Below are 72,089 nucleotides of genomic sequence, written 5' to 3'. Positions count from 1 at the left end.
ACTCTTGCAAAACATACAGATACTATAATTAAATCAATGGACATACTCCTCTCTTGGCTTCATGGGCTTAGGCATTTATTTTTTTATTTTATTTTATTTTTTGAGACAGAGTCTTGCTCTGTCACCCAGGCTGCAGTTTAGTGGCATGATGTTGCCTCACTACAACCTCCACCTCCCAGGTTCAAGCAATTATCCTGCCTCAGCTTCCCGAGTAATTGGGATTATAGATGCATACCACCAGGCCTGGCAATTTTTTTTTTAAATAGAGACAAGGTTTCATTGTATTAACCAAGGTGGTCTCAATCTCCAGAACTGGTGATCCGCCCACCTTGGCCTCCTAAAGCACTGGGATTACAGGTGTGAGCCACTGTAAATCCTGTAAATCTTAAGAAATCCTGGCTGAGCTTAGGGATTTCTTAAGAACTCAATGTTTACATGGGTAAGTGATCTAAAAGTAGTATTTGTTTTATATTTTAATAAATCAATGCAATGCTACATACCTTTAAGATGGAATCTTTAAATTTTTGTCAGAAAGTAAGGAAATAAACATGCACCATAATAATAAAATGTCAAGTGTCCCATTTAATTTTTGGAATCTATTTTCAAAATGATGACCTAACACGGCCCTGTAGATAAACCACTGACTACACCAACTTGATTCTCATGCTCCTGAAGGACAAAACTGAGCTGAAGTCACTTGGATAGTATCACAGTTAACCAAAACAAGTTGATCTCAGGCTCCTCATATTAAACTCTAGATACTTCCTACAGGTTGTTCTCACAACATCAGCCACTGCCTTCAATGCATTCAAGTGAAATCTCAGAGGATAGAGGTTCAATCCTGTAATGCTTCTTGTTGGATAGGACCAAAAACCAACTATACTTAGGACTGGTATTAGGTGTACTGGACTTGTCCCAACTTTGCTACAGGTAGTAGGGTGGACTCAAGCCAGTCACTTAGGCTCCTTGGGTCTATCAAATGATTTGGCTGACCTTAAAAGTTTTTCACAGTTCTAAGGATGCTTAAATCTATGAAGAGGTTTCAAAGAGCTTGTCTGAAAACTAAATAACATTAGCATTCTGAAAAGTGTGGACAAATCATAAACATCTTGAAGAAAAAGAATCAGCAAATTTTACTTTTTGAAAGCACAAAAAGCCCGGGTGCAGTTCCTGGAAGAGACAGCACACATTTGAAATGTCAACAGAAACCCCATCAGAAACCCACTAACATCTGTGACATTCTCGTTGCCTGCTGACATGGCAGCCTGCAGGGATTTTCTTTTTGCACTAGATAGAAAGGATCCATATAATCACAAAACGATGCTCCATGCCAATTGCTTCCTCCCAAGAAACAGAACTAAACAAACTCTTATTGAAAGTGAAATTGCCTCTGGAATTAGTTACAAAATGGAAATAGTATTTACTAATTTCTGGTCACATCTATACAACTGAGTGAGAAAAGATAACTTTTGTTTTCAAATCTGGGCACACACAGTGTGATAGAGAAATGAAGGTCTCATAACACTTTATAACAAAATGTGACTCAAGTTACTGATTAAACTCCCTTTCTCTCTCTCAGGATGTATTATCCAATTAATCTAAGTCTTTTCTTCACTATTTTAGTGAGCTCTTGGCCAGGAAGATCCAGTCACAAAGACAATTAACTAGTCCCTCTAGGGGAAATGTAGGGCTTAAGTACTAAATGACAAGGAGGTGACCATTTCAATAGGAGATGATATTAGAAAGCCACAAGGATGGAGGTGTTGAGAGAATGTATTTGTGAAATTGTGCCTAACTGGGACCAATTTTGCTCACTTGAAAAATGTTGTACTCTGAGACAGAATGTTGAAATAAGAGCCAAACAACTCAAAACAGATTTCCTTCACTGTCTCCACATGAATTTTGTGCCAAGCTGGTTGATAAGAAGCTGGCAGTTTCCCTTCATTTTGATGAGATCTGGAAAGTGTCTCTGAACCAGCTGAGCAAGGGGGTGTGCTGGAGGGTGTCATTTCAACATTGTGGTCATCACAAAGATTGGTTCGCTTAGGTCTTATTTGCCCATGGCACTCAGGAGATTTCTATGAAGAATTTACACGAAGGAAATTTACACTAAGGGAAGAAAAGTAAACATGTACAAATTTGGCTCAAATACAATAGACTAAGACATAAAGGAAAGCAATTTTACGGATTATGTAGAGACAATACTGTCACCTATTTTAACATGAGCCCTTGGAAGAGGAGCTTTTACAAAAGTGATAGTAAAAACCAAGAGGTAATTAAAAAAAAGAAGAAGAACTTACCCAACTATTTTGATATTAAATTCTCTGATATTTTTAAGGCATAGGTCTCATTTCTTCTGATTCTCTATAATGTGGCATAGAGATTTAAAAAGGGCACAGTTGGACCATATTAAGGCACACAAGGTAACTTATGGCTAGACTAATACAGAAGTAGGAAGGATATAAAATTGGCACCACTGTAGAGACATTGGTGGGCCAGGCTTCAGTGCTTTCTGCAAGAGGCTTTCAGTAATCCAGGGGGATAGGAGGAAATGGTAATCTTCACAAGGAGACTCAAAGACCTGCTTCATGTACCCCAAAAAGACACCCTCTAGTGACTCCTAGAGGAATTTGAGAAGACTGGAATCACAAAAATGCTGTTTGGTTTACAATAAATGCAACTGGAATTTTATCCTAAACTGTTGTGATTACACAGGCAAAGAGGAGATAACTTCCATGCAAGCTCCATGATGTCATAATCCTGTTGCTTTCTTCAGCAAGGTTACAAAACAGTTTTAATGAAACCAATATAGACAATTCTCCTGCAAAAGTCTGGTAATCCTCAGCTTGTGACAATAGGTCTGCAGTTCTGGGTTACTGAGTAAGCGACTTAATCGGTATTATGTTAGACGTCAGATGATTCTCCAGTGTTTTGTGATGGTGACAGAACCACAAATAAAAATAGCAACATAATTAAAATGTAACGTAAAGCTATGAAGTTCACACTCTGCCTGTTCCATTGTTCATCCTGTGGCCTCTTGACAAGAAAATATTTTGTCTTTTGAAGAAACCTCATTGTAATGTTTTAAATTAAATATACATTATTTTTGTGGAATTGGCACAACTTTGAAATAATGCTACTTTGATTTGCTTTTTTCCCTGAAGATGTTTTGAATCTGCTAGATCCACACTACGCTGCTGGACCCAGGTCAGTCACCGTGCCAGTGGCTTGTTGGAATTCTAGAGCATTTTAAAGGGACACAGAGACCAGTATGTGTACCATATTAGGTACTTGTGTGAATCGCATAGTGTATCTATCATTCTACAGAATTTAGTCAAGGATCTGGTTCAAGCTTAACTCACAAATCTCACAAGATCTTATTAGCCCCAGTATTGGAATACCTTCTTTTATCTCTCCTTAGTTTCATCTACTTCTTATTGTCACTGCCACACAAAATAAAAGAGGCAAAAGAAGGAGATCTTAATGCTTAGCTGCTTTAGGAGTCTTGCCTTGTTTAATACATCATGATTTACACCATTGTCTCTAAGTTCAGGATTCTACATTTTTTCCTATTTTTTAACGGAAGCACAAAATGTACGAAGTGATGTATGTAAATCTGAAGTGTACAGCTTAATACATTTTTATGTACAGTGACACATGTGTAATAGTTACACAGATTAAATAGAGACAATTTCTAGGTTTCCTCATGCCCCCTGCTGATTAGTACCACAGTCCCAGAGATAACCGTCCTTCTGACTTCTCTACATACAAAATCTATTCTTTTGTATCTGGCTTCATTTGCTTGACAAGGTATATGTGAGTTCAATCAAGTTGTTGCATATATTGGTAGTTTGATATTTTTATGTGTCTTACCACATTCTACTACATGAATCTACCATGTTTTATTTATTCTTCAGATGATAAACATTTGGATTGTCTCCATTTTTGACTTTTGTTAGTGAACCTTCTCGAAATATTCTTGTATATATCTTTCAGTGGACATAAGGATTTATATCTCTTGGGTGGGTAACAGGTATAGGTTACATTTACTAGTTACTGACAGTTTCCAAAGTGTTTCAGTGTTTCAGTTGCTCCTCATTTTTACCAAGCATTTAGTATATTTTTTAATTTATAGACTAACAGGGAATTGCAAAAATAGTATGGAGGTGTCCCGGGTACCCTTTAAGCAGTTTCCCTCAATGATTACATGTTACTTAACCACTGAAAAATATCACAACCAGCAAACTGACATTGATAAAACACGCATATATAGTTCTATTATCACACGTGTAGATTTGCATAACCAATGTTCCAGTCAAGATATAGAACTACTCCAACACCATGAAGATCTCCTTACACTATCCCTTTACAGTCACATCTACCTTCCTTTTCCCACCATATCTAGCTTTTAGCAATGACTGATCTACTCTTTGTCTCTACAATTTTGTCACTTCAAGAATATAATCATATGGTAGGTGACTTTTTGAGATTAGCTTTTTTTCACTCAGCCTAATGCCCTTGAGATACATCCAAGTTATTGTGTATGTATTATATGTAACATCTATAGTGGGGTAGTATTCCATGACATGACTGGACCACAGGTTCTAGGGCACTTATCCAATGGACGAGAGAAGCTGTAGTTGTATTGGTAAATATAGTTTGAATGAAAAGTTTTCATGAAAAACTTACAGAAGTCATGTCAAATGAACAGGTGACAGCAATGATGATGTTGATGGTGACCATTAGAACATGCTCCTTTGAAGAAAAATCTGAATTGTTGCCAATGTCCTCATCAAGAAACAGGTATGAGTCAGTCCCTTTAAGCACTGTGACATTTCCTAGAAATGAAAATATAGAATAAGCAGTGGAGAGAGAACCTTGAGTAAGCTCTTGAGTATGAGGGTGCTCCTCAGCTTAAACTAAATTGTTGACAGGTTTGTTAAAGTAAAAACAATATAAAAATTACAAATCTATTTCTTCATCTGATGAAACCTTTTCTGTCACAAAGATGTCTCAGGTGTTTTATTTCTTTATATCACCAACAAATCAGTAAGGAAGGCATTGTTATTGATTGCTACAGTTTAGAAATGAGGAAACTGAAGCACAGAGGATTAAATAATCAGTCCCAGAAACATGGCTAGTATGTAATGGAGTCAGATTACATTTTATGTGGTGTTAGTTGGACCTGCAGTCAACTGGGGGCTCTTGAAGCTGGACCATCCAAGAGGGATCACTTACAGACTACCAGTGTGTTCTGGCTTTGACTAGGAGCACAGCTGGCACCAACAAAGTATCTTCATTCTTTTCATATGGCTGCTTAATGGGGCTCCTAACAGTATGGTGGCAGAGGAGCTGTCTTAAGCATAATGGCAGAAGCTGAATATTTCTTAAGGCTCAGCCTCTGCATTTGTATATTAATAGCATTACTTCTGCTGCATTCTATTGGTCAAAGCAGTCATAGGCTAGCTGAGATTCAAATGAAGGGGATACTGAAAAAAGGAGCAAAGAATTTGGGCTGCCTTTATTTCACCGTTAAGTATTGACTAACTGAAACAGACAAACAAAAATCATCCAAGACATCTGTTGCTTTAATGATCCAGGAGAGTTTGGGTTCTTGCATGTGACTTGATACTTGGTATCACTTCATTATGCTTCAGCTGACAAGGTCTGACCTTTAAAACTAAAGATTTAATTGATAAATAGAATTTAATGAATAGGATTAATAGTTCAAAATCTACTATAGTCTAAGATGAATTTTGGATGCTTCACAATTTCATAATTAAATAGCCTCAGGTATTAATGATTTCACAGTCAATTTTGTACTCCCTTATGGGAACTAGAACTACTAAGCATGGGAAGTGATTTTTGAAAAACACAATCAAGAGGGAATGCTGGGAAGATGGCCGCCTAAGAACAGCTCAGGACTTCAGCTTCCAGTGAAAGTGCAGAGGGTGAGTGGATGCCGCATTTCCAGATGAACTCTTATTACCCACAGACCAGGAGATACCCAGGCAGAGGGGTCGCCAGCATCGCAGTCCCAGCCGGTGCGGCTGTTTTGGCCCCCGCGGGGCTGATTCCACCAGCGCGGCTGCTGTGACCACTCCCTGTTGCTGCGGTTCTCCATACAAAAGCCACTGGTCTGGGAGCCCTCTTAGCTGGCGAGCAGAGCCCTGAGATGGCAGAGTTCCCCATTCATCTGAAATAGCGAGTCAGGCCAGGAGATTCCTAGGCAAAAAATCCACCAGGAGCCGGCGCCGCAGTTCGAGCCGACTCCGTGAGTCGCAGCACGGGAGATCCCGGCGCCTTTTCAACAAGTGACTGGAACACGGGGTCCTTCAACTTAAAAGAAAAGACTCTGAGTCAGGCAGCCAGGTGATCAGGCTCGGTTGGTCCCACCCCTCACCCTCAACAACAACTAAAACAAAAACAGTAATTGGAAACCCTCTGGGTTGAGCCCTTCAAACCAAGCACAGCTGAACCAGGCCTGTCTCGCTCGGTGGGGGAGGGGCTTCTGCCATTACTGAGACTCTCCACCACTACAGAGGCAGGCTGCCATTGCCGAGGCAACCCGCCGTTGCCGAGGCAACCCGACACAACAGAGAGAGTCCCCCATAACAGAGGCGGGGCCACCATTGCCTAGACAGTTCTAACTACACCCTTATAAAAAGGACTACAGGGAAGAGCTCAGGGCAGCTGGGCGGAGCCCACAGCAGCTCAGCAAAGCCCCTGCGGGCAGGCAGTGGCTAGGTGTGCTGCTAGCTGGGCGGGTCCGACCTGAAAGAAAAATCAAAAAAGGCAGTAGTGCAACGGAAACTCATAAAGCTCCAACTCCCTGGGACAGAGACAGACAACAGGTGGATGGACCCACAAGAATGGGAGGAAACCAGCGCAAGAAGGATGACGACTCCCGAAGCCAGAACACCTCTCCTCCTAAAAGAGATCCCAGCTCCTCACCAGCAAGGGAACCAGACGGGATGGAGAAGGAGGGTGATGAAATGACAGAATCAGACTTCAGAAGGTGGGTAGTAAGAAACTACAGTGAGCTAAAAGAACATGTTCTAACCCAACGCAAAGAAAATAGGAACCTTGAAAAAAGATTGGACGAACTGCTGACGAGAATGGACAGCATAGAGAGGAGTATAAGTGAATTGATGGAGCTGAAAGGCGCAACGCGAGAACTTCGTGAAGCATGCACAAGCTTCAACGGCCGAATTGACCAAGCAGAGGAAAGGATATCAGAGGCCGAGGATCAACTCAATGAAATAAAAAGAGAAAGCAAGAACAGAGAAAAAGGCGCAAAAAGGAATGAACAAAATCTTCATGAAATGTGGGACTATGTGAAAAGACCTAATCTACGTCTGATGGGTGTACCTGAATGGGAGGAAGAGAATGAATCCAGCTGGAAAATGCTCTTCAGGATATTATCCAGGAAAACTTCCCCAACCTAGCAAGGCAGACCAATATTCAAATCCAGGAAATACAGAGAACAGCACAAAGATATTCCTCAAGAAGAGCAACCCCAAGGCACATAATCGTCAGATTCACCAGGGTTGAAATGAAAGAGAAAATGCTAAGGGCAGCCAGAGAGAAAGGTCGGGTTACCCACAAAGGGAAGCCCATTAGACTCACAGCAGATCTCTCAGCAGAAACCCTACAAGCCAGAAGAGATTGGGGGCCAATATTCAACATCCTTAAAGAAAAGAACTTTCAACCCAGAATCTCCTATCCAGCCAAACTAAGCTTCATAAGTGAAGGAAAAATAAAATCTTTTGTGAACAAGCAAGCACTCAGAGATTTCATCACCACCAAACCTGCTCTACAAGAACTCCTGAAAGAGGCTCTACACATATAAAGGAACAACCAGTACCAGCCACTCCAAAAACACACCAAATGATAAAAGAGCATCAACACAATCAAGAATCTGCATCAACTAACCAACAAAACAGCCAGGTAGCATCAAAATGACAGCATCAAATTCACACATAACAATACTATCCCTAAATGTCAAAGGACTAAATGCCCCAATCAAAAGACACAGACTGGCAAATTGGATAAAAAGCCAAAACCCGTCAGTGTACTGTCTCCAGGAAACCCATCTTACATGCAAGGATACACAAAGGCTCAAAATAAAGGGATGGAGGAAGATCTACCAAGCAAATGGAGAGCAAAAAAAGGCAGGAGTTGCAATTCTCATCTCTGATAAAATAGACTTTAAAGCAACAAAGATCAAAAGAGACAAAGAAGGACATTACATAATGGTAAAAGGATCACTGCAACAAGAAGAGCTAACGATCCTAAATATATACGCATCCAATACAGGAGCACCCAGATACATAAGGCAAGTTGGTAATGACTTATAAAGAGACTTAGACTCCCACACAATAATAGTGGGAGACTTTAACACCCCATTGTCAATGTTAGATAGATCAACCAGACAGAAAATCAACAAGGATATCCAGGACCTGATCTCAGACCTGGAACAATCAAACCTAATGGACATTTACAGAACTCTCCACCCCAAATCCACAGAATATACATTCTTCTCAGCACCACATCACACCTACTCTAAAATTGACCACATAATTGGCAATAAATCACTCCTCAGCAAATGCAAAAGAACAGAAATCATAACAAACAGTCTCCCAGACCACAGTGCAATCGAGTTAGAACTCAGAATGCAGAAACTAACTCAGAACCGCACAGCTTCATGGAAACTGTACAACTTGCTCTTGAATGTTGACTGGATAAACAATGAAATGAAGGCAGAAATAAAGATGTTCTTCGAAACCAATGAGAATGAAGACACAACATACCAGAATCTCTGGGATACATTTAAAGCAGTCTCTAGAGGAAAATATATAGCAACGAGTGCCCACATGAGAAGAAAGGAGAGATCTAAAATTGACACCCTATCATCAAAATTGAAAGAGCTAGAGGAGCAAGATAAAAAAAAACTCAAAACCTAGCAGAAGACAGGAAATAACTAAGATCAGAGCAGAACTGAAGGAAATAGAGACACAAAAAACTCTTCAAAAAATCAATAAATCCAGGAGCTGGTTCTTTGAAAAGATCAACAAAATAGACAGACCACTAGCCAGATTAATAAAAAAGAAAAGAGAGAATAACCAAATTGATGCAATAAAAAATGATAAAGGGGATATCACCACAGATTCCACAGAAATCCAAACCATCTTCAGAGATTATTACAAACAACTCTATGCACATAAACTAGTAAACCTGGAAGAAATGGATAAATTCCTGGACACCTGCATCCTCCCAAGCCTAAACCTGGAAGAAGCCGAAACCCTGAATAGACCAAAAACATGGTCTGAAGTCGAGGCAGCAATAAAGAGCCTACCACCCAAAAAAAGCCCAGGTCCAGATGGGTTCACAGCTGAATTCTACCAGACATACAAAGAGGAGCTGATACCATTCCTTCTGAAACTATTCCAGACAATCCAAAAAGAGGGAATCCTTCCCAAATCATTTTACGAGAGAAACATCATCCTGATACCAAAACCCGGCAGAGACTCAACAGGAAAAGAAAATTTCAGGCCAATATCCGTGATGAACATAGATGCAAAAATCTTCAATGAAATACTGGCAAACCGATTGCAACAGCATATCAAAAAGCTCATCCACCATGATCAAGTAGGATTCATCCCAGGGATGCAAGGCTGGTTCAACATATGCAAGTCTATAAACGTAATTCACCACATAAACAGAACAAAAGACAAAAACCACATGATTATCTTGATTGATGCAGAGAAGCCTTTTGACAATATTCAACAACCCTTTATGCTAAAAACCCTCAATAAACTAGGTATTGATGGAACGTATCTCAAAACAATAAAAGCTATTTACAACAAACCAACAGCCAATATCACACTGAATGGGCAAAAACTGGAAGCATTCCCTTTGAAATCTGGCATTAGACAAGGGTGCCCTCTCTCACCATTCCTATTCAATATAGTACTGGAAGTTCTAGCCAGAGCAATCAGGCAAGAAAAAGAAATAAAGGGTATCCAAATTGGAAAGGAGGAAATCAAATTGTCTCTATTTGCAGATGACATGATTGTATATCTGGAAGACCCCATCATCTCAGCCCAAAGTCTCCTGAAACTGATAAACAATTTCAGCAAAGTCTCAGGATAGAAAATCAATGTGCAAAAATCACAAGCATTCCTATACACCAGTAATAGACTTTAAGAGAGCCAAATCAAGAACGAACTGCCATTCACAATTGCTACAAAGAGAATAAAGTACCTAGGAATACAACTAACAAGGAACGTAAAGGACCTCTTCAAGGAGAACTACAAGCCATTGCTCAAAGAAATAAGAGAGGATACAAACAGATGGAGAAACATTCCATGTTCATGGTTAGGAAGAATCAACATCGGGAAAATGGCCATACTGCCCAAAGTAATTTACAGATTCAATGCTATTCCCATCAAGCTACCAATGACCTTCTTCACAGAACTGGAAAAAAACACCTTAAACTTCATATGGAACCAAAAGAGAGCCCGCATAGCCAGGTCAATTCTAAGCAAAAAGAACAAAGCAGGAGGCATCACACTACCGGACTTCAAACTATACTACAAGGCTACAGTAATCAAAACAGCATGGTACTGGTACCAAAACAGAGATATAGACCAATGGAACAGAACAGAGGCCTCAGAGGAAATACAACATACCTACAACCATCTGATCTTCGACAAACCTGACAAAAACAAGCAATGGGGAAAGGACTCCCTGTTTAATAAATGGTGTTGGGAAAACTGGCTAGCCATGTGCAGAAAGCAGAAACAGGACCCCTTCCTGACACCTTACACCAAAATTAACTCCAGATGGATTAAAGACTTAAACATCAGACCTAATACCATAAAAACCTTAGAAGAAAATCTAGGCAAAACCATTCAGGACACAGGTGTAGGCAAGGACTTCATGACGAAAACGCCAAAAGCAATGGCAACAAAAGCCAAAATAAACAAATGGGACCTAATCAAACTCCACAGCTTCTGCACGGCAAAAGAAACAGTCAGTAGAGTGTATCGGCAACCAACAGAATGGGAAAAAAGTTTTGCAGCCTACCCCTCTGACAAGGGGCTGATATCTAGAATTTACAAAGAACTAAAGCAGATCTACAAGAAAAAAACAAACAAGCCCATTCAAAAATGGGCGAAGGATATGAACAGATACTTTACAAAAGAAGACATACAGGAGGCCAACAAACATATGAAAAAATGCTCATCATCACTGGTCATCAGAGAAATGCAAATCAAAACCACATTGAGATACCAGCTCACACCAGTTAGAATGGTGATCATTAAAAAATCGGGAAACAACAGATGCTGGAGAGGATGTGGAGAAATAGGAACACTTTTACACTGTTGGTGGGAATGTAAATTAATTCAACCATTGTGGAAGACAGTGTCGCGATTCCTCAAGGACCTAAAAATAGAAATCCCATTTGACCCAGCAATCCCATTACTGGGTATATATCCAAAGGATTATAAATCATTCTACTACAAGGACACGTGCACACGAATGTTCATTGCAGCACTGTTTACAATAGCAAAGACCTGGAACCAACCCAAATGCCCAACAATGATAGACTGGATAGGGAAAATGTGGTACATATACACCATGGAATATTACGCAGCCTTCAAAAACGATGAGTTCACGTCCTTTGTAGGGACATGGATGAACCTGGAAACCATCATTCTCAGCAAACTGACACAAGAGCAGAAAATCAAACACCGTATATTCTCACTCATAGGCGGGTGTTGAACAATGAGAACACATGGACACAGGGAGGGGAGCACTACACACTGGGGTCTGTTGGGGGGAAATGGGGGAGGGGCGGGGGGGTGGGGAGGTGGGAAGAGATAGCATGGGGAGAAATGACAGATACAGGTGAGGGGACGGAGGCAGCAAACCACACTGCCATGTGTGTACCTATGCAACAATCTTGCATGTTCATCACATGTACCCCAAAACCTAAAATGCAATTAAAAAAAAAAAGAAAAACACGATCAAAACTTAGGTAAATAGTACCATTCTTTTCTAAATAATTTTGGGAAGCTATACAATGGTTTCTATCATACCGCCTTACCAAAAAAGTGAATTTCTGGAACCATTATTTTAGAATTGCTTTTAGAGATTGTAACAGTTTAAAAGTCCTTGAATGTCACTAACCTTTTAAGTGCTTTGAGCCACATGGAGCTAATTCTGCATGAATGTATTGAGGAACCAAACTAGAAATACTGGTTTTCGTGCTTAACAAGGTTTAACAACAGCCTGATAGGATAGACTTTTATTGTGGCTTCTAAGTTGATTTCTGATAATAGTTTCAAAAAATTCAGATGTTTTGAGCAAGTAGCATTCTATTAAATAACTGTACCTCTCATGGTCTCTACTGTGAAGACAGCACACACTTGGATGCGTTAGTTCTAATAAACACTGATTAATTTTTAAGCTTTCTGAGAAAACATTATTTTGTCATTGTCTTGTATCACATAGCCTAATCTCATGTTTTTCTTGTTATTAATATACTATGTATATATTAATGTTACATATATAGTGCCATTTAAATTTTACAGTAAGTATATGGATATGTTATTTCAATATATTATTCAGCTTAGAAATAAGAAAATTTGGCCAGGTGCTGTGGCTCATGCCTGTAATCCCAGAACTTTGGGAGGCTGAGGTGGGTGGATCACCTGAGCTTAGGAGTTTGAGACCAGCCTGTCCAACATGGTGAAACCACATCTCTACCATGAACACAAAAATTAGCTGAGAATGGTGGCATGGGCCTGTAATCTGAGCTACTCAGAAGAATCACTTGAATTCAGGAGGCAGAGGTTGCAGTGAGCTGAGGTCCGGCCACTGCACTCCAGCCTGGGCCACAGAGTGAGACTCCATCTCAAAAAGTAAGCAAAATAAATAAAAAAAAATTTTAATGTAAAAATAAAACAAATGAGGGATTTCATATACAGATCATTTAAGAGACTTTTTTTTCAGAAACATTAGATAATAAACATTAGGACCATAATAAAACCAGTGGGTTTTCCCCCTATATTTCAGCACTTGTCCTTTTCAAAATGAGACAAATCGATTAACATGTTTTAAAAATTAAAAAAAGTAAGCTATTTCATAAAGATGTTTACATGTAGAAGAATTAAGTAAAATAATATTTTCATGGGGCAGCAGTAAAAAAAAAAAAAGTATTTTCACAGTTGATCTAAACTACTAATTTTTTCCCAGAGTAATCTCCATTGATTTAGTAAATAATTGTGCTTTCATCATGTTGGGGTAAGTGAATTTCTTTCCTTGTTTCTAACTTTGTATAATTCTAATCAAGATACATTAGTGTCACTTTAAGCCACAGCACTTTAAAAATTCAATTTTTCTAAACACTAATCACAAGATCAATAGCACCTGCACCCTAAGCCAGGCTGTGAACACAGCTGTTTTTCAATAAATGCCTACGGAAAAAACAGATCCTTATTCCTGACAGAATTGCTAAGAATAACATGTCCCTTTCTCAGGTGGAGAAATTGCTTTTTGCCATGAATGGCTGTGCCACTGTGTTTTACAATTTCTGGTCTATTCTGAGTACTTTAATGACTCCTTGCTTAGGGCTGCTTCTCTGTGTAAGTCTCAGCAGAGCAAAGAATACAGCTCATTGCAACAATTGCTAGTCCAGAAGTTTTGTCATCACAGACATGGATGTCCTCCTTGCACTGTCTACAATTTCTTGCTTTAATTAGATGAAAGTTACCTAATAACATTAGCCCAGAAGAACTGCAATCAAAACTTTAAATCTCACTCTTTCGCAAAAGAAAACAAAACTCATGCTGAGCCATAATAGCAATCTTACAGGCATTCTGAAGCTGAGTTATTTGAATTCTGCAAAAGGTTGCTTTTGCTCCTGGCATAAATGAATGGTTTTGTCTTCAATCTTGTTTTCACCAATATCAGCCTCCATCTTTCTGTTCAATACAGAAAGTGTTGGGTTTTAGGTGGAGTAAATGGGAAAGAGTAGGTTAGGTGGCCTTTTTTCCCCCCAGAAAGTGTTCCACAGGTGGAAACTTTTGCAGAATTATAGATGTTTCTCTTTTATTTTGAAACAAAGAGCAAAATTTTCATGATAAATTCTTGTTTCCAGATTGTACATAGTAGGGAGGGATCTCTCAAATTACCTGACAGCAGAAACACGTTCACTCTTCTTCTGTATGAAGAAAAAAGTAGACAGATTCTAAAAAAATGTAATAAAATAGCTATAGACTGTGCCAATTTGGGTTCCAAATATGTCAGTTTTTTGTTCTTAAGCCTTTTAGGCCAATACTCTACAACATTTCCTTGAGGCAAACCCTCAGTCAGTTAAACTAAGGCCTGCAGGGGAATTTCTAAAATTAAATTTGGCACATCGTTTTGTATAGGTAAGAGGGTATTTGCTCTCTAAATATGTGAACATGTATTTGTGTGTGTAAGTTTGGGGCATAAGGGTTAAGAAAGAGTTAATAAGGGTTAAGAGAGGAGGCTAATAGAAATACAATAATTCCCTCTAAGCCCTGAGCTAATTATATAAAGATTAAATAAGTGGAAATCGGAGTACTTAACTGTATTACATATGAGAAAGTAGGAGATACAGACAAGAAGGCAGAGACCAGAATTAGGTTCTGTTCCTGTCATACACTCAGTGAGGATTAGCTGTAATTCTGGGCCAAGAAAGCAGTCTTTTCCCAAAGGGAAGCCATCAGCTCCAGTAATCGCAAATGTGCTTCTCGCTAGGGGTACTGATAAAAAAATTGTTTGTATTCAGAGAATTCCTTTTTTTTTTTTTTGAAAGCAATAATAAATTAGGCGGGGCTAATTTTTCTAATTAACTTCTGTCACATTTGTTGTTGTTTTTAAATTGTACTTTAGGTTCTGGGGTACATGCACAGATCATGCAGGATTGTTGCATAGGTACACACATGGCAAGGTGGTTTGCTGCCTTCATCCCCTCATCACCCACATCTGATATTTCTCCCCTCATTATCCCTCCCTATGATCCCCACCCCTGCTGTCCCTTCCCTAGCCCCCCACAACTGTCAGCAGTGTGTGATGCTCCCCTCCCTGTGTCCACATGTTCTAATTGTTCAACACCCCCCTATGAGTGATAATATGTGGTGTTTGGTTTTCTGTTCTTGTGTTAGTTTGCTGAGAATGATGGTTTCTAGATTCATCCATGTCCCTATGAAGGACATGAACTCAATGATTTTTATGGCTGTGAAGTATTCCATGGTGTATATGTGCCACATTTTGTTATCCAGTTTATCGTTGATGAACATTTGGGTTGGTTCCAAGTCTTTACTATTGTAAACAGTGCCATAATGAACGTATATATTCACATGTCTTTATAATAGAACGATTTATGATCCTTTGGATATATACCCAGTAATGGGATTGCTTGGTCAAATGGAATTACTATTTCTAGGTCCTTGGGGAATTGCCACACTGTATTCTACAATGGTTAAACTAATTCACACTCCCATCAACAGTGTAAAAGTGTTCCTATTTCTCCACATCCTCTCCAGTATCTGTTGTCTATAGATTTTTAATGATCAACTTTCTAACTGGCCTGAGATGGTATCTCAATGTGGTTTTGATTTGCATTTCTCTAATGACCAGTGATGATGAGAATTTTTTCATATGTTTATTGGCCTCATTGATGTCTTCTTTTGTAAAATGTCTGTTCATATCCTTCACCCACTTTTGAATGGGTTTGTTTTTTTCTTATAAATCTGTTTTATTTCTTTGTAAATCTGGGTATTAGCCCTTTATCACATGGGCAGATTGCAAATTTTTTTTCCCCATTCTATTGGTTGCCAGTTCACTCTAATGATTGTTTCCTTTGCTGTACAGAAGCTCTGGAGTTTAGTTATATTCCATTTGTCTATTTTGGCTTTTGTTGCCATTGCTTTTGGTGTTTTAGCCATGAAGTCCTTGCCTATGCCTATGTCCTGAATGGTTTTGCCTAGGTTTTCTTCTAGGGTTTTTATGGTGTTAGGCCTTATGTTTAAGTCTTTAATCCATCTGGAACTAATTTTAGTGTAAGGTGTCAGGAAGGGTTCCAGTTTCTGCTTTCTGCACATTGCTAGCCAGTTTTCCCAGCACCTTTTATTAAACTGGGAATCTTTTCCCCATTACTTGTTTCTGTCAGGTTTGTCAAAGATCAGATGATTGTAGATGTGTGGTGTTGCTTCTGAGGCCTCTGTTCTTTTCCACTGTCTATGTCTCTGTTTTGGTACCAGTACCATGCTGTTTTAATTACTGTGGCCTTGTAGTATAATTTGAAGTCAGGCACCTTGATGCCTCCAGCTTTGTTCTTTTTGCTTAGGATTGTTTTAGTTATGCTGGCTCTATTTTGGTTCCATATGAAGTTTGAAGTGGTTTTTTCCAGTTCTGTGAAGAAGGTTATTGGTAGCTTGATGAGAATGGCATTGAATCTATAAATTACTTTGGGCAGTATGGCCATTTTCACTATGTTGATTCTTCCCAACCATGAGTATGGAGTGTTTTTCCAGCTGTTAGTGTCCTCTTTTATTTCATTGAGCAGTGGTTTGTAGTTTTCCTTGAAGAGATCCTTTACATCCTTTGTTAGTTATATTCCTAGGTATTTTATTCTCTTTGTAGCAATTGTGAATGGAAGTTCACATTTGATTTGGCTCTCTGTTAGTCTGTTATTGGTGTATAGAAATGCTTGTGATTTCTGCACATTGATTTTGTATTCTGAGACTTTGCTGAAGTTGCTTATCAGTTTCAGGAGATTTTGGGCTGAGATGATGGCACCTTCTAAATATACAATCATGTGGTCTGCAAATAGAGACAATTTGGCTTCCTCTTTTCCTAACTGAATATACTTTATTTCTTTTTCTTGCATGACTGCTCTGGCTAGAACTTCCTATACTATATTGAAAAGGAGTGGTGAGAGAGGGCATCCTTGTCTAGTGTCAGATTTCAAAGGGAATGCTTCCAGTTTTTGCCCATTCAGGATGATATTGGCTGTTGGTTTGTCATAAATAGCTTTTATTATTTTGTGGTATGAACCATTGATGCCTAGTTTATTGAGAGTTCTTAGCATAAAGGGCTGTTGAATTTTGTCAAAGGCCTTCTCTGCATCTATTGAGATAATCATGTGGTTTTTGTCTTTGGTTGTGTTTATGTGATGGGTTACATTTGTAGACTTGCATATGTTGAACCAGCCTTGCATCCCTGGGATGAAGCCTACTTGATCATGATCAATAAGCTTTTTGATTTGCTGTTACATTCTGTTTGCGAGTATTTTATTGAAGATCTTTGTGTTGATGTTCTTCATGGATATTGGCCTGAAGTTTTCCTTTTTATTTGCATCTCTTCCTGGTTTTGGTATTAGGATGATGTTGGTCTCATAAAAAGAGTTGGGAGGGATTCTCTCTTTTTGTATGATTTGGAATAGTTTCAGAAGGAATGGTACCAGCTCCTCTTTGTATGTCTAGTAGAGTTCGGCTGTAAACCTGTCTGGACCTGGGCTTTTTTTTTTCAGGTGGTAGGCTATTAATTGCTGCCTCATCATCAGCCCTTGTTATTGGTCTATTCATGGATTCAACTCCTTCCTGGTTTAGTTTTTGGAGAATGCAAGTGTCCATGAATTTATCCATTTCTTCCAGATTTATTGGTTTGTGTAAATAGAGCTGTTTGTACTAATCTCTGATGGTAGTTTGTATTTCTATGGAGTCAGTGGTGATATCATTTTTTATTGCATCAATTTGATTCTTCTCTCTTTTCTGTTTTATTAGTCTGGTTAGCAGTCAATCTATTTTGTTGATCTTTTCAAAAAACCAGCTCCTGGATCTGTTGATTTTTTGAAGGTTTTTTGTGTGTGTGTGTGTGTGTGTGTGTCTCTATTTCCTTCATTTCTGCTCTGATCTTAGTTGTTTCTTGTATTCTGATAGCTTTTGATTTTTTTTTTTGATCTTGCTCTTCTAACTCTTTCAATTTTGATGATAAGGTGTTGATTTTAGACAATTCCTTACTCCTCATGTGGGCATTTATTGCTATGAATTTCCCTCTAGACACTGCTTTAAATGTGTCCCAGAGATTCTGGTATGTTGTGTCTTCATTCTCATTGGTTTCAAAGAACGTCTTTATTTATGCCTTCATTTCATTATTTATCTAGTCTACATTCAGGAGTCAGTTTTTAATTTTCCATGTAGTTGTGTGGTTTTTAGTTAGTTTCTTAATTCTGAGTTCTAATTTGATTGCACTGTGGTCTGAGAGACTGTTTGTTATGATTTTCTTTCTTTTGCATTTGTTGAGGGGTGATTTACTTTCTATTATGTGGTCTATTTTAGAGTAAGTGCGATGTGGTTCTGAGAAGAATATATATTCTGTGGGATTGGGGTTAAGAGTTCTGTAAATGTCTATTAAGTTTGATTGGTTCAGATCTGCATTCAAGTCCTGGATTTTCTTGTTGATTTTCTGTCTCATTGATCTGTCTAATATTGACAGTCTCCCACTATTATTATGTGGGAGTCTAAGTCTCTTTGTAGGTTGTTAAGGACTTGCTTTATGTATCTGGCTGCTCCTGTATTGGGTGCATATATATTTAGAATAGTTAGCTAGCTCTTCTTGTTGTATTGATCCTTTTACCATTATGTAATGCCCTTCTTTGTCTTTCTTGATTTTTTTTGGTTTAAAGTCCATTTTATCAGAGACTAGGATTGCCACCCCTGCTTTTTTTTTTTTTTTTTCTCTCCATTTGCTTGGTAAGTCTTCTTCCATCCCTTGATTTTGAGTCTTTGTACATGAGATGGGTTTTCTGAATATAGCAGAATGATGGTTCTTGTCCTTTTATCCAATTTGCCCCAGTCTGTGTCTTTTGATTGGAGCATTGAGTTCTTTTATATTTAATGTTAATATTGTTATGTGTGAATTTGATCCTGCCATTTTATTACTGGTTGGTTGCTTTGCGCTTTGGTTGGCATAATTTCTTCATTGTGTCATTTGTCTTTACCATTTGGTTCTTTTTTGCAGTGGCTGATATTAGTTTTTCCTTTCTGTGTTTAGTGTTTCCTTCAGGAGCTCTTGTAGTGCAGGTCTGGTAGTGACAAAATCTCTCAGCAATTGTTTGTCCATAAAGGATTTCATTTCTCCTTCACTTATGAAGCTTAGTTTGGCTGGATGTGAAAATTCTGGGTTGAAAATTCTTTTCTTGGCCAGGCACGGTGGCTCACGCCTGTAATCCCAGCACTTTGGGAGGCTGAGGAGGGTGGATCATGAGGTCAGGAGATCGAGACCATCCTGGTCAACATGGTGAAAGCCCGTCTCTATTAAAAATAGAAAAATTAGCTGGGCATGGTGGTGCATGCCTGTAGTCCCAGCTACTAGGGAGGCTGAGGCAGTAGAATTGCTTGAACCCAGGAGGTGGAGGTTGCGGTGAGCCGAGATCACGCCATTGCACTCCAGCCTGGGTAACAAGAATGAAACTCCGTCTCAAAAAAAAAAAAAAAAAAAAAAAAAAAGAAAATTCTTTAAAGTTGTTGAATATTGGCCCCCACTCTCTTCTGGCTTGTAGGATTTCTGCCATGAGATCCACTGTGAGTCTGATGTGCTTCCCTTTGTGGGTGACCTGACCTTACTCTCTGGCTGCCCTTAGTAATTTTTCCTTCGTTTCAACCCTGTGAACCTGATGATTATGTGCCTTGGAGTTGCTCTTCTAGAGGAGTATCACTGTGGTGTTCTCTGTATTTCCTGTATTTGAATGTTGGCCTGCCTTGCTAGGTTGGGAACGTACTCCTGGATAATATCCCGAAGAGTGTTTTCCAGCTTGGATTCATTCTCCCCATCATCTTCTGGTAAACCGATCAGGCATAGATTAGGTCTTTTCACATAATCCTGTATTTCTTGAAGGCTTTGTTCATTTATTTTCACTCTTTGTTCACTTTTCTTGCCTTCTTGTCTTATTTCATTGAGGTGATCTTCCATCTCTTATATCCTTTCTTCTGCTTGATCTATTTGGCTATTGAAACTTGTTTATGCTTCATGAAGTTCTTGTCCTGTGTTTTTCAACTTCATGAAGTAGTTTATGTTCTTCTCTAAGCTGGTTATTCTAGTTTGCATTTTGTCTAACCTTTTTTTAAGGTTTTTAGTTTCTTTGCATTGGGACAGAACATGTTCCTTTAACTCGGAGAAGTTTGTTATTACTGACCTTCTGAAGCCTACTTCTGTCAATTCATCAAATTTATTCTCCTTGTTGCTTTGTTTCCTTGCTGGTGAGGAGTTGTCATCTTGTGGTGGGGGAGAGATATTCTGGTTTTTGATAGTTTTATTCTTCTTGTGCTGGTTTCTTTCCATCTCTTGGATTTATATATTTTTGATCTCAGGTAGTTGCTTGGGGAGGCGGCCTTTCCTTTGTCTGCCTGCAGAGGTGCTACTGGGCTGCCACGGGGTCAGTGGAGCTGCTGCATCTTTTATTTACTCAGGAAAATTAGGCTGGCTTCTGTAATGTTGGCTTCCCTACTGATGTTCTGGGAATGTAACTCTGGAGTGAAAGTTATTTAGGCTGCTGGGCTTTGTTCAGGGTAGAGGGGGGAACCATCTGCTGTTTGGGCTATTTCCCTGTGTTTCATTACCCTTCTAACTGGGGGGCAGGTAGCTCTGTCCTGCCAACAGAGGACAGCAGGACAGCAGCACCTACTGCCACTGAGGTAACCAGTGACCATTTTTTGCAAGGGAACCCCAGAAAGAAAGGCATGGGTGTACCCCCAGCCTCCACCAAGAAGCTGCTACTTCTGAGACATTTCAGGAAAGGTTCTGTCACCTCTCCCAATCCTGTGCATGCCCTGACCCGAGAGTCAAAGCTGCCTGTGACTGCCTGCATTCCAAACCTGAGCTCTCTGGCTACACTCTGTCTGCCCACACCTTAGACACTGGAGCCATTCATGTAGTGAACTGGTTTGCATTCTGGAAACCAGAGCCAAGTCTCTCTGAGGTCATGTTCTGTTCACTAGCTCAGCTGCCATAGAGAGGTAGGTGTTGTCCTGACCCTAGAGTCACAGTAACTCTTCTCATGCCTGTGCTCCCTGTTCTTGAATCTTAGCTGCTTCATAGGCATCTATGCCTTGCATACTGTTACCAACATGGCAGCAGGGATGCCTGTACCATGGACACAAGTGACATTACTACCCCAGTCTCTCCACATGTGCCTATGTGTCAGGCCTTAGTTTGATGGCACCTCATGGGCACCGCTCATCAGACACTGATGGCCACTGCCACTACAAGTGAGTCCACAAGCCAGTCCCAGTGCCAAGAAGGATCCCTTCAACCATAGCTTCCACAGCAGCCATCACCCCCTAAGACTCCAGTGACCCTCAGTGCCACTGTAGACATCCACATCATTAGCTTCTGAGGATCCCTACAATCTTTGTCAACACCAATCTCAGCTATCAGAGCTACACAGAGTCTACACAGCTTAACTGATGTCAGAGCTGCTGCACCATATCCGTCAAGTACCCTTCTATTCCCCTGTAGGAAATGGCCTTTCCACATCAAAACTGGCCTGTAAAATCTGGAAGAGGTCATTGTTCTACCAAATGCAAAGACATCAATATAAGGCAATAAAAAAATAAAATAAAATAAAATAAAAAAGGACCATATTATTACCAAAAGAAAACAATAATTTCTTAATAGTGGATCCTCAGGAAATAGACACATATAAACTGTCTCTCACACACACACAAATCAAACTAATTATCTTAAGAAAGCTAAGCAAACTTCAAGAAAATACATGGAAGCAATTCAATAAAGTAAAAAAAAAAAAATTAGCAGAGATTATATCTTTAAAAATAAATTTTAGATTTAAAAAAATACAATAAATGGAATAAAAAATTCAATGGAGAGCATCAACAGCAGAGTTGATTCAACAGAGGAAAGAATCTGTAAACTCAAAGATAGATTATTCAAAAATATATTGTTAGAGGAAAAATAATAAGGATTATAAAACACAGAATTTATGGAACACCATTAAAATAGCAAACAGTCAAATTATAGGACTTTAAGAAAAACAGAGACAAAAGACCAGAAGGTTTATTTAAAATAATAATTGCAGAAATATTTCTTGATGTAGGGGGAGATATACATATTCAGGGAGATATACATATTCAGATATACATTATAGGAGGATCAAAAGCCTCCAGTGAGAATCAATCCCAACAATACTACACTAAGATATATTATAATTAAACTGTCAGAAATCAAAGACAAAAAGTAGATCCTGAAAAAAGCCTGTCATGCATAAGAAAATTTTAATAAGGCTTGCAGCAAAGTTCTGAGCAGAGACATTTTATTCCATTCATGGTCATTTTAGCTGATACCTAGAACATCAGTGAGACAGAATGGCTCATTCCCCAGAAAAAAGAGGGGGTGAAGGCAGGGAGCCATGTGATCTGGCTTGGTGGGTCCCACCCCACAAAGACCAGTAAGCTGAGACACACTGGCTTGAAATTCTCACAGCCAGCAGAGCAGTATGAGCTCAACCTGGGATAGGTGAGCTTGGTGAGGAGAGAGGCCTCTGCCATTACTGAGGCAGTTCAAACTTTGCCTATGTAAACACAATCATACTGAAGTTTACACAGCAGCTAGGTGGAGTCCACAGAAGCTCAGCAAGGCCTCTGCAGGCAGACTGTGACTAGACTTCGTTCTTGTTGGGCAGAGCATCTCTGAAAAAAGGCAGCAGCCCATCAGCAACTTATAAATAAAGCCCCATCTTCCTATGAAAGAACACCTGGGAAAAGGGGCAGTTGTGAGTTCCACTTCAGTGGACTTAAATGTCCTGGTGCAACAGCTCTGAAGGAAACAGATAAAGGACAGACTGCCTCCTCAAGTGGCTCCCTGATCCCCATATATCCTGAGAGATATCTGATACAGGAGAGCTCTGGCTGACATCTAATGGGTACCTTTCTGAGACAAAGCTACCAGAAAAACAAAAACAAAAACAAAAACAAAAAAACAGAAAACAAAAACACAACAAAACAAAAAAACAGGCAGCAATTCCTGTTGTTCTGCAGACCCCATGAGTGATTCCCAGGCAAGCAGGGTCTGGAGTGGACTTCCGGTATTCCTATAGGAAAGGGACCTGACTGTTAGAAGCGAAAAATAAGAAAAGGAGAGAAATAGCTTCAACATCAACAGAAAGGACATTCACTCAGAGACTGCATCCAAAAGTCACCAACTTCAAAGACCAAAGGTAGATAAATCCATGAGGATGGGAAGAAACCAAGGTGAAAAGGCTGAAATCACCAAAACCCAGAATGCCTCTTCTCCTTCAAGGGATCACAACTCCTCACCATCAAGGGAACAAAACTGGATTGAAAATGAGTCAGACAAATTGACAGAAACAGGCTCCAGAAGGTGAAGCATAACAAACTTCTCTGAGCTAAAGGAGCATCTTCCAACCCAATGCATAGTAATTAAGAACCTTGAAAAATGGTTAGACGAAATGCTAACTAGAATAACCAGCTTAGAGAAGAACATAAATGACTTGATGGAGCTAAAAACACAGCATGAGAACTTTGCAAAGCATACACAAGTTTAGATATCAGAAATTGAAAGTTAACTCAATGACATAAAATGAGAAGGCAAATTAGAGAAAAAAAGAGTGAAAAGAAATTGACAAAGCCTCCAAGAAATATGGGATTATGTGAAAAGATCTAATCTACATTTAATTGGTGTACACAAATGTGTGAGAGAGAATGAATCCAAGCCGGAAAACAATCTTCAGGACATTATCCAGGAGAACTTCCCCAACCTAGCAACAAAGGCCAACATTCAAGTCCAGGAAATACAGAGAACACCACAAGGATATTCCTCAAGAAGAGCAACTCCAAGGCACATAATCATCAGAATCACCAGGGTTGAAATGAAGGAGAAATGCTAAGGGCAGCCAGAGAGTAAGGTCGGGTTACCCACAAAGGGAAGCCCATTAGACTCACAGCAGATCTCTCAGCAGAAACCCTCCAAGCCAAAAGAGAATGGGGACCAATATTCAACATCCTTAAAGAAAAGAATTTTCAACCCCAAATTTCATATCCAGCCAAACTAAGCTTCATAAGTGAAGGAGAAATAAAATCCATTATGGACAATAATTGCTGAGAGATTTCATCACAACCAGGCCTGCCTTACAAGAGATACTGAAGGAAGCACTAAACATGGAAACAACCAGTACCAGCCACTGCAAAAACATACCAAATTGTAAAGGCCATCAACACAATGAAGAAACTGCATCAACTAATGGGCAAAACAACCAGCTGGCATCAAAATGACAGGATCAAATTCATAAATAACAATATTAACCTTAAATGTAAATGGGCTAAATGACCCAGTCAAAAGACAGACTGGCAAACTGGATAGAGTCAAGATTCATTGGTGTGCTGTATGGAGGAAACCAATCGCAGGTGCAAAGACACACATAGACTCAAAATAAAGGAATGGAAGAAGATTTACCAAGCAAATGGAGAGAAAAAAAAAAAAAAAAACATCAAAAGGGACAAAAAAGGGCATTACATAATGGTAAAGGGATCAATGTGACAAGAATAAAGGAGCTGGTTTCTTGAAAAGATCAACAAAATAGATAGACTACTAACCAGAATAATAAAGAAGAAAAGAGAAAAGAATCAAATAGATGCAATAAAAAATGATAAAGAAGATAGCACCACCAATTCCACAGAAATATAAACTACCATCAGACATTACTACAAACATCTCTTTGTGCATAAACCAGTAAATTTAGAAGAAATAGATAAATTCCTGGACACTTACACCCTCCCAAGACTAACCCAGGAAGAAGTTGAATTTCTGAATAGACCAATCACAAGGTCTGAAGCTGAGGCAGCAATAGCTACCAACCAAAAAAAGTCCAGGACCAGACTGGTTCACAGCTGAATTCTACCAGATATACAAAGAGAAGCTGGTACCATTCCTTCTGAAACCATTCCAAACAATACAAAAAGAGGTAATCCTCCATAACTCATTTTATAAAAAAAACATCATCCTGATACCAAAACCTGGCAGACACAACTAAAAAAGAAAATCTCAGGCCAATATCCATGATGAAGATTGATGCAAAAATCTTCAATAAAATATTGGCAAACAGACTGCAACAGCAAATCAAAAATCTTATCCATCATGATCAAGTCAGCTTCATCCCTGGGATGCAAGGCTGGTTTAACATACACAAATCTATAAACATAATTCATCACATAAACAGAACCAAAGATAAAAAACACATTATTATCTCAATAGATGCAGAGAAGGCATTCAACAAAATTCCACAGCCCTTTATGCTAAAAACTCTTGATACACTAGGTATCAATGGTACTATCTCAAAACAATAAAAGCTATTTATGACAAACCCACAGCCAATATCATACTGAATGGGCAAAAATTGAAAACATTTCCTTTAAAAACTGGCATAAAACAAGGATGCCTTCTTTCACCATTACTATTCAACATAGTATTGGAGCACCAATACTATGGTTCTGGCCAGAGCAATATTATGGAAGTTCTGGCCAGAGAAATCAGGCAAGAAAAAGAAATAAAGAATATTCAATTAGGGAAAGAGGAAGTCAAACTGTCTCTATTTGCAGATGAGATGACTGTATATTTAGAAGACGCCATCATCTCAGCACAAAATTTCCTTAAGCTGATAAGCAACTTCAGCAATGTCTCAGGATAAAAAATTAATGTGCAAAAATCACAAACATTTCCATACATCAGTAACAGACAAACAGCCAAATCATGAGTGATCTCCCATTCACAATTGTTACCAAAGGAATAAAATACCTAGGAATACAACTAACAAAGGATGTGAAAAATCTCTTCAAGGAGAACTACAACTACTGCTCAAGGAAATAAGAGAGGACACAAACAGATGGAAAAACATTCCATGTGCATGGTTAGGAAGAATAAATATCATGAAAATGGCCATACTGCCCAAAGTAATTTATAAATTCAATGCTATACCCATCAAGTTACCATTGACCTTTTTCACAGAACTGAATAAAAATACTTTAAACTTCACATGGAACAAAACAGGAGCCTGTATAGCCAAGACAATCCTAAGCAAAAATACAAAGCTGGAGGCATCATGCTACCTGACTTCAAACTATGCTACAAGGCTATACTAATCAAAATAGCATGGTACTGGTACCAAGACAGAGATACAGACCAATGGAACAGAACAGAGGCCTTGGAATTAATGCCACACATCTACAAGCATCTGATCTTTGACAAACCTGACCAAAACAAGCAATGGGCAAAGGATTACCTATTTATTAAATGGTCTTGGGGAAACTCCTAGCTATATGTAGAAAGCAGAAACTGGACCTCTTCCTTACACCTTATACAAAAATTAACTCCAGATGAATTAAAGATATAAGACCTAATACCATAAAAACCCCACAAGGAAATCTAGGCAATACCATTCATGACTTAGGCATAGGCAAGGACTTCATGACTGAAACACCGAAAATAATGGCAACAAAAGGCAAAATAGACAAATAGGATCTAATTAAACTGAAGAGCTCCTGCACAGCAAAAGAAACTATCATTAGAGTGAACCGACAAGCAACAGAATGGGAAAAAATTTTTGCAACCTACCAATCTGATAAAGTGCTAATATCCAGAATCTACAAAGAACATAAACAAATTTAAAAAGAAAGAAAGAAAAAAAACCAACCCCATCAAAATGAGGGCAAATAATATGAAAGACACTTCTCAAAAGAAGACATTTATGCACTCAACAAACATGAAACAAGCTCATCATCACTGGTCATTGGCGAAATGAAAATCAAAACCACATTGAGATACCATCTCAGGCCAGTTAGAAAGGTGATCATTAAAAAATCTGGAGACAACAGATGCTGGAGAGGACGTGGAGAAATAGGAACATTTTTACACTGTTGGTGGGAGTGTAAATTAGTTCAACCATTGTTGAAGACAGTGTGGCAATTCCTCAAGGATCTAGAAATAGAAATACCATTTGATCTAGCAATCCCATTAACTTGGAACCAACCCAAATGCCAATCAATGATAGACTGGATAAAGAAAATGTGGCACATATACACCATAGAATACAATGCAGCCATAAAATGGGATGAGTTCATGTCCTTTACAGGGACATGGATGAACCTGGAAACCATCATTCTTAGCAAACTGACACAAAAACAGAAACCAAACACCACATGTTCTCACTCATATGTGGGTGTTGAACAATGAGAACACATGGCCACAGGGAGGGGAACATGACACACTGGGTCCTGTTGGGGGCTGGGGTCAGGGAAGGGATAGCAGGGTGTAGGGGGATTGGGGAGGGATAACATTAGGAGAAATATCTAATGTAGATGATGGGGGAATGGATACAGCAAACCACCATGGCATGTGTATACCTATGTAACAATCTTGCACCATCTGCACATGTACCCCAGAACTTATAATCATAAAAAAGAAATACCTGAAATTGGATAATTTATAAAGAAAAAATGTTTTATTGACTTATGGCTTCACAGGCTATACAGGAAACATAGTGACATCTGTTTCTGAGGAGGCCTCAATAAGCTTCTAATTATGGTGGAAGGCAAAAGGAGAGTGTGCATATGTACAGCAAAAGTAGAAACTTGATATCATTGAAAGAGACACTGAAGAGTGTTGGAAAGACAGTCTTGAATTGGCAACATCACCCCTCTGTTATTCCCTGGCAGTGGCTGCATGATGTGGAGAGAGAATCTGTATGCTTTGGGGGAGGGAGAGTGCAGCAACTGTAGGACTTTTCACTGAAACTCAGTGCTGCCAACATTGGACTTCTTTGAACTCAGCTGATGTTCAATGACAGAGTGTTTAGACCAACCTTAGCGAGAGTGGAATCACCTATTCCAGCAGTCAGTCAAAATTGGAGTTTCAGCAAGCCTCATCACTGCGGGCTAAAGTGCTCTGGGGTGCTATATAAACTTGAAAGGCTGTCTAGGTCACAAGGACTGAAACTTCTTGGAAAGTTCTAATGACATGTTGGGCTCAGGGCCAGTGGACTTTGGGGTATGCAACATAGACATCAGCTGGGGTAGCTAAGGGAGTGATTGCATTACCCTTCCATCAACCCTAGACAGTGCAGCTCACAGCTCCAAAAAAGCTTCCTTCTACTTGAGGACAGAAATGGGAAGAGTAAAGGGTACTTTATTTTGTAATTTGGATAGCAGCCCAACCACAATAGAATAGGGAAACAGGCAAAGTCATGAGGTGCCCATTTTAGGCCCTAGCTCCTAGACAACATCTCTAAACACAACCTGGGCCAGAAAGGAACTCATTGCCTTAAAGGGAAGGACACAGTCTTGGCAAGATTCATTACCTGCAGGCTAAAGAACCATTGGGCCCTAAATAATTGGCAATGGTAATGAAGTAGTACACACCATGGGCCTTGGGTGAAACTAAGACATGCTGGCTTCAGGTGTGTCCAAGCATATTACCAGCTGTGGTAGCTATAAGAAGAGACTCCTGGCCGGGCGCAGAGGCTCACGCCTGTAATCCCAGCACTTTGGGAGGCTGAGGCAGGTGGATCACGAGGTCAAGAGATCGAGACCATCCTGGTCAACATGGTGAAACCCCGTCTCTACTAAAAGTACAAAAAATTAGCTGGGCATAGTGGCACGTGCCTGTAATCCCAGCTACTCAGGAGGCTGAGGCAGGAGAATTGACTGAACCCAGGAGGTGGAGGTTGCGGTGAGCCGAGATCGCACTCCAGCCTGGGTAATGAGCGAAACTCCGTCTCAAAAAAAAAAAAAAAAAAAAAAAAAAAAAAAAAAAGAAGAAGAAGAGACTCCTTTTGCCTATCAGGGAGAGAGAGAACACACACACACACACACACACACACACACACACACACACACACACACACGGAGAGAGACAGGGAGAAAGAGAAAGAGGGAGGGACGGAGGGAGAAAGAGAGGATGTCAAGTGAGAGCAAGCAAAAGCGAGTGAGCAAGAGAAAGTGTGAGTCTGTTTGTTTGGAGGAAAGTAAGGGAAAAGAAAAAAGAGTCTCTGCCTGGTAATCCAGAGACTCCTTTTGCCAAGCAAAAGGAGTAAAGAATACAGAGAAATTTGTTTTACACCTTGAGTATCATCCAAGCCACAGTGGGGAAGAGCACTTAGCAGCTCCTTGAAGTTTCTGATGGCAGCAGGCCTTGGCTTTTGGATGGCATTTTTGGACCAACCCTAAGCCAGAGGGAATCCTACAGCTCTGAAGGATGAGTCCCAAGGCCTGTCATAATTCACCAAAAATTGACTAAAAAGAATTTGAGCCTTAAATTAACATTGGTGGTACCCTGGCAGTACTCCATGTGGGCCTGTGGTGGTCATGGGGAGATACTTCTCTGCCTGCAGGAAAAAAAAAAAAAGGATTGGTTGTGGGGAGGTGGGAATTTGAACGACTTTGTCTTGAGGACTTAGTGCCAGATTAACCACTGTAGAATAGAGCAAAAGTTTTCTGGCACCAGGTCTTGGTTCATAGGCAGCATCTCTGGACCTGCTCAAAGCCTAGGGAAATTCACCACCCTGAAAGAAAGAATGAAAGACCGGCTGGTTTTGCTGTCTGATAATTTCAGAGCTGTAGGGCCTTGAGCAAAAATAGGTAATAGTCAGGTAATGGTTACAGTGAGTCTTTAGCAAGACCCAGTGCTATGCTGGTTTCTGGTCTGACCCAGCACATTCCTTTTGGTACTGATCACAGGGGTGTTTGTGTCATCTCTCCCCTAGCTCCAGGCAGCTTGGCACAGAGAGAGAGAGAGAGAAAGAGAGAGAGAGAGAGAGAGAGAGAGAGAGAGAGAGAGACCGACCGACCAGAGGTGGGGGTAGGGGGGGCTGGCTGTTTGTTTGGGGGAAAGTAAGGGAAGAGAAAAAAGAATCTCTGTCTGGTAATCCAGAGAACTCTTCTGGCTCTTATACAAGACCAAGGCAAGTACCCCCATGAGTCTTTAGAAGTAAAGCATTCCTGGGCTTGTGGTGCCCCCTAATGCAGATATGGCTGCAGTGAACAAAACTTAGGTCACAATACCCAAGTCTTTTCAAATACTGGGAAGTCCTTCCCAGGAAGGATGGATATAAACAAACCCAAACTGTGAAGACTACAATGACTACCACACTCTCTAATGCACAGACACTGATGAACATTCACAGGCATTAAGACCATCCAGGAAAACATGACCTCACCAAACAAACTAAATAAGGCACCAGGGGGCAATCCTGGAAAGACAGAGATATATGACCTTTCAGAAAGATAACTCAAAATAGCTGTTTTGAAGAAACTCAAAGAAATCCAAGGTAACACAGAGAAGGCATTCTGAATCCTATAAGATAAATTTAAGAAAAATATTGAGATAAATACAAATTTATCAGGCCTAAATTATGGAGCTAAAAATGCAATTAACATTCTAAAGAATGTATTAGAGTCTCAAAGCTAAAGAAAGATTTAGTGAGCTCGAAGACAGGCGACTTGAAAACACATAGTTAGAGGAGCCAAATAAAAAATAAATAATAATAATAATAAAAGCATCTTAACAAAATCTAGAAAGTCACACCAATTAGAATGGCGATCATTAAAAAATCGGGAAACAACAGATGCTGGAGAGGATGTGGAGAAATAGGAACACTTTTACACTGTTGGTGGGAATGTAAATTAATTCAACCATTGTGGAAGACAGTGTGGCGATTCCTCAAGGACCTAAAAATAGAAATCCCATTTGACCCAGCAATCCCATTACTGGGTATATATCCAAAGGATTATAAATCATTCTACTACAAGGACACGTGCACACGAATGTTCATTGCAGCACTGTTTACAATAGCAAAGACCTGGAACCAACCCAAATGCCCAACGATGATAGACTGGATAGGGAAAATGTGGTACATATACACCATGGAATATTACGCAGCCATCAAAAACGATGAGTTCACGTCCTTTGTAGGGACATGGATGAACCTGGAAACCATCATTCTCAGCAAACTGACACAAGAGCAGAAAATCAAACACCGCATATTCTCACTCATAGGTGGGTGTTGAACAATGAGAACACATGGACACAGGGAGGGGAGCACTACACACTGGGGTCCGTTGGGGGGAAATGGGGGAGGGGCGGGGGGGTGAGGAGGTGGGAAGAGATAGCATGGGGAGAAATGACAGATACAGGTGAGGGGATGGAAGGCAGCAAACCACACTGCCAGGTGTGTACCTATGCAACAATCTTGCATGTTCATCACATGTACCCCAAAAGCTAAAATGCAATAAAAAAAAATCTAGAAAGTCACATCAAAAGGACATATCTAAGAGTTATTGAACTTAAAGAAAAAGTGAGTAAAGAGATAGGGTAGAAAATGTATCCAAAGTGATAAAAGAGAACTTCCTAAACCTAGAGAAAAATAACAATATGCAAAATAAAAGAAGGTTATACAACAGCAAGCAGATTTAGTCCAAAGAAGACTACCTCAAGGCGTTTAATAATCAAACTTTCAAAGATCCAGGATAAAGAAAGGATTCTAAAAGCAGCAAGAGGAAATAAATGGATATACAATGGAGCTCCAATATATCTCCAAGCAAACTCTTCAGTGGAAACCTTACATGCCAGGAGAAAGTGACATGACATATTTAAAGTGCTGAAGGAAAAACACCTGTATCCTCGAATAGTGTATCTGGTGAAAATATTCCTTAAACATAATAAATACTTTCCTGGGCAAAGAACCAAAACAAAATGAAACAAAATAGCTGAAAGATTTCATCAATGTCAGATCTATCTTGTCTACAGAAAATGCTAAAGTGGGTTCTTCAATTTGTTTGAAGGTTAAAAAAACTCACTTAGAATAGTAAGCACACAGAAAATATAACACTGTAATGTGGTATGTAAACTACTCATATTTTGGGTTGAAACACAGAAAGATGAACTAATTAAAAATAATAGCTACAACTTTTCAAGTCACAGATGGTATGTCCGGAAAATATTTGATAATTTAAATAGGCACAACAAAAAATTAAAAGCAGGGGACAGAGTTAAAACATAGAGTTTTCATTAGTTTTTATTTCACTCATTTATTTGTTTACGTAATCAGTGTTAAGTTGTCATAGGTTTAAAATAATAGGTTATAATATTTACAAACCTCATGGTAACCTCAAATTCAAAAACATACAATAAATACACAAAAAATAAGAAGAAATTAAAATACACCAGCCAGGCACGGTGGCTCATGCCTGTAGTCCCAGAACTTTGGGAGGCCATGACAGGTGGATCACGAGGTCAAAAGTTCAAGACTAGCCTGGCCAACATGGTGACACCCTGTCGCTACTAAACAGAGAAAAATTAGCCGAGCATGGTGACACGTGCCTGCAGTCCCAGGTACTCAGGAGGTTCAGACAGAAGAATTGCTTCAACCAGGGAGGTGGAGGTGAGCTGAGATCATGCTACTGCACTCCAGCCTGGTGACAGAGTGAGACTCCATCTCAAAAAAAAAGGAAAGAAAGAAAGAAAGAAAGAGGAAAACACACCAACAGAGAAAATCACCTTCACTAAAAGAAAGACAGGAGGAAGAAAATAAGGAGGAAAAGACAAAGTAACCAGAAAACAAATAACAAGAGTAAGCCCTTACTTATCAATAATAACATTGAATATAAGTTGACTAAGCTCTCTAATCAAAAGACAGAGTGGCTGAGTGTTTTTTTTTTTTTTTTTTTTTTTTAAGATCCAGTGATCTGTTGCCTATAAAAAACACATTTCAAGACAAAAACTATAAAGAGAGACAAAGGTCATTATATAATGATAAAGGAGGTTCATCCAGCAAAAGGATATGACAATTGCAAACATTTATGTATCCAACACTGGAGCACCCAAATATATTAATATAAAGCAAATATTACTAGAGATAAACAGAGAGATAGACACCAATAAAATAATAGCTGGAGACTTCAGTACTCCATTTACAGCATTGGACAAATCATTTAGACAGAAACTCAATCAAGAAACATCAGGCTTAATCTGTACTATAGACCATATAGACATAATAAATTTTTACGTAACATTTTATCTAATGGCCACATTATATACATTTTCTCTCCAACACAAACTATTCTCAATGATAGATCATTTGTTAGGCCACAAAACAAGTATTCGAACATTCAAAAAATTGAAATACTAGGTTGATGCAAAATAATTTCTGTTTTTCATTAAAAATAGCAGAACTGTAATTTTTGCACCAACCTAATAATGACATGCATAACAATATTGAATATGCATAACAACATGAACTATAAATGTAAAAATGGTTAAGATGGCAAATTTTATTGTATATGTATTTTATAAATTAAAATGTTGGAAAAACAAGACTCCCTTTAAACTTTCAATCAATACTGTCCTATGAAAAATAATTATAATCTCCATATGCCTGTCTCTTTCAAATGGAACTACAGACTCACTGACAGGCTCTAGGACATGGCTTTAAGTCAGTATCTTCTCAGTTAAGGAGTAAAAAAAAAAAAATTGCATCTTAGTCTGAATGACAATTTGACAGAACAGCCAACCCCTTATCACTGAACCTTGGGCTCTCATGGCCGTTTTAGAAGTAAATACTATGATGAAATGAGGTTCTTGTGAGCAAAACCACAGTTACTTTTGCACCAACCTAATAATAACATGTATCTTCTCTAACCTCAATGGAATAAAACTGAATTCAATAACACATTGGAAAGTTTATTCATCATGAACAAGTGGGATTTATCCTAGGGATGAAAGATTGGTGCAACATACACAAACCAACCAATGTGATACATTATGTCAACAGAATGAAAGACAAAAACCATAGAATCATTTTGATTGATGCTGACAAAGCATTTCATAAAATTTAACACCCCTTCATAATAAAAATGCTCATAAAAGTAGGTATAGAATGAGCATATCTCAACATAATAGAAGTCACATACAACAGACCCACAAATATTAATAGTATTATACGGAATAGGGAAAAACTGAAAGCCTTTCTTTTAAGATCTGGAACATGACAAGGATGCTCATTTCTACCACTGTTACTGAACACAGTATTGAAAGTCCTAGCTAGAGCAATCAGACAAAAGACAGAAAGAAAGGACATTCAAATTGAAAAGGATGAAGTCAAATTAGCCTTGTTTGCTAATAATATGATCTTAAATTTGGAAAAATCTGAAGACTCCACCAAATAACTCTTTAAATTGATAAACAAATTTGATAAAGTTGCAGAATACAAAATCAACAAACAAAAATTAGTAGTATTTCCATATGTCAGAAGCAAGCATTCTGAAAAGGAAATCAAGAAAGTAACACCACTTACAATAGCTATGAAAAAAACAAAATACCTAGGAAAAACCAATCCAAAGAAGTGAATGATCTCTACAGTGAAAACTATAAGACACTGGTGAAAGAAGTTGAAAAGGGCAAACAAAAAAATGGAAAGGTATTCCACATTTATGAACTGGAAATCACACTAAGACTTTAAGAAAACACATAGATCCTAGAACAAACCAGGTTCTGTTTTTGTTTGTGTGTTTGTTTGTTTTATCCTGTTAACAGGACATTCCAGCATAAGGAGGTAACTCAACTCTAACCCATTAAAAATAAACATGAAGTCTTTGTTCCCACCTTGCAAAACTTACTGTTCTACTGTTTCCAAGCGGGGTTCAAGATCAAATAAGAACATTTACAATGATGATAGTGACATCAATGACTAAAGTTTTGGTTAATCTCTCAAAATTGAGAGGATGACCAAAAGGGAGGAATTATTCAATCAAGTTTAGCCTAAAGCTCCCTCATTACATATTTTAATTTCAGCTTAACAGTTTTTCTGTACGTTGTGAACTATAACAAGTGGAGGTGTAAATAGATCATAGCCTACACTTGTGCAAATCACCAAGTTTTGGCCAATCAGATGTAGTCAACTGATCAATGAATGTTCAAATGAGGCAAAATTTAAGCTGTAACCAATATAGCTGTTTCTATACCTCACGTTCATTTTCTGTAAGTCCGTTTCCTTTTCCTGTCCATAAGTCTTTTTCTACCACATGGCTGCACTAGAGTCTCAGAGCCTACTCTAGCTCTGAAGGCTACTCAATTCACAAATTGTTTATTGCTCTATCAAACTCCTTTACATTTAATTTGGCTGAACTTTTTCATTTATTAACACAATAGAGTACTATTCTGTCATTTGCAACAACATGGATGGAATTGGAGATCATTCTGTTAAGTTAAATAAGCCAGGCACAGAAAGTCTAACATCACACGTTCTCACTTATTTATGGGATATAAAAATAAAAACAATTGAACTCATGGAGATAGAGAATAGAAGCATCATTACAGAGGCTGTGGAAGGTAGCAGAAGGGTGAGGTGGGCGTGGGTGAGGATAGAGGAGAGTTGGGGATGGTTAAAGAGTGTGAAATACAAAGAGCAAATAAGATCTACTATTTGATAGCAAAGTAGGGTGACTATATTCAATAATAATTTAACTGTACATTTCAAAAATAACTAAAAGTATAATTGGATTATTTGTAACACAAATAATAAATGTTTGAGGTTATGGATACCCCATTTTCCATGATGACAAATAAAAAAGTCAGTATAAATAGAATTATGGGTGATGGGAGTGGCAGTGAAATGTCCCTGAAGGTAGAATCAGATTGATGTGCTCATGTAGCAGAAAGAAGGCTAGAGTAGTTAGAGCATAGTACAAAAGGGGAGAGTAGTAGGTGCTTAGGACAGATGAGTAGACAGAGGCCAGCTCATTTAGGGTTTTGTTAGAAGTTTGGACTTTATTCCAAGGATAATCAGAAGTCACTGAAAAGTTTTAAGTTAGAAATGATATAACATTTTACAATATTTATGTTTTTTGAGATGGAATTTCACTCTTGTTGCCCAGGCTGGAGTGCAATGGCACAATTCTCACTGCAAACTCCACCTCCCTGGTTCAAGCAATTCTCCTGTCTCAGCCTCCCGAGTAGCTGGGATTACAGGCATGCACCACCATGCCGGGCTAATTTTGTCTTTTTAGTAGCGACAGGGTTTCTCCATGTTGGTCAGGCTGGTCTTGAACTCCCAACCTCAGGTGATCCACCTGCCTTGGCCTCCCAAAGTACTGGGATTACAGGCATCAGCCACCATGCTCAGCACATTTTTAAAGATCTCTCTGATTTCAGTGTGGAAATTAGACATGGAAGCTCAAGAATGGAATCAAGATCATTCAGAGACTATTTTTATTGGTTAGATGAGAAATAGCAAAATATTAGAACAATATGATCTACAAGGACAGTATGCCAAACATTTGTGTGCCAAAGTATTTCTTATTTTCTGGCAAAGATCTTCCTTCACCACCACCATCTAGTGTGTGTGTGGGGGAGGGGTTGAGGGGGGAAGTTTTATTCTGTAACCCAGGCTGGCATGCAGTGGTACAATCACTGCTCACAGCAGCCTCGACTTCCCAGGCTCCAGTGATCCTCCTGCCTCAGCCTCCTGAGTAGCTGGGACCATAGGTGTGCACCAGCACACATGGATGATTTTTGCATTTTTTGACAGAAACAGTGTTTTACCATGTTGCCCAGGCTGGTCTCAAACTCCTGAGCTCAAGCAATTCACCCACCTGTGCCTCTCAATGTTGGGATTACAGGTGTGAGCCACTGCGCTCAGCCCCATCTTATCTTTTTAAAGAATGATAGCCTTTGAGGTTTCGGAAAAGGTCTCATAAAGTTCAAATTTTTCTCTGATAAGATTAACGTGCAAATAATGTTTGAAAACTAGGCACTGCCTTCATAGATAGAGCAGGGTTTCATCTAAATCCTTGCTGAAGGGAAACTGTGTAACAGTCTATACCTCCATGATGTGTCACAAAGTAAAAATATAAGAAAGTATAGTACTTTATGGACTAAAAATGTCACTTAACAAAGGAATAGCCTTAATTTTCCTCTGCTGCATCCCCACAGCTACAGAACATTTTGACAATTGTGGGACATATACAGCAATGGAAGTAAATAAAAGAAAATTTAAGCCTCATTGTGCTTTTTCCTTGCAATATTTTAAGTAAATGTAAGCTTGATATAAACTAAGACATCTATTGTAATAACAATGTATGTTTTCCATAATCACTATCAATTAAAAACTATTTTAGATTTTAAAATACAAAGGTGGTGATTGCATTTTACCTATGTACAGTAGAATATTATGTTATCTCACAAGCTTTGAAGTAAAATGATACCTAATTCAGGCTTGAATCATTTTCTTACAAATATGTAAGAAAATTCCCAATTCGTTTGTGGTCCCTTCACTACATTTTTTTCAATAATTTACATCTTGATATGAATTGGAATTTTTCCTCTTACAATTAGTTTGAAGCGAGGGTAGTTACCAATAGGAATTTGTAATGTTTGGATGTGTCCCCCCACAAAAGTTCATTTGTTGAAAACTTAATCCCTCTGAACTCATTAATGGATTAATCTTGCTATCATGGGAGTGGGTTTATCATCATGGAAGAGGCTCTGTTACAAAAGAAAGCTCTCTCTCACTCTCTTGCTTTTGCCTTCTTGCCATGTAATGCCTTCTTCCATGTTATAATGCAGCGATAGGCCCTCAGTAGATGTTGACACCATGCTCTTAGACTTCCCAGTCTCCAGAGTCAGGAGCTAAATAAAGTTTCATTCTTTTAAAATTACCCAGTTTGTAGTGTTCTACTATAGCAACAGAAAATGGACTCAGACAGTAAGCTTAGTAAGAATCATGGAGGAAACAATCTGGAGCACTTTAAGAAATTCTGAGTGGATAATCATGAACATTAGGAAGGTACTAGGCACATGCTGGGGAAAATCTTAGAAGAATCAGTAAAATAAAAGAGTGACATCGCCTAGATAATAAAGGTACAGCAAAATTAGAGACAGGATGTTTTGGTATAAATAATGTGGGCAGTTGATTCTTTGCTGGCTCATTTGTTCTTGTGTTTGGGAAAGCTTAATATGCAAAAGCATTTCATATTAGCAAATAATCAATGTGAATGTCAATTATTTTTATGGTGAGAATATGCCAGGAAGAGAGTGATTGCACAAATGCATCATTAAGAGTTTGAGAGCTACTACTTTAGAAAAAGCATAAACCAAATCTCCCTTTACACTGTCACCCAGTACAATATAGTGTGGAAGAATCTGTGACTTCAGCATATATTCAAGGACACAGCTGGACCAGATATTACAAGGTGGCATTTTAGAGTAAGAAATATAAATGGGTCTGGATTCTGAAAAACTTCTTTTTAGGTTTAGCTCTCCATCTTGCCATCACAGTGGCAAGTTCTTAAGGTCAGACATGCAGTTGTAAACATAAGAATTAGGGTGAGCTACAACATTTACCATACTTTAGTCTGGGCATAAACCTAAATTTTGATTGTCTATCTAACAGTCATTTCTCTCTTTCTCCTTCCTAACAAAACTGTGGTATTCTTCAGAAACTAGATAGCTAAATGCTGCTTGGAAGCAGGATCCATCTATAGACTCAAAGAATTACTCTGACTTGCTAGTCTAAATCAGTTGTGGTACTTCCATTTTCCTTGCTAGTAACTGGTTTAGAAATGGCAAGCAACTAAATTCTATTAATAAATAAAAGATAATACCAGAGGAATTTGAAGCTGGTGATATACTGAAGGTAACCATGGAAATAATAATAAATGAAAAACCCAGTTCTTAATTAAATTGATTCAAGTTTCCAGGCATAACGATTATTTTCCTTAAGCTCACTGTTAGACACACTGTGTCTGGCAATCACAAATTTGTGAGATACACAGAAATTAAGGGAACAAAAGCTTTCATGAAGAAACAAAGCAATGAACACGTCGAGACTCAGAGGTGATTTAGATATTGAAATTATCAGACAGGAAGTTTAAAATAAGTATGATTAACATGTTAAATGCTCTAATATGGAAAAAGAAGAAACATACAGTAGCAGATTAAACATTTTAGTAAAGAGATGGAAAGTATAGGAAAGAGTCAAAGGAAAATCCTAGAAATAAAACATGAAAATGAAGAACAGTAGCCTTGATATAGCTTAAAAAAGAATGAGTGAATTTGAAAATAGGCCAATAGCAATTACTTATACTGAAATTCAAAGAGAAAAAGAATGAAACAAATACAAACAGAGCATCCAGGAGTTTGAGATAATATCCAACAGTCTAACATAGGTGTAATTGGAATCTCCAAAGAAAAGAGAAAGAATAGGGTGCAATAATATATGAAGATAAAATGGTAGAGAATTTTTCAAGAATAATGAAATGTATCAACCCATAGACCCAGAAATATTAAACAACCATATTCAGGATGAATATCTTCCAAAATTACTTAGATATACTATACAAACACCTAAAAACCAAAGGTAGACAAAAACAGGCAGAATTTTAAAATTAGAGAAACATATTACATACAGAAGAATGAAGAATTATAGCATACTTCCTTCAGAAACTCTGCAAGCCAAAGGAAATTATTAGCTGATGTCTCCAAAATAATAAAAAACAAAAACCTACCAAGCCCAAATTTTCTATCTAGTAGAAATATTTTGTCTAGGCCATGATATCACCACTCCAGCATGGACAGATCTTGAAACCTTTTCTGACTTCCACAGTTAATTCTGAGCACTTGGCTTTTCTGAATTTTATAACTTTCACCTTTTAATCACCTGTTATGTGCCTAATTTTTTCCTGTACTGTCTTGCTCTCTAGATATCACACATCTGGGAGTCTCTGCAAAGTTGATGGTTTTCAGATGGAAAGAGAATTCGGCTGCACCCTCCTCCACCTTGTTTAGTGCTGAATTTATGGTAGAAGACGACATGTTTAAATCAAACTTCATGGTTGATTGATTTTGATGAGATTGTACATTTTACTTTTGTACCTGACAATCTGTGGGGCAAGAATCTGATAGAGGAATGGGAAAACTGAGGACAAAAAGGCAGTTACTCCTTTCCCATGACAGATTGTTTTTTATTTTTCTTACAAGCAGAGTTCCTCGTTACTCCCCAGCAACCCTCACCCTAGTTTAATCTCTCTGCCTCAAGATTTGCCTTGTTCAATAAAGTCTTTGATAAAGTGAATGGGGACAAATGGGATTTTTTTACTGAACTACCCTATCAACATTGATAATCCCAGAGCTGCTTTTCTAGGAGCAAAGGGATAATTAAAAACCAGCCACCGAAGGCTTTGTTTAGTTGAGTGGAGTATCTAAGTTTAGAATTGCTTGTGAGAATAAAGGGGTTTAAAGTGAAACTGTAGAGAAGAAGAGGGGAGACAGAGGGTTCTGGTAGTGAGAGAACTTTCACAGAGAAGAGATCATAGAGCTAAGAACGGGGAATTGAAAGTTTTGTTGACTTGTTAAGGAACATTCTGTGAATCCTGCTGACATTGCTACTACTTTAGAAGTTGGATTTATTAGGAAAGGAGGGAAGAGGATAATGTTACAAAATGCTGATGTTGGCCTCAAAGAGGGTGCTGGATAAGAGGATCACTGGTAACTGCAGGAAGTCTAGCCCTCACGGATTAATTAAGTAACATTGACATGGTGAAAAGAACAGCTGCGTTTCAGAGTATTGCCAAGATCTGCTTGGACACTGTAGAAAAACAACACTTTAAAAATCATTTAATTTTTAAAGTGGGCAGGTGGAAACCTTATTTTAGCTCCCCAGTCGGATTACATTTTGATCCTGAAAGGGTACACATGCTATTTTGCTTATCAAAAGAGAACTGTGGACAGACCTGAAATGATTAGTTCAGTAGTAAAATTGCCAACTTTAATAAGTCAAGATATTTTTGCAAATACAGATAATTTACATGCTTTAAAAGTAAACAAAAAACTGGTAATTGTACTGAGAGACCACAGCTGCAATTATATATTTAAGAAGTCTGTATTCTTTTATGAAATCTCTTCTCTTCAGGCGTAAGTTCTTTATTTAAGGCCAGCAAAGACAGCCAATTAGCACATAGGCTTTGACTGCCATTAAATAAATGAGGCTGTAGTTAAGCTCAGTAGAAAAAAAAAAGCAAAGTCCACATCCAGAGCTCTTCCTGCCAAGATGCAGCCAGCCCACCTGGCAAGACCCTGCAGTAGCACACAGAGAGGCCCTTGCCTAGAAATGGCCACATAACAATTTGAGTGACAGCTGATTTGGAAGGTATTTTTGAGATTTGTTGGTGCAATGCAAATATGCTTCTAAGCTTAGCTAACTGAGGCTATTCCCAAGGGAGTGTGCAAAAATTGTGCTTTTTTTCAACAATAGCCACATGATTTATGTAACTTTACAAGGTGATTTTGTGATCCTTTATCAAAAGATAGTGTTTATTTCCTTTTCCTTAAATCTCACTGGCTTTAGTAATTTATTTTAAATGACAGAATGTGTTAGAAATCACATTCTGATTTTTTTCACGCATACACCTTAAGAGGTCTTGCAGCTTTTGTGTTTGCCCTCTCAGAGCCCAGAGCAATCATTTAAAAATCATACACTACCACACTGAAGAGGAAGGCTATGTAGAGAAAAGCCGTGGATGGTGTGAGATTATAAAGAAAGAGAAGCTAGCTTTGCCCTAGCCATTTCACCACCCCAGTGGAGGCCCCAGTCGTGAATGTGAAGCTATCATGGGTTCTCCAGCCCTATCTGATTGCTTCTAGCCTATATTATGTAAGGCACAGAATTCTCCCCCATTATAAAACCATGAGCAAGTATGTATTTTTTGTTATTTTTCAGCCACAGATTTTTGGAGTGGTTTCTTATGCAGCAATAAATAACCAATCTTGAAGTGAGTCAGCATTGTAATCATGATAATAACAATGATGCTGATAACAGTAGTTAACATCCATATAGTACCTCATCTGTGTTGGCAATGTTTTCTCTGCTCTGCTTAAATTCATAATTTAATACCCACATTGACCCTTAGAAGTGGGCATTATAACTTATACCCATTTTTACTGATGAGAAACTTGAGGCTGGGAGGGGTTACAAAGTCACAAAGTAGATATGACTTTGTATGGTAAAGATTGGATTGTATAAATACCTTAAGATGCTAGGCACTGTCCCAAGTTCTTTCTATACATTATCTCTGTTAAGTCTCATGAAAATCTGTGAAATAAGTATTAGTTCCTTAATTTTACAATTAGGTCAACTAAGGCTAGCAATCTGGTAAATGGGAAAACCAGCTTTTAAGCCTGGTGTATCTCACTCTAAACTCCAATCTCCTTTCACCTACAAAAGAAGTCCCCTCCTAAAATATTCATTTGGTTATTCAAAATTGTCTACAGGATATCTTCTTGAAAATCTTTATCAATGTTACATGTGTAACAAGGCCAGGATATCCACTGGTGTGGGATGCTATAATGTAGGTCCTAGTAATAGGCAAGAAGAAGGAAATAAAAGTCATACAGATGAGAAAAGATAAAATAAAACTATCCTTATTCACAGACAATATGACTTACTCTACAAAAATCCTCAAATAATCCATAAAATAAGCCAATAGAACTAATAAGTGAATTTAGCAAGGTGTCAGGATACAAGGTTACCATTTAGAAACTGGTAATATTTTCATCCATTATCAGTAAATAATTAGAAATTAAAATTTAAAAGACTGGTTATAATAGAGATCAAACCAAAAATACTTATGAATAAATGTAACAAAAAACATTCAAGATCTGTACGCAGAAACTAAAAAGCACTCATGAAATAAATCAAAGATTGAAAGAAGAGATATCATGCTTGTAGATTAGAAGACTAAGTATTGTTAATTATCAGTTCTCTCCAAACTTATCTATAGATTAATTACAATTCCAACCAAAGTCCCAGATTCCTATCTATAGAAATCAACATACTGATTCTCAAGGTGATTCCATTTTGTAGCTAGAATTCAAACTGCTGCACTGGACTATAAATTTCTTACAGACTGGGTCCATCTAATTTGTTGCTGAATTTCCAAGACTTGGTATATGTTTGGGATTCAGCATATGTTTAATAGAAATAATAGATGAGTGAAGAAATACAGAAAAGAGGAAGAAAGTCTAGCCAAACCAAGTTCTGAATGTGATACATCCATGAGATGCCATGTGTAGTGAATGTATAGTAGTGAATGCATACATAGTGATATGTGTCAATGCATACATACATATCAATAGGACACATACATGCATAATATCTATCACTATGTTTCTCTCTCTCTCTCTCTCTCTCTCTCTCTCTCATATATATATATATTCTGGAAAGAAGTTTGGGCTGGAACGTAAGTAAACATAACAATGTGACTGGTGGTTTAGGCCAGATTTAGATATAAATGTGACTTAGGAGGACAGTATAGAGTGAGAAACAAGAGGAAGGGAAACTACAGGGAACAGATTAATGAATAATCCAGTCCCTTAACTCATGGCCTATAATCTGGTCCAGGAATTGCACGAATTTCTTCTTCTCACATTCCTCCAAGTACTGGGGCCTTATTTCCTACTAACATTCTATTTGTAATGTCCTACCTGCATGGCTATAAATCCCTTAACTTTCTGTACCTCAAAGTCCCAGTGGCTGCCCCCCTCCCATGATTGTATCTAGTTCCAGTTCCTTGGCTTTCTAAGTCATTGGTACTGCATTACAGTTATTTCTTTTGCTGAGTCATACATGATGGTTGTAATGGGAAGAAATATTTTTGAGGCCAATAAAGATTGCTCTATTGTTTTCAAAAATATGCTTATATCTTCTTTTTGGTAAAAATTTAGTTATCATTAACTGTATGTACTTGGTTTTAGTTTTGCAATCACCACTGAAATGGGTAAATATGTTTATCTTTAAAACCAAAAGGTAAAAACATCCCACTTATAAGAATTTATCCACTTCAAATGTGTTCGCTATTTTTGTCTTATTACAAATATTTACTTATAATGTGAAATAATCACCACTAGCTGGCTACAAACTGCTTCCTATTTGACCCATTAAAAAAACAAAAAAATAAAACTAAGTAAAATATTTTTATGTTTAAATTTTACAAGTTTTAATTTTACATCAAAGAACCCGGCATAGCAAACATATATAAGGTGATCTGATTAACGGCAAAAACTTTTCTTAGATAATTTGTCTGACTAATAAGTTCTCAAGGAAAACCATTCATTAGCTATTTGCTATTTCTTTTTGGTGATAATTGCATTTTTGAAAATACTTGGCCAGGCATGGTGGCTCACACCTGTAATCCTAGCACTTTGGGATGCCGAGGCAGGCAGATCACTCAAGCCCAGGAGTCTGAGACCAGCATGGGCAATATGGAGAAACACTATCTCTACTAAAAATACAGAAATTAGTCAGGTGTGGTGGTGCACATCTGTAGTCCCAGCTACCTGGGAGGCTAAGGTGGGAAGATCACCTGAGCCCAGGAGGTGGAAGTTGCAGTGAGCTGAGATTACGCAACTGCATGCCAGCTGGGGTGACAGAGAGAGGCCCTGTCTCAAACAAACAAAAAAAACTCCTTAGTTTGTTTAATGATTGGATGTTTGCCAAATAAATACTTTGTATTTAATAATTTGTTGAGTACTTGCTAAGATGAGCAATGAGCTTGATGCTGGGAATATTCAGAAAAAGAGTACATGTTTTTCAGATAATATCTGTCAGGATTCAATCAGAGAAGCAAAATCAATAGGACACAAACATGCATACGTATCTATCACTATGTCTCTCTCTGTGTGTGTGTGTGTGTGTGCGTGCGCATGCTTGTGTGTGATTAAATAATATATTTAGAGATTCAATCTTATGCAGTTGTGGGATCTAAGTCTGTGGGAGACTATTTCTCCTCTGTACCTGAAGCTGCACCCTGGAATCTGCAGGGCAGGCATTTGGGAATGGCAGATGAATGTGAAGTGGAGGACACAAGGAACTGATGACCTGTAACCCAAAAGGATAGACTATAAACCTTGTCAATGTCTTCCCTAAAAGCCTCCAATTTTGATGTTGAAGCATCTCTAGGTGAAACCAAGACTCTTCATCATAGAACTTAACATGCTTCTGACCCAGAAGTCCAAGAAGCTGAAGGAGGACCCAGCAGGAACTGTAGGGGCTGTGGAGGCTGGCCTCACTGCTTCCCCACACCATCCAGGCCAGCTGGCTGATAAGAAACACTGTGCATGAGAGGCAGCCGTGCCTCATGTTCTTCCCTGAGCTAATAGGTGTAAAAAAGAAAGATGGTGCGATATCACTTTCATCTTCCAAATCTTGCCTAAAGTCTCTTGAGGCCACACTAAGGGGAAACTATGTTGGGCAGGGGATTCTGGGAAACGTGGTTCCAGTCTAGCTAAATTGACACAATACAATACAGATCTGCTACACGTTCTTGCCTCTTTCTTAGTCAAAGACAGTGAGCCACCTCTAAAGGAGTTACAAAGAATATATTCATTTTACTATGAGGAAGGAAACTGAAACTCTAACAAGTCTAGTGATAGCCCCAGGTAATAAGGGAAGGGTAGAGCCAAGACCAGACCATACATGTCCTGATTCCTAGCCCTGAGCTCTTGTAACCTTCCTGCTGCCTGTAGAGAAGGGTAAAACTCTGAAAGGCGACATTGCTCTCTTGTGCTATTCATGTAGATTGGATGCATTATTTTTCCAAACTTACCTATATGAAATTCATATTGAAATCATTAGCATGTTTGCCCCAATAAATTTTGGAGGACTAGGTTGTATTCAGTGAGAATATCTACAAAATTCTAAAATAATCCATTTAAATTTTAAATAATTTTGCTTTTCTTGATTTATGTTTCTCTTCACTTTGATGTTCTTCTCTGATAATTGCAAGGAGCACTATTTCAGAAATGCTACGTATTATCTGAGTGGACAGCTATGTGTATTTCAGTCCCGTTATTCATTCTAGCCTTGCTGGATAATGAGGTCTTACACTTCAGAAGGTCAAGGTCTTGAGTTTCTCTATGGATAATATTGTGGGCAGAGGGAAGAAAGAAGGGGTAAGAGTAGTGGTGTATTTAACATTTTAAACCTCAGCAATTAAGAGTTCAAGCTGTACAGATAGTCTAATAAGAATTTATTTTTATGTAGAAAGGGGTAACATCCAGACCATAAATTCTTGTATCCAAAAGTTAAATTGAATTCAATATCAGTCTATCTTCTCTGGAAGGTTAAATAAGAACCATTTAGCTTCTCTGTATTGATACTTCCTTTTATAAAAAAATGAAACTTTTTTTTGCACTACCTTTACACATGCAAATTAAAGGTTAATAGAATTAGTAATATAACAGTTTGGCTGACATAACAAGCCACTGCTTTGTAAATGCAATCTTATATTTAACCTGGACTTTCAATCAAGATTACTGATTCTGATAAGTCCTCCAAGTTTTGAAAATTGGCTGTAATCTCATCTCCAGCAATCTGACTGCAATTACTTAAAATCATTTTTTATTTTCAGCTTTATAATCAATGACTCATGAAAAAAAGCAGAAAGTTAAAATATACTCTTTTTCAAGGTTTAAAAATTGCATTAGTATTTGGATTGTATGTGTCTAATTCATTGTACTTGACTACAGCTTTGTAGAAAAATTATAGCACAGTGTCTAAAACATTGGCATTTTTAAAATATTAGCTTCCTTTTCTCTTCATCAATCTGAAAAGTATTTCCATGCAATCAAGTTTTTCAATAAAATCTTCATTTATCCAAGTTACAATCATAGATTTTGTTTTGGTTTGGAAGTAGCATATTATCAAAGTAAACTTTGTCTATTTCAAAATTAAATAATTACCAAGACTTACTTATTTATATTTTTACTAGAGATGAATTTGAGGAACTGATACATTTAGTGCTGATAGAAATTGAGAAATAGAAATAATGTGTTGGCCCTGTACTCTTTAACTGTATTTTCAAAGAGGTGGGCTTTCCTATTCTAATGTCACTGAAAATTTGGAGATTTTTATTCTGGCTCAAACTTTTCAGGGGTAAAGTGTTTATTCTTGTTGTTTTTTCCAGTTTTTCAGACACACCTGGCTCTGAGTGTCAAGGGTACAGAAGTCTCATTAAAGTTACTAAAAATGTGCTTGCATACTCCTTCTCAGTATGCAGATGCCAGCTCAGACACTTCACTAACTAGCTAAGGACCCATTCTACTGTCTGGAGAAATAACCCAATTATTGCACACATTGCTTCTCATTTGGACAATAAAATATTTTTCCTAAGAAAAGTAAGAAAAAAAATGACAGGGTATCAACAGTCTGGATGTACGGGAAGGGGAGAGCTTGTAACAATGAAATAAATGGAAAGTCCAGGTCAGAGTTTGGGGAATGACAATGATAATTCTTAAATGTGCTGGTGATATAGTTTGACTCTGTGTCCCCAACCCAAATCCCATCTCAAATTGTAATGCCCACGTGTTAAGGTACGGACCTTGTAGGAGGTGATTGGATCATGAGGGTGACTTCCCCCATGCTGTTCTCATGAAATCTGATGGTTTAAAAGTGTTTGACAGTTCCTCTTCTCTCCACATCCCCTCTCTCTCCCTCTCTCCCCCTCTCTACTCCCCATCTCTCTCCTGCATCCATGTAAGATGTGCCCTTGCTTCCCCTTATGCCATGATTGTAAGTTTCCTGAGGCCTCCCCAACCATAGAGAAATGTCAGTCCATTAAGCCTTTTTTTTTTCTTTACACACAATAAAAAGAACTACCTGAGACTGGGTCCAGTCTTAGGCAGTTCTTTTTATTAATGTGAAAATAAACTAATACAGCAGATCTCTTGCCTGGTGATCAATTAGTAGTAGAAAGGCATTGTAAATCACATAATCATGTCATCTTTTTCTTCATAAAAACTTCTTGTCCAAGTGCAGTGGCTCATGCCTGTAGTCCCAGCATTTTGGGAGGCTGAGGCGGGCAGATCACCTGAGGTTAGGAGTTTGAGACCAGCCTGGCCAACATGGAGAAAGCCTATCTTTACTAAAAATAGAAAAATTAGCCAGGCGTGGTGGTGGGCACCTTTAATCTTAGCTACTTGGGAGACTAAGGCAAGAGAATCACTTGAACCTGGGAGGCAGACGTTGCAGTGAGCCGAGATTGGGCTACTACACTCCAGTCTGGATGACAGAGCAGGATTCTATCTGAAAAGAAAAAGAAAAGAGAGAAAAGAAGAAAGAAAAGAAAGGAAAAGAAAAGATCTCCAGTATCCTTTAGAAATGGCAGAGCTATAGAAGTTTGCAGGAAGCAAAAAGAAAAAAAAAAAAAAAAAAAGGAAAAAGGATTAAGAATTTTTTTTTTTTTTTTTTTTTTTTTTTTTTTTTTTTTTTTGCCAGCCCGGCCGGGCCCACGCCCTCCAGTCGTGACCCTGCAGGCCTGGCCCAGCCTGGCTCACATCTTCTCATCTAGGACTTTTTAAAGTATATATATATATACGAGTATATATATATATATTATATATATATGTGTGTGTGTGTGTGTGTGTGTGTGTGTATATGTATATGATTATGTATATGTATACATTTCCGTATGTGTGCAGGTATGCGTGGTGGCGTGGACAGTGTCTGTGTGTATATCTGTACATAGATATAGACACACACTTTAAAAGACTTACCAAGCACTTTTTAAAAGAAGAAACTATTTTGCAGTCCTCCCCTACCCACTCCCTGCCCTTCCCACCGCACAGACAACATCCCTTCTCCCACTGGCCTTTTGGCAGAGAATCTGTTTCTGTCTCTTTTTTAATGTAGGAACTAACTATTTTTAACTTCTTCCTGAGGCCTGAGCAGGCAAGGGTGGGACTGGAAGGCACTCAGGGGAGGGAGAAGCCCTCAGGGCAGGCCCTGCTCCCCCTCCCTCCTTGCCAGGGCAAGGGTGGAGTGTGGAAGATGTGGGTCCCCTAGGGCAGGCCTAGTCCCCAGCTGTGAGGGCCTCTGAGGCCCCAGGGCATATGCTGGGAGAGTCTCAGCTGGTGTAGCTCCTAGGTTTACCAAATGTGTATTGAGTCCTAGGGAGAACAAGAAGGCCAGACAGAGGAAAGGCTTATTTTACAAATATCAGTGTATTTGAGCAGGGAGGCATAATTTGAACTTTGAGAAATGCTTTAAAGGAAATAACAATGTAAAATGGTGTGTGAGGATGTCAGAGGTAAAATGAAATGACTCCTAGTTTTGCTTCATAGCTGGATAAAAAAAAATTGGAAGAGGCCTTTGGACAGAGAAAATCAAGCTAGGGTAGTGACTGTGGCAAAAAGGGACCTGTTAGTTTCCTTTCACCTCTAGGTCTCTTTTCTAGATCAACTAAACACTAGGTCTAACTCCAACGTTCAAAATTATATGTGTTTTTTTTTTCCTGTCACTTAATCACCTCTTATTTTTTTCATGAACACCATGAGGCCAGGACTTTTCTCTCTTGTTCTCAGTAATATCTCTGATGTCTGACAGAGTGAAACACATGAGACCCTTCACACCTATCTACAGAGACAGGAGGTAGAGCAAGTCGACTGAATAGAAGCCTCTAGTGATTGTCCCCTTCACAGGAACACCAAATTGAATAATTATCCACACAAAAACACTACCTTCATAAGACCCAAAATATCAGGTGAGTGATTATAGTATCAGGTTTTTAATATCATATTAAGGAAAGAACTAAGGTGGGTAGGAAAGAGTCTTGAGTAGTCTGTACAACTTCTCCCCCATCACACAGCAGCAGCCATGTGGCACAGAGAGAAAATTTGTGTGCTTGGGGGAGGGATACTGCAGTGACTCTGGGACTTCACATTAGAACTCAGTGCTGCCCTGTCACAGTGGAAAGCAATAGTGGGGCAGAACTCAGCAGGTACCCACATGGGAAACATGTAGACCACCACTAGCCAGAAGCAAATTATCCCTCCCAGTGGTCAGAACCTGAATTCTGGCAAACCCTGCCACTGTGGCTAAAGTCCTCTGGGGTCCTAAATAAACTCGAAAGGCAATCTATGCTATAAGAACTGCAATTCCTGGGCAAGTCCTCATGCTGTGCTGGGCTTGAAGCCATTTGAACTTGGAGTTCATGAGACCCAGTAAGACACCACCTGGGGTAGAAAAGGGAGTGCTTGCACCACTCCACCCGACCACAGGTAGTACAGCTTACAACTCCAGGAGAAGAGAAAAGAGTAAAGAGGACTTTGCCTTGCAACAAATATACCAGCTCAACCACAGTTAGAATACAGCATCAAGCAGAGTCCAGAGGCCCCAATTCCAGGCCCTAGCTCCCAGACAACATTTCTAGACATGCTATAAATGTTGGGCCAGAAGGAAGCACACTGCCTTGTAGGGAAGGACCCAGTCCTGGCAGGATTAATCAGCTGCTAACTCAAGAGCCCTTGGAACTTGAACAACCAGAAGTAGCAGCCAGGCAGTACTTGCTGCCAGCCTTGGGTGACACTCTGAGTCACGCTGGCTTCAGGTGTAACCCAGCATATTCCCAGATGTGGTGGCCATGCAGAGAGACTATCTGCTTGAGGAAAGAAGAAAGAAGAGTAAAGAGGCCTTTGTCTTTTACCTTGGGTACCAGCTCAGTCACAGTCAGGCAGAACATTAAGTAGGCTCCTGGTGTCCCATTTCCAGGCCTGGGCTACAGGAAATATTTTTGGACCTACTCTGGGCCAGAGGGGTGCCCACTTTCCTAATGAGAGAGGCTCAGGATTAGCAGCATTCACCACAAATTGACTGAAGAGCCCTTAGGCTTGAGTAGACATTGGCAGTAGCCAAGCAGTACTTTCCATGGGCTTTGTTTGGTGGTGAACATGGGGACAGACTTCTCTGCTTGAAATAAAGGAAGGGAAGAATGGGAAGGACTTTGTATTGTGGCTTGGGTGCCAGCTCAGACCCAGTAGAACAAAGTGCTAAGTAGATTCCTAAGGTTTCTTACTTCAGGCCCTGGCATCTATGGACAAGCACAGGGCCAGGGTAAACTCATTGCCATTGATGGAAGGACACAAGCCTGGCTGGATTGTAGAGCTAATTGTAGAGCCCTAGGGCCTTAATTAAATATAGGTGGTAGCCAGATAGTAGTCAACATGGACACTAGAAAAGACCCAGTGCTGTGTTAGCTTCAGGTGTGACCCATCAAAGTCCTAGTGGTGGTGACCAAGGGGTATTTGTGTCACCCCCTCACCTACCCTCCAGAAAGCGTACCACAGAGAAGGAGACTGCATTTGTTTGGGAGCAATTAAGGGAAGAGAGTAAGAATGTCTACATGGTAAACCAGATACTTCTTCTGGATCTTACTCAAAACCACAAATGCAGTACCTCTACAATTCTGCAAGAACTACAGCATTACTAGGCTTGGGGTACCTTCTAATGCAGACATGGCTTCAGTGACCAAACACAGATTACCACACCCAAGTCCTTTCAAATACCTAGAAAGCCTTCCCAAAGAAGACAAATACAAACAAGCCCAGACTGTGAAGACTACAATAAATATCTAACTCTTCAATGTCCAGACACTGATGAACATCCACAAGCATCAAGACCACCCAGGAAAACGTGACTAAGTGAACTAAATAATAAACCTGTGACTAATCCCAGAGAAACAGAGATGTGTGACATTTCAGACTTAAAGTTCAAAATAGCTGTTTTGAGAAAATTCAAATAAATTAAAGATAACTCAAAGATGGAATCCAGAATTCTATCAGATAAATTTATCAAAGAGATTGAAATAATTAAAAAAATTATCAAACAGAAACTCCATAGCTGATAAATGCAAATAATATATTGAAGAATGCATCTGCATCTATTAATAGCAGAACTGATCAAGCAGAAGCAAGATTTAGCAAACTTTAAGGCAGGCTATATGAAAATACACAGTAAGGGGAGGTTAAAAAATAAAAAGAATAAGGCATGGCAATAAGATATAGAAAATAGCCTCAACAGGGCAAATGTAGAAATTATTGACTTTAAAAGGGAAGTAGAGATAGGGATAGAAGGGCTATTTGATGGGATACTAACATAAAACTTTCCAAACCTAAATATATAATTATTGAAGTTCAAGAAGGTTAGAGAACACCAGAAGATTTAACCCAAATAAGTCTACCTCACAACATTTAATAATCAAACTCCCAAATCTCAAAGATGAGGAAAGAATCCTAAAAGCAGCAAGAGGGGAAAAAAAGTAACATATGGTGTCATAAAAGATAAGATATATTGGACTTTCATTATGTGTCTTATAATCTCCCTCTGGAGGAAGTGACAAACATCCACAAGCATCACAACTATCTAGGAAAACATGACCAAATAAATTATATAATGCCCTAGTAATCAATCCCAGAAAGAAAGAGACATATGACCTTTATGACATAGAATAACACATTTAAAGTGCTAAAGGAAAAAAATCCTAGAATAGTATATATCACAAAAGTATTCTTCAAACATGAAGAATAAATATTTTCCCAGATAAACAAAAGTTGAGGGATTTTGTCAACACCGGAACTGTCCTACAGGAAATGTGGAAGGGAATTTTTCATTGTGAAAGGAAAGAATGTTAATGAATAATAAGAACTCATCTGAAGGTACAAAACTCACTGGTAATAGAAAGTACACAGAAAAACAGAATAGTATAACATTGTAATTGTGGTATGTAAACTACTTGTATCTTGAGAAGAAAGACTAAAAGACAAACCTATCCAAACTAATAAGAAAACAACATTTCAAGACATAAATGGTACAAGAATATATAAACAGAAACAAAAAACATTAAAAAGCTGAGAAATAAAATTATAGAGGTTTCATTGGTTTACTCTTTGCTTGTTCTTTTGATTGTTTATGCAATCAACATTAAATTATCACTAGTTTAAAATAATGAGTTATAAGGTATTATCTGCAAGCCTCATGGTAACCTCAAATCTAAAAACATACTATAGACAAAAAAAAATTTAACTCAAGGAATTAAGACATACCATCTAAGAAAGTCATCTATATTAAAAGAAAGAGGAGAGAAAGAAGAGAAAGATAAACACACACACACACACGCACACACACACACACACACACACACACACACACAAACCCCCAAAAACAAATAACAAAATGGCAGGAGTAAGTCCTTACTTATCAATAACAACACTGAATGTACATGAAGTAAACTCTACTATCAAAAGGCATAAACTGGCTGAATGGATTAAAAAAAAAAAAAAAAGACCCAGTTTCCTGTTGCTTGCAAGAAACACAGTTCACCTAAAAAGACACACATAAAGTAAAAAATAAAAAATTTAAAAAAGATATTCCATGCCAATGGAAAATAAAAAAAGCAGGAGTCACTATACTTATATCAGACAAAGTAGATTCCAGAACCAAAACTATAAAAAGAAACAATGAAAGTCACTATATAATGATAAAGGGGTCAATTCAGCTAGAGGAGATAGCAATTGTAAATATATATGCACACAACACTGGAGCACCAAATATATATAAATCAATTATTAACGAGAGAAATAGGCTTTAATGCAATCGTAACTGTAAACTTCAATGCCCCCCTTTCAGAATTAGACAGATTATCCTGGCAGAAATTTAACAAAGAAACATCAGACTTGGTGATGCTGGGAAGATGGCCGCCTAAGAACAGCGCAGGACTTCAGCTCCCAGTGAAAGTGCAGAGGGTGAGTGGACGCCGCATTTCCAGACGAACTCTTATTGCCCACAGACCAGGAGATACCCAGGCAGAGGGGTCGCCAGCGTCGCAGTCCCAGCCAGTGCGGCTGTTTTGGCCCCCGTGGGGCTGATTCCTCCCACGCGGCTGCTGTGACCATGCCCTGTTGCTGCGGTTCTCCATACAAAAGCCACTGGTCTGGGAGCCCTCTTAGGTGGCGAGCAGAGCTCTGAGATGGCAGAGTTCCCCACTCATCTGAAATAGCGAGTCAGGCCAAGAGATTCCAAGGCAAAAAATCCGCCAGGAGCCGGTGCCGCAGATCGAGTCGACTCCGTGAGTCGTAGCACGGGAGATCCCGGCGCCTTTTCAACAAGCGACTGGAACACGGGGTCGTTCAACTTAAAAGAAAAGACTGACCAGGCTCGGTTGGTCCCACCCCTCCACCCCCAACAACAACGAAAACAAAAACAGTAATTGGAAACCCTCTGGGTTGAGCCCTCCAAACCAAGCACAGCTGAACCGGGACGGTCCAGCTCCGTGAGGAAGGGGCTTCCGCCATTACTGAGACTCTCCACCACTATGGAGGCAGGCTGCCGTTGCCAAGGCAACCCGCCATTGCCAAGGCAACGTGCCACAACAGAGAGAGTCCTCCATAACAGAGGCGGAGCCACCATTGCCAAGACAGTTCTAACTACGCCCATATAAAAAGGACTACAGGGAAGAGCTCAGGGCAGCTGGGCAGAGCCCACAGCAGCTCAGCAAAGCCCCTGCGGGCAGGCAGAGGCTAGGCCTGCTGCTAACTGGGCGGGTCCGACCTGAAAGAAAAATCAAAAAAGGCAGTAGTGCAACGGAAACTCATAAAGCTCCAACTCCCTGGGACAGAGACAGACAACAGGTGGATAAATCCACAAAAATGGGAAGAAACCAGCGTAAAAAGGATGAAAACTCCCAAAACCAGAACACCTCTCCCCCTAAAAGGGATCACAACTCCTCACCAGCAAGGGAACCAGACCGGATGGAGAAGGAGGGTGATGAAATGACAGAATCAGACTTCAGAAGGTGGGTAGTAAGAAACTACAATGAGCTAAAAGAACATGTTCTAACCCATCGCAAAGAAAATAGGAACCTTGAAAAAAGATTGGACGAAATGCTGACGAGAATGGACAGCATAGAGAGGAGTATAAGTGAATTGATGGAGCTGAAAAACGCAACACGAGAACTTCGTGAAGCATGCACAAGCTTCAACAGCCGAATTGACCAAGCAGAAGAAAGGATATCAGAGGTCGAAGATCAACTCAATGAAATAAAAAGAGAAGGCAAGAACAGAGAAAAAAGCACAAAAAGGAATGAACAAAATCTTGAAGAAATGTGGGACTATGTGAAAAGACCTAATCTACGTCTGATAGGTGTACCTGAATGTGATAAAGAGAATGAAACCAAGCTGGAAAATACTCTTCAGGATATTATCCAGGAAAACTTCCCCAACCTAGCAAGGCAGACCAATATTCAAATACAGGAAATACAGAGAACACCGCAAAGATATTCCTCAAGAAGAGCAACCACAAGGCACATAATCGTCAGATTCACCAGAGTTGAAATGAAAGAGAAAATGCTAAGGGCAGCCAGAGAGAAAGGTCGGGTTACCCACAAAGGGAAGCCCATTAGACTCACAGCAGATCTCTCAGCAGAAACCCTACAAGCCAGAAGAGACTGGGGGCCAATATTCAACATCCTTAAAGAAAAGATCTTTCAACCCAGAATCTCCTATCCAGCCAAACTAAGCTTCATAAGTGAAGGAAAAATAAAATCCTTTGTGAACAAGCAAGCACTCAGAGATTTCATCACCACCAAACCTGCCCTACAAGAACTCCTGAAAGAGGCTCTACACATATAAAGGAACAACCAGTACCAGCCACTCCAAAAACACACCAAATGGTAAAAGAGCATCAACACAATCAAGAATCTGCATCAACTAACCAACAAAACAGCCAGGTAGCATCAAAATGACAGTATCAAATTCACACATAACAATACTATCCCTAATGTCAATGGACTAAATGCCCCAATCAAAAGACACAGACTGGCAAATTGGATAAAAAGCCAAAACCCATCAGTGTGCTGTATCCAGGAAACCCATCTTACATGCAAGGATACACAAAGGCTCAAAATAAAGGGATGGAGGAAGATCTACCAAGCAAATGGAGAGCAAAAAAAGGCAGGAGTTGCAATTCTCATCTCTGATAAAATAGACTTTAAAGCAACAAAGATCAAAAGAGACAAAGGACATTACATAATGGTAAAAGGATCATTGCAGCAAGAAGATCTAACGATCCTAAATATATACGCACCCAATACAGGAGCACCCAGATACATAAGGCAAGTTCTTAATGACTTACAAAGAGACTTAGACTCCCACACAATAATAGTGGGAGACTTTAACACCCCATTGTCAATATTAGACAGATCAACCAGACAGAAAATCAACAAGGATATCCAGGACCTGAATACAGACCTGGAACAAGCAAACCTAATAGACATTTACAGAACTCTCCACCCCAAATCTACAGAATATACATTCTTCTCAGCACCACATCACACCTACTCTAAAATTGACCACATAATTGGCAATAAATCACTCCTCAGCAAATGCAAAAGAACAGAAATCATAACAAACAGTCTCTCAGACCACAGTGCAATCGAGTTAGAACTCAGAATGCAGAAACTAACTCAGAACCGCACAGCTTCATGGAAACTGTACAACTTGCTCTTGAATGTTGACTGGATAAACAATGAAATGAAGGCAGAAATAAAGATGTTCTTCGAAACCAATGAGAACGAAGACACAACATACCAGAATCTCTGGGACACATTTAAAGCAGTCTCCAGAGGAAAATATATAGCAATGAGTGCCCACATGAGAAGAAAGGAGAGATCTACAATTGACACCCTATCATCAAAATTGAAAGAGCTAGAGGAGCAAGATCAAAAAAACTCAAAACCTAGCAGAAGACAGGAAATAACTAAGATCAGAGCAGAACTGAAGGATATAGAGACATAAAAAACTCTTCAAAAAAATCAATAAATCCAGGAGCTGGTTTTTTGAAAAGATCAACAAAATAGACAGACCACTAGCCAGATTAATAAAAAAGAAAAGAGAGAATAACCAAATTGATGCAATAAAAAACGATAAAGGGGATATCACCACAGATTCCACAGAAATCCCATCATCAGAGATTATTACAAACAACTCTATGCACATAACCTAGTAATCCTGGAAGAAATGGATAAACTCCTGGACACCTGCACCCTCCCAAGCCTAAACCTGGAAGAAGCCGAAACCCTGAATAGACCAATAACATGGTCTGAAGTCGAGGCAGCAATAAAGAGCCTACCACCCAAAAAAAGCCCAGGTCCAGATGGGTTCACAGCTGAATTCTACCAGACATACAAAGAGGAGCTGAAACCTTTCCTTCTGTAACTATTCCAGACAATCCAAAAAGAGGGAATTCTTCCCAAATCATTTTACGAGACAAACATCATCCTGATACCAAAACCCGGCAGAGACTCAACAGGAAAAGAAAATTTCAGGCCAATATCCATGATGAACATAGATGCAAAAATCTTCAATAAAATACTGGCAAACCGATTGCAACAGCATATCAAAAAGCTCATCCACCATGATCAAGTAGGATTCATCCCGGGGATGCAAGGCTGGTTCAACATACGCAAGTACATAAACGTAATTCACCACATAAACAGAACCAAAGACAAAAGCCACATGATTATCTCAATTGATGCAGAGAAGGCTTTTGACAAAATTCAACAACCCTTTATGCTAAAATCCCTCAATAAACTAGGTATTGATGGAACGTATCTCAAAACAATAAAAGCTATTTACGACAAACCAACAGCCAGTATCATACTGAATGGGCAAAAACTGGAAGCATTCCCTTTGAAATCTGGCACTAGACAAGGATGCCCTCTCTCACCACTCCTATTCAATATAGTACTGGAAGTTCTAGCCAGAGCAATCAGGCAAGAAAAAGAAATAAAGGGTATTCAAATTGGAAAGGAGGAAATCAAATTGTCTCTATTTGCAGATGACATGATTATATATCTGGAAGACCCCATCATCTCAGCCCAAAATCTCCTGAAACTGATAAACAACTTCAGCGAAGTCTCAGGATACAAAATCAACGGCCAAAATCACAAGCATTCCTATACACCAGTAATAGATTTCAAGAGATCCAAATCAAGAACGAACTGCCATTCACAATTGCTACAAAGAGAATAAAGTACCTAGGAATACAACTAACAAGGAACGTATAGGACCTCTTCAAGGAGAACTACTAGCCATTGCTCAATGAAATAAGAGAGGATGCAAACAGATGGGGAAACATTCCATGTTCATGGTTAGGAAGAATCAACATCGTGAAAATGGCCATACTGCCCAAAGTAATTTACAGATTCAACGCTATTCCCATCAAGCTACCAATGACCTTCTTCACAGAACTGGAAAAAAACACCTTAAACTTCATATGGAACCAAAAGAGAGCCTGCATAGCCGAGTCAATTCTAAGCAAAAAGAACAAAGCAGGAGGCATCACACTACCGGACTTCAAACTATACTACAAGGCTACAGTAATCAAAACAGCATGGTACTGGTACCAAAACAGAGATATAGACCAATGGAACAGAACAGAGGCCTCAGAGGAAATACAACATACCTACAATCATCTGATCTTCGACAAACCTGACAAAAAAAAGCAATGGGGAAAGGACTTCCTGTTTAATAAATGGTGTTGAGAAAACTGGCTAGCCATGTGCAGAAAGCAGAAACAGGACCCCTTCCTGACACCTTACACCAAAATTAACTCCAGATGGATTAAAGACTTAAACATCAGACCTAACACCATAAAAACCCTAGAAGAAAATCTAGGCAAAACCATTCACGACATAGGTGTAGGCAAGGACTTCATGACCAAAACGCCAAAAGCAATGGCAACAAAAGCCAAAATAGACAAATGGGACCTAATCAAACTCCACAGCTTCTGCACGGCAAAAGGAACAGTCAGTAGAGTGAATCAGCAACCAACAGAATGGGAAAAAATTTTTGCAGCCTACTCATCTGACAAGGGGCTGATATCCAGAATTTACAAAGAACTAAAGCAGATCTACAAGAAAAAAACAAACAAGCCCATTCAAAAATGGGCGAAGGGTATGAACAGATACTTTACAAAAGAAGACATACAGGAGGCCAACAAACATATGAAAAAATGCTCATCATCACTGGTCATCAGAGAAATGCAAATCAAAACCACATTGAGATACCATCTCACACCAGTTAGAATGGAGATCATTAAAAAAATCGGGAAACAACAGATGCTGGAGAGGATGTGGAGAAATAGGAACACTTTTACACTGTTGGTGGGAATGTAAATTAATTCAACCATTGTGGAAGACAGTGTGGCGATTCCTCAAGGACCTAAAAATAGAAATCCCATTTGACCCAGCAATCCCATTACTGGGTATATATCCAAAGGATTATAAATCATTCTACTACAAGGACACGTGCACACGAATGTTCATTGCAGCACTGTTTACAATAGCAAAGACCTGGAACCAACCCAAATGTCCAACGATGATAGACTGGATAGGGAAAATGTGGTACATATACACCATGGAATATTACACAGTCATCAAAAACGATGAGTTCACGTCCTTTGTAGGGACATGGATGAACCTGGAAACCATCATTCTCAGCAAACTGACACAAGAGCAGAAAATCAAACACCGTATATTCTCACTCATAGGCGGGTGTTTAACAATGAGAACATATGGACACAGGAAGGGGAGCACTACACACTGGAGTCCGTTGGGGGGAAATGGGGGAGGGGCGGGGGGGTGGGGTGGTGGGAAGAGATAGCATGGGGAGAAATGACAGATACAAGTGAGGGGACGGAAGGCAGCAAACCACACTGCTATGTGTGTACCTATGCAACAATCTTGCATGTTCATCACATGTACCCCAAAACCTAAAATGCAATAAAAAAAAAAGAAACATCAGACTTAATCTGCACTACTGCCCAAATTGACCTAATAGATATTTACAGAACATTTTATTCAACAGCTGTAGAATATGCATTTTTTTCCCTCAGCACATGGATTATTGTCAAGGATAGACCCTATGTTAGGTCACAAAATACAGCTTAAAACATTCAAAACATTTAAAGATTATCAAGTACCTTCTCTGACCACAGTGGAATATAACTGGAAATCCAGAGAAATTTCAGCAACTATGCCAACACATGAAAATTAAACAATATGCTCCTGAATGGTCAGTGGATCGATGAAGAACTTAGGAAAAGGAAAAAATTTCTTGAAGCAAATAAAAATGGAGGCCCAGTATAACAAAAACTACAGGATACAAGTGCCTTCATAAAACAAGTAGAAAAATATAAGTGGACAACTTAATAATGCATCCTAAAGAACTAGAAAAGCAAGGGCAAATCAAATACAAAAAGTAGTAAAAGAAAAGAAACAATAAAGATCATAGCATACATAAATACAATTAATACAAAATATACAAAGGCCAATGAAACAAAAGTTATGTCTGTAACAAAGAAAATTGACAAACCTTTAGCCAGGCTAAAAAAAAAAAAAAAGAGAGATAATATGCACATAAATAACATCAGAGATGAAAAAGAAGACATTATACCCAATACCACAGAAATTCATGAGATTATTAAGAGCTGCACGGGGAACTACATGCCAATGAATGGGAAAACCTTGAAATAATTGATATATTTATAGACAAATACGATGTAACAAGATTGAATCATGAAGAAATCCAAAACCTGAACAGATTGTAACAAGCAACAAGATCAAAGCTGTCATAAAAAGTTTTTTTTTTTTTTTTTTTTTTTTTTAATCCAAGAAAAGCCCAGGACCTGAAGTGTTTACTGCTGAGTTTTACTAAACATTTAGAGAAGAATTACTACCAACCCTATTCAAACTATTTTGAAAAATAAAGAGAAAATACTTACAAACTCATCCTATGAGGCCAATATTACCCTGACATCAAAACCAAAGACATCCAAAAAAGAATCTTATAGTTTTATTTGAGTATAATCTGATAAACATTGATGCAAAAATCTTCAACAAAATACTAACAATCCAAATTCAACAAAACAATAAAAAGATATTCATCATGACCAAATGTAATTTATCCCAAGAATGCAAGAACGATCCAACATATACACCAATAAGGAAATATCAACAGAATAAAGGAAAAAAAATTATGATCATTTCAATTAATGGTGAAAAAGCATCTGATAAAATTTCGTCTCCTTTCATGATAAATACCATCATAAAACTGGGTATAGAATAAACACACTTAACACAACAAAAGCCACATATGACAGAGCCACAGCTAGTATCTTTCTAAATGGGAAAAATGTAGTCTTTCTTCTAAGATCTGGAAAAAGACAAAGATCCCCACTTTCCCATTGTTTTTCAGCATAGTACTGGAAATCCTACCCAGAGGAATTAAAGAAAAGAAAAAAACAAAGGTCATCCAAATTGAAAAGAAAGAAATCAAATCATCCTTGTTTTCAGACTATATATTTGGAAAAATTGAACATTTCACCAAGAAAAACTATTAGAACAGATAAATAAATCCAGTCAAGTTGTAGAATAAAAAAAAAAATCAACACACAAAATTCAGTAGCATTTCTGTATGCCAGCAGCAAACATTCTGAAAAATAAATCAAGAAACTAATCCCATTTACAACAGGTATGAATAAAATAAAATACCTAGGAATGAACTTAATCAAAGAAGTGAAAGAGCTCTGTAATAAAAACAATAAAACATTGACACAAGAAATTGAAGTGGAAACAAAAAATGGAAAGATATTTCGTGTCCACAGATTGGAGGAATCAATATTGTTAGAATGTCCATACTACGGAAAGTAATCTACAGATTCAATAAAATCTCTATCCAAATACCAAGGACATCCTTCACAGCAATAGAAAAAGCAATTTTAAAATTTATATGGAACCACAAAAGACAGAATAGCAAAAGCTATCCTGAGCAAAAAACTGGAGGAATTACATTACCTGACTTTAAATTATACCACAGAACTATAGTAATCAAAACAGCAAGATACGAGCATAATGACAGACACATCAACAAGTGGAACATAAAAGAGAACCCAGAAACAAATTCATACACTTACAGGGAACTCATTCTTGACAAAGGTACTAAGAACATACATTGGAGAAAGAACAGTTTCTTCAATAAATAGTGCTGGAAAAACTAGATATTCACATGCAGAAGAATCATGTTATTAGTCTGTTCTCACACTGATGATAAAGACATACTCAAGACTGAGTAATTTATTTAAAAAAAAAATAGGGCTTTAGTGGACTCACAGTTCCATGTTGCTGGGGAGGCCTCAGAAAGTGAAACACACATCTTACATGGCAGCAGGTAGAAATGAGAGCCAATTAAAAGGAGTTTCTCCTTATGAAAACATCATATCTCATGAGGCTTATTCACTACCATGGGAACAATATGGGATAAATCACACCCATGATTTAATTATCTCCCACCAAGTCCCTTCCCAAAACATGTGGAAATTATTTGAGCTATACTTCAAGATCAGATTTGGGTGAGGACACAGGAAAACCATATCAGTCTGCCCCTGGCCCCATGCAAATCTCATGTCCTCACATTTCAAAGCCAATCATGCCTTCATAGCAGTCCCCCAAAAGTCTTAACTCATTTCAGCATTAACTCAATATCCACAGTCCAAAATTTCAACCACGACAAGGGAAGTCCCTTCCACCTACAGGCCTGCAAAATCAAAAGCAAGTTAGTTACTTTATAGACGCAATAGGGTTACAGGCATTGGGTAAATACAGCTAATCTTCATTAAAACAAAGGGGCTACAGGCCCCATGAAAATCTGAAATCAAGTGGGGCAATCAAATCTTAAAGCTCTAAAGTGATCTTTGATTCCATGTCTCACATCCAGGTCACACTGCAAAAGGTACCCATGGCCTTGGGCATCTTTGCCCCTTTGGCTTTGTAGGATTCAGCCTCCCTCCAGGCTGCTTTCACAGGCTGGTGTTGAGTGTGTGTGACTTTTCCAGGTCATGGTGCAAGCTGTCAGGGAATCTACCACTCTGAGGTCTGGAGGACAGTGGCCCTCGTTTCACAGCTCCACTAGGCAGGGCCTCAGTGAGGATTCTGTGGGGGCTTCAGTGCCATATTTTCCTTCTGCCCTGTCCTAGAAAAGGTTCTCATGAGGGGCCCACCCCTGCAGCACAGCACTGCCTGGACATCCAGGCATTTCCATACATCCTGTGACATCAAGGCAGAAATTTCCAAACCTCAATTCTTGACTTCTGTGCACCTGAGGACTCAATACCATGTGGAGGCTGCCAAGCCTTGGAGTGTCCATCCTCTAAAGCCATGACTTAAGCTGTACCTTGGCCTCTATTAGCCATGGCTAGAGTGGTGGGGACACAGGGCACCAAGACACTAGGCTTCACATAGCAGGTGGGCTCTGGGCCCAGATCACAACACCATTTTTTTCTTCCTAGGTTTCTGAACCTGTGGTGAGAGGGGCTATGACAAAGGTTTCTGACATGTCTTGGAGACATTTCCACATTGTCTTGTGATTAACATTTGGTTCCAATTCTTATGCAAATTTCTGCAGCCAGGTTGAATTTATCTTTAGAAAATGAATTTTTCTGTTCTAACACAATGTCAAGCTGCAAATTTTCTGAAATATTATGCTGTACATGGTACTGGTACCAAAACAGAGATATAGACCAATGGAACAGAACAGAAGCCTCAGAGGAAACACAACATATCTACAACCATCCAATCTTTGACAAACCTGACAAAAACAAGCAACAGGGAAAGGATTCCCTGTTTAAAAAATGGTGTTCGGAAAACTGGCTAGCCATGTGCAGAAAGCAGAAACTAGACCCCTTCCTGACACCTTACACTAAAATTAACTCCAGAAGGATTAAACACTTAAACATAAGACCTAACACCATAAAAACCCTAGAAGAAAATCTAGGCAAAACCATTCAGGACATAGGCGTAGGCAAGTACCTCATGACCCAAACAACAAAAGCATTGACAACAAAAGCCAAAATAGACAAATGGGACCTAATCAAACTCCACAGCTTCTGCATGGCAAAAGAAACAGTCATTAGAGTGAATCAGCAACCAAGAGAATGGGAAAAAATTTTTGCAGTCTACCCATCTGACAAGGGGCTGATATCCAGAATTTACAAAGAACTAAAACAGATCTACAAGAAAAAAACAAACACACCCATTCAAAAGTGGGCTAAGAATATGAACGGACACTTTACAAAAGAAGACATATATGAGGCCAACAAATATATGAAAAAATGCTCATCATCACTGGTCATTAGAGAAATGCAAATCAAAACTACATTGAGATACCATCTCATGCCAGTTCAAATGGTGCTCATTAAAAAATCTGGAGACAACAGATACTGGAGAGGATGTGGAGAAATAGAAACACTTTTACACTGTTGGCAAGAGTGTAAATTACTTCAACCATTGGGAAGAGTGTGGCAATTCCTTAAGGACCTAAAAATAGAAATTCCATTTGACCCAGCAATCCCATTATTGGGTATATATCCAAAGGATTATAAATCTTTCTACTATAAGGACACATGCAAACGAATGTTCATTGCAGCACTGTTTACAATAGCAAAGACCTGGAACAAACCCAAATGCCCATCAATGATAGACTGGACAGGGAAAATGTGGTACATATACACCATGGAATATTACGCAGCCATCAAAAACGATGAGTTCGTGTCCTTTGTAGGGACATGGATGAAACTGGAAACCATCATTCTCAGCAAACTGACACAAGAGCAGAAAACCAAACACTGCATGTTCTCACTCATAGGCAGGTGTTGAACAATGAGAACACATGGACACAGGGAGGGGTGCACTACACACTGGGGTCTGTTGGGGGGAAATAGGGGAGGGATGGTGGGTGGGGGGGTGGGGAGAGATAGCATGGAGAGAAATGTGAAATACAGGTGAAGGGGAGGAAAGCAGCAAATCATGCTGCCATGTGTGTACCTATGCAACAATCTTGCATGTTCTTCACATATACCCCAAAACCTAAAATGTAATTTAAAAAAAAAGAAATATTATGCTGTATTTCCCTTTTAAAACAGTCATTTTAACAGCAGCCAAGTCACCTCTTAAATACTTCGCTGAGTAAGAAATACTTCCAGTGGAAAAAGGCTGGAAATTCCTAAAACCAGAACACCTCTTCTCCTCCAAGGAATCACAACTCCTTACCAGCAAGGGAACAAAACTGGATGGAGAATGAGTTTGACAAATTGACAGAAGCAGGCTTCAGAAGGTGGTTAATAACAAACTTCTCTGAACTAAAGGAGCATGTCTTAACCCAATGCAAGGAAGCTAAGAACCTTGAAAAAAGGTTAGATGAAATGCTAACTAAATCACTAGTGTAGAGAAGAAAAACAACCTAATGGAGCTGAAAAAAAAAAACAGCACAATAACTTCATGAAGCATACACAAGTTTCAATAGCTAAATAGATCAAGCAGAAGAAAGGATATCATCGATCAAAAATCAACTCAATAAAATAAAACAAGAAGACAAGATTAGAGAAAAAAGATGAAAAGAAATGAGCAAAGCCTCCAAGAAATATGGGATTATGTGAAAAGTCCAAATCTGTGTTTAATTGCTGTACCCGAAAGTGATGAAGAGAATGAAACCAAGTTGGAAAATAATCTTCAGGACATTTTCCAGGGGAACTTCCCCAACTTAGCAAGGCAGACCAACATTCAAATTCAGGAAATACAAAGAACACCACAAAGATCTTCCTCAAGAAGAGTAACCCCAAGACACATGATCATCACACTCACCAGAGTTGAAATGAAGGAGAAACTGCTAAGGGTAGCCAGAGAGAATGGTCAGGTTAATCACAAAGGGAAGCCCATTAGACTCACAGTGGATCTCTCAACAGAAACCCAACAAGCCAGAAGAGAATGGGGGCCAATATTCAACATCTCTAAAGAAAAAAATTTTCAATCCAGAATTTAATATCCAGCCAAACTAAGCCTCATAAGTGAAGGGGAAATAAAATCCTTTATGAACAAGCAAGTGCTGGGAGATTCTGTCACCAACAGGCCTGCTTTAGAAGATCTACTGAAGGAAGCACTAAACATGGAAAAGAACAACCAGTACCAGCCACTGCAAAAACATACCAAATTGTAAAGACTGTTGATGCTATGAAGAAACTACATTAACTAAAACAAACAGCTAGCATCATAATGCGAGGATCAAATTCATGGGCTAAATGCCCCAATTAAAAGACACAGATGGGCAAATTGGATAAAGCAACAACACCCATCGGTGTGCTGTATTCAGGAGACCCATTTCATGTTCAAAGATACACATAGCCTCAAAATAAAGAATGGAGGAAGATTTACCAAGCAAATGGAATGGAAAAAAAGCAGCAGTTGCAACAGTAGTCTCTGATAAAACAGATTTTAAACCAACAAAGATTTAAAAAGACAGAGAAAAGCATTACAGAATGGTAAAGGAATCAATGCAACAAGAAGAGATAACTAACCTAAATATATATGCACCCAATACAGGAGCACCCAGATACATAAAGCAAATTCTTAATTACCTATGAAGAAATTTAGGCACCCACACAATAATAATGGAAGACTTTAACACCCCACTGTCATTATTAGACAGATCAATGAGACAGAAAATTAAAAAGAAAATTGAGGACTTGAATTTAGACCTGGACTAAATGGACTTAATAGACATCTACAGGACTCTCCACCCCAAATCCACAGAATATACATTCTTCTCAGCATCACATCACACTTATTCTAAAATTGACCACATAATTGGAAGTAAAACACTCCTCAGCAAATGCAAAAGAATGGAAATCATAACAGTCTCTCAGACCACACTGCAATCAAATTAGAACTTAGGATTAAAAAACTCACTCAAAACCACACAACTATGTGGAAACTGAACAATCTGCTCCTGAATGACTGTTGAATAAATAATGAAATGAAGGCAGATTCTGTCACCACTAGGCCTGCCTTTTTTTTTTTCTCTCTTCTTATATCCTTTGCTTATATCCTTTACTCTTATATCCTTTACTCAATTCTCTACACACCTCCAAGAATTAGAAACAAACTGAGGAGGAGGACATAGATAAGACTGAAGGCACAGCCAACTTATGATCTTGGGGACGAGACATAGTATTAGACAAATTCCAGACCTGGGCATGAAATGGGCTGCTTCCAATGACCGTACTGAAGCCTCCTGCAGGGAATGGCTCATTTATCCCCATGATGGTGACATTGGGATGACACACAGGCCAGGAGGTCCTGCTGGCTTTACTCTAAGATCCGTGGTCAAGCCCCATTGCATCCAGTCCGTGGCATCACCACTACCAATGAGAATGAAGACACAACATACCAGAATCCCTGTAACACATTTAAAGCAGTGTCTAGAGGGAAGTTTATAGCACTAAATGGCCAAAAAAGAAAGGAAGAAAGATGTAAAATCAACATCCTAACATCACAATTAAAAGAATGAGAGAAGCAAGAACAAACAAATTCAAAAGCTAGCAGAAGACAAGAAATAACTAAGATCACAACAGGACTGAGGGAGATAGACACACAAAAAAACCTTCAAAAAGTCAATAAATCCAGGAGTTGGTTTTGTGAAAAAAATCATTAAAATAGATAGACCACTAGCCAGACAAAAAATTGAACAAAAAATAATCAAATAGATGTAACAAAAAATGATAAAGGGTATATCACAACCCATCACACAGAAACACAAACTATCATCAGAGAATACTATAAACACCTCTATGCAAATAAACCAGAAAATCTAGAAGAAATGAATAAATTCTTGGACACTTACACCCTCTCAAGACTAAACAAGGAAGAAGTCAAATCCCTAAAAATACCAATAACAAGGTTTGAAATTGAGGCAGCAATTATTAGCCTACCAACCAAAAAAAAAAAGTCCAGGACCAGATGAGTTCACAGCCAAATTCTACCAGAGGTACAAAAAAGAGCTGGCTGTTATCATTCCTCCTGAAACTATTCCAAACAATAGAAAAAGAAGGAATCCTCTCTAACTCATTTCATAAGACCAACATCATCCTGATACCAAATCCTGGCAGAGACACAACTAAAATAGAAAATTTCAGGCCAATATCCGTGATGAATATTGACATAAAAATCCTTAATAAAATAATGGCCCACCAAAACCAACAGCACATCAAAAAGCTTATTTGTCACAATCAAGTCTGCTTCATCCCTGGGATGCAAGACTGGTTCAACATATGCACATCTATAAATGTAATCCATCACATAAACGGAACAAAAGACAAAAACCATATGATTATCTCAATAGATGCAGAGAAGGCCTTGGACAAAATTCAACAGCACTTTATACTAAAAACTCTCAGTAAACTAGGTATTGATGGAATATATCTCAAAATAGTAAGAGCTTTATGACAAACCCACAGCCAATATCATACAGAATTGGCAAAAATTGGAAGGATTTTCTTTGAAAACAGGCACATGACAAGGATGCCCTCTCTCACCACTCCTATTCAACATAGTATTGGATGTGATGGCCAGGGCAATCAGGAAAAGAAAAGAAATAAAGGGTATTCAATTCGCAAAAGATAAAGTCAAATTGTTTCTATTTGCAGAAGACATAATTGTATATTTAGAAGACCCCATTGTCTCAGCCAAGAAGAACCTTACCCTGATAAGCAACTTCATCAAAGTCTCAGGATACAAAATTGATGTGCAAAAATTGCAAGCATTCCTATACACCAATAACAGACAAACAAAGAGCCAAATCATGAGTGAAATTCCATTCACAATTGCTACAAAGAGAATAAAATATCTAGGAATACAGCTAACAAGGGATGTGAAGGATCTCTTCAAGGAGAAGTACAAACCACTGCTCAAGGAAATAAGAGGACACAAACAGATGGAAAAACATTCCATACTCATGGTTAGGAAGAATCAATATTGTGAAGATGGCCATACTGCCCAAAGTAATTTATAGATTCAGTGCTATCCCTATCAAGTTACCATTGACTTTCTTCACAGAATTGGAAAAACAAACAAAAAACCTTAAATTTAATATAGAACAACAACAACAAAAGAAAGCCTGCATAGCCAAGACAATCAGAAGCAAAAAAATCAAAACAAAACAAAACAAAACAAAACAAAAATAAACAAAGCTGGAGGCATCACGTTACCTGACTTCAAACTATATTGCAAGGCTACAATAATAAAAACAACATTGTACTGGTACCAAAACAGAGATAAAGACCAATGGAACAGGACAGAGACCTCAGAAATAATGCTACACATCTACAACCATCTGTTCTTTGACAAAGCTGACAAAAACAAGCAACGGGGAAAGGATTCCTTATTCAATAAATAGTGTTGGGAAAACTGGCTAGCCATATGCAGAAAACTGAAACTGGACCCATTCCTTATACCTTATACAAAAATTAACTCCAAATTATGACTAAAACACCAAAAGCAATGGCAACAAAAGCCAAAATAGAAAAATGGGATCTAATTAAACTAAAGAGCTTCTGTATAGCAAAAGAAACTATCATTAGCATGAACTGGCAAGCAACAGAATAGGAAAAAAATTTTGCAATCTACCCTTCTGATGAAGGACTACTTCCACAATCTACAAAGAACATAAACAAATTTACAAGAAAAAAAAAACAACCCATCAAAAAGTGGGCTAAGGATATGAACAGACACTTCTCAAAAGAAGACATTTATGCAGCCAACAAATATATGGAAAAAAAAAAAACCTCTATCACTGGTCCTTACAGAAATGCAAATCAAAACCACATTGAGATACCAATGAACCTCTTTCTTTTGTAAATTGCCCAGTCTCTGGCATGTCTTTATTAGCAACATAAAAATGGACTAATACTAAAACTGGCCATGCAGACACATTCAAGGTAGCAAGCTATAGATGTCACCTTCAATATTAGAGATAAGCACAAGTAATATAGTTCATATTTAGGAGCAATTACCACAACTGAAAACGTACTAAGAAATATTGATAACTAATGTTTCAGGAGAAATGGTCATATGTTTTAATCACCAGTTGCTTATTTATTAGTCAATTTATTTAATATATATCCTTTGGATATCCACTATATTCTATGCAATGGCTTACTATTAAGAAGTTGTCAGTGAATTCAACAGACAAATCATTTAAATCATACTGAACTTCCAGTTTAGTTAAACAAGATATGAATAGTCACTTCCCAAAATATGACATTTATGCAGCCAAAAAACATATGAAAAAAAGATCATCATCACTAGTCATTGGATAAATAAAAATCAAAACCACCTTGAGAACCATCTTATACCAGTTAGAATAGTGATCATTAAAAAGTCAGGAAACAACAGATGCTGGAAAGGATGTGGAGAAATAGAAACATTTTTACATTGTTGGTGGGAGTGTAAATTAGTTCAACCTCAACCACTGTGGAAGACAGTGGGGTGATTCTTCAAGGATCTAGAACTAGAAATACCATTTGACCCAGAAATCCCATTACTGAGTATATATCCAAAATATTATAAATCATTCAACTATAAAGACACATACACATGTGTGTTTACTGGGGCACTGTTCACAACAGCAAAGACTTGGAACCAACCCAAATGCCCATCAATGATAGACTGGAAAAAGAAAATGTAGCACATATACACCATGGAATACTATGCAGCCATAAAAAATGATGAGTTCATGTCCTTTACAGGAACATGGATGAAACTGGAAATCATCATTCTCAGCAAACTGATGAACAGAAAACCAAATACCACATGTTCTCACTCTTAAGTGGGTGTTGAACAATGAGAACACAGGGACACAGGGTGGGGAACATCACATACCAGGGCCTTTCAGCGGGTGGAGGACTAGGGGAGGAGTAACAGGGGGTAGAGCTAGAGGAGGGATAGCATTAGGAGAAATACCTAATATAGATGACGGGATGATGGATGCAGCAAACCACCATGGCACATATATACCTATGTAACAAACCTGCACATTCTGCACATGTACCCTAGAACTTAAAGTATAATTTTAAAAAATAAGAAATTACTCAACTGAGCCTATATTAGAAACAAAATTACTGAAGAAGACAGAGATAACAGAGACAGTTTCTTAATAAATCAGTGGCAGAATAAAAGTGAAACTTTTGGAAAACAGGTTGGCAGTCATAAAGAATGCCCTGAACCACTGAAAGGAGAATATTAGTAAGTTATATTCTCTAATGAGCTAGGCTGTGTGTTGCAGATATTTTGTTTCATTTTTACAGTAATCCTGAGAGAAAGATATTATTTCTGTTTAACATTTCTGAAAATGAAATTGATAGTCAATGGCTATGCTAGACATTGGCCCAGCTAAGTTTATTCACAGGTTTCTCTACCAGACAAAAAGGAGACAGTAATTCCATCTGCTACTCAATCTACCCAAAGTATGGTAGAAGTTTGAATGTTTGTCAAACAGGTGAAAAAATGCATATATGAATAAATAGATGGATGGATAAATGGATGGATGTTGCTGATGACCTAGAAGACATTCCTCATTTGGATCCATAACTTTAGGGGTAAACAGAGACAGGGTATCTGAAGGGCTAGGTATAGTCCTTAAATGATTATGATGATATTATCTCAGAACTGTACCATCTCTCATAGGCTCTTCCCTGATGGAAAGGATGAAACTTATCATGACAGAAAACAAAATGATTTCAAGTGTTTAAGGGGTATCAGCATTTTTAATTCTCATAACCACCCCATGAGTCCAATTCACAGATGAAGCATGAAATCATAAAAAGAATTACACATCCAAGATCACACATCTAAGTTTGGCATCTTATCTACTTTGTTTTGGGGGAAAGTCTGGAGTCATCAGGGAATCAATATATAACTCAGCAATTTACATTAAGCTGTCCCAAACTCCCTCAATGTTACTGCTTCAAACACAGGGTTCTTCCCTTTGGTCTTACTTTTTCAAAGTCACCTCTATATTTTTTATATTCAGCTTAGGTTGGAGTTCTGTCATGTCTGGGCATGAACGAATAATGGGAGGGGTGGTCAATTTCACAAAATTGTTTGAGGGGCTAATGGATTTTAAGAATAAATCTCTTTTCAAAAAAGGAAGGAACAAGGGATCTTGATCCAGTCACAGCGATCCATCCGCTATCTGGGAGTAGGAAATCTAAGCTTGGCTGGATACTCTGAATCTGCTCTGCCAAGACTCAGGGACTTTAATTTTAT

Source organism: Saimiri boliviensis, chromosome 4 (genome assembly GCF_048565385.1).
Source record: "Saimiri boliviensis isolate mSaiBol1 chromosome 4, mSaiBol1.pri, whole genome shotgun sequence".
In the NCBI taxonomy this organism is placed as follows: domain Eukaryota; kingdom Metazoa; phylum Chordata; class Mammalia; order Primates; family Cebidae; genus Saimiri; species Saimiri boliviensis.
Note: the sequence above shows the minus strand (reverse complement) of the source record.